Source organism: Oncorhynchus mykiss, chromosome 7 (assembly GCF_013265735.2).
Source record: "Oncorhynchus mykiss isolate Arlee chromosome 7, USDA_OmykA_1.1, whole genome shotgun sequence".
Taxonomy (NCBI): Eukaryota; Metazoa; Chordata; class Actinopteri; order Salmoniformes; family Salmonidae; genus Oncorhynchus; species Oncorhynchus mykiss.
This window is the reverse complement of record NC_048571.1, coordinates 83,759,465-83,831,553: the sequence shown is the minus strand read 5'-3', so window position 1 is coordinate 83,831,553 and position 72,089 is coordinate 83,759,465. Positions and strand designations below refer to the sequence as shown.

Here is a 72,089-nt window from a genome sequence, read left to right as displayed (position 1 = left end):
CGCCCTGACCATAACAAAACAAAGATATAATAACAGAGCTAGGGTCAGAACGTGACAGCATCATTAAAAGACTGGAGTTTGATACTTCTGATGACTGAAAGAGAATGTCTCACAGACATCACATTTACATTTTCATTTGAATCATTTAGCAGACGCTCTTATCCAGAATGGCTTACAGTTAGTGCATTCATCTTACGATAGCTAGGTGGGAGAACCACAGATCACAGTAATAGTAAGTACATTTTTCATCAATAATGGCAGAGCTAACAAGGGGAAAGCATCAAGTGCCAGTGCTAGTTCACGAAAGGGTTATTTTTTTGGAGCTCCTTCCTTTTGCTGCAGAAACGGATCAAATTAAGATCCGACACATGAGCTACAGTGCACATAAACTGTCACATTATGCATGGCCCACTGAACACTTTACATATAGGGCAGTATGTACAGGGCAGTATGTTCAGGGCTGTATGTACAGGGCTGAATGTACAGGGCAGTATGTACAGGGCAGTATGTACAGGGCTGTATGTACAGGGCAGTATGGTATGTACAGGGCAGTATGTACAGGGCAGTATGTACAGGGCAGTATGTACAGGGCAGTATGTACAGGGCAGTATGTACAGGACTGTATGTACAGGGCTGTATGTATAGGGATCTATGTATAGGGCAGTATGACAAGGGCAGTATGTACAGGGCAGTATGTAGAGGGCAGTATGTACAGGACAGTATGTACAGGGCTGTATGTACAGGGCTGTACGTATAGGGATCTATGTATAGGGCAGTTTGACAAGGGCAGAATGTACAGAGCAGTATTTATAGGGCTGTATGTACAGGGCAGTATTTATAGGGGGGTATGTATAGGGCAGTATTTATAGGGCTGTATGTATAGGGCAGTATTTATAGGGTAGTATGTATAGGGCAGTATTTATAGGGTAGTATTTATAGGGCAGTATTTATAGGGCAGTATTTATAGGGTAGTATTTAGAGGGCAGTATGTATAGGGCTGTATGTATAGGGCAGTATTTATAGGGTAGTATGTATAGGGCAGTATTTATAGGGTAGTATTTATAAGGTAGTATGTATAGGGCAGTATTTATAGAGTAGTACGTATAGGGTGGTATTTATAGGGCGGTATTTATAAGGCAGTATTTATAGGGTAGTATTTATAGGGTAATATGTATATGTCACGCCCTGGTCATAGTATTTTGTGTTTTCTTTATTATTTTGGTCAGGCCAGGGTGTGACATGCGTTTAATTATGTGGTGTGTTTTGTCTTGGGGTTTTTCGTAGGTACGGGATTGTGGCTTAGTGGGGTTTTCTAGCATAGTCTATGGCTTTCTGAATTGGTTCTCAATCAGAGGCAGGTGTTTATCTTTGTCTCTGATTGGGAACCATATTTAGGCAGCCATATTCTTTGAGTGTTTCGTGGGTGATTGTTTTTGTCTTTGTCTTTGTCGTCACCAGATAGGCTGTTTAAGTTTGCTCACGTTTATTGTTTTGTTAGTTTATTCATGTGTAGTTTTCTTCATTAAAAAGACATGAATAGAAACCACGCTGCATTTTGGTCCGACTCTCCTTCGCCTAAAGAAAACCGTTACAATATATGGCAGTATGTATAGGGCAGTATGCATAGGGCAGCATGTATAGGGCAGCATGTATAGGGCAGCATGTATAGGGCAGCATTTATAGGGCTATATGTAGAGGGCTATATGTAGAGGGCTGTATGTATAGGGCAGAATTTAAAGGGCTGTATGTATGAGGCAGTATGTATAGGGCCATATGTATAAGCCTGTATGTATAGGGCCATATGTATAAGGCAGTATGTATAGGGCAGAATTTATAGGGCTGTATGTATGAGGCAGTATGTATAGGTCAGTATTTATAGGGCAGTATGTATAGTCTCACATTAGTAAGATTAGTGTTAGTACATCTCACATTATTCACAACTTTTAAAGCTATTTTTTGGTATGTCTTTTCCAAACTCCAATTAAGTCTTTCTGCGTTAATACGCTCTGACAGTCTGCTGGCATTTCTCTAAATAACCTGGATAATTACAGCCTTGAGAAGGAAACCCCATATTCATTGTAAAGGTGACAGACTGATTTGGACTCTGCTCCGAGACACATGCAGTACCAGTCAAAAGTTTGGACAAACCAACTAGTTTCTCATTATTTGTATGATTTTCAACATTGTATAATAATAGTGAAGATATCAGAACTATGAAATAACGCATATGGAATAATTTAGTAAACAAAAAGTGTTAAACAAATAGATTATTCATGGTAGCCACACTTGCCTTGATGACAGCTTTGCACGCTCTTGACATTCTCTCAACCAGCTTCATGAGGAATGTTTTTTTTTTTTTAACAGTCTTGAAGTATTTCCCACATATGCTGAGCACTTGTTGGCTGCTTTTCCTTCACTCTGTAGTCCAACTCATCCCAACCATCTCAACTTGATTGAGGTCAGGTGATTGTGGAGGCCAGATCACTTGATGCAACCCTCCATCACTCTCCTTCTTGGTCAAATAGCCCTTACACAGCCTGGAGGTGTGTTTTGGGTCATTGTCATGTTGAAAAACAAGTGATAGACCCACTAACCAGATGGGATGGCGGACCACTGCAGAATGATGTGGTAGCCACGCTGGTTAAGTGTGCATTGAATTATAAATATATCACAGACAGTGTCACCAGCAAAGCACTCCCACACCATCACACGTCCTCCCTCATGCTTCATGGTGGGAGCCACACATGCAGAGATCATTCGTTCACCTACTCTGCTTCTCACAAAGACACGGCAGTTGGAACCAAAAATCTCAAATTGGGACTCATCAGACCAAAGGACAGATTTCCACCGGTCTAATGTCCATTGCTCGTGTTTCTTGGCCCAAGCCAGTCTTTTCTTCTTATTGGTGTCCTTTAGTAGTGGTTTCCTTGCAGCAATTTGACCATAAAAGCCTGTCTCCTCTGAAAAGTTGATGTTGAAATATGTCTGTTACTTGAACTCTGTGAAGTGTTTATTTGGGCATTTATCTGATCTTTTCCTCTGCAGCAGAGGTAACACAAATGCACTTTTCCTCTGCAGCAGAGGTAACTCTGGATCTTACTTTCCTGTGGTGATCCTCATGAGAGACAATTTCATCTCAGCGCTTGATGGTTTTTGCGACTGCCCTTGAAGAAAGTTCTTGAACTTTTCCGCATTGATGTCTTAAAGTAATGATGGACTGTCATTTCTCTTTGCTTATTTGAGCTGTTCTTGCGATAATATGGACTTGGTATTTTACCAAATATGGCTATCTACCCCTATCCTGTCACAACTGATTGGCTCAAATGCATTAGGAAGGAAAGAAATTCCACAAATGTACTTTTAACAAGGCACATCTGTTAATTGAATGCATTCCAGGTGACTACCTCATGAAGCTGGTTGAGAGAATGCCAAGAGTGTGAAAAGCTGTCATCAAGGCTGTAAAATATATCAACTATATTTTGATTTGTTTAACACTTTTTTTGTTTACAACATGATTCCATGTGTTATTTCATAGTTTTGATGTCTTCACTATTATTCTACAATGTAGAAAATAGTACAAATAAAGAGAAACCCTTTAATGAGTAGGAGTGTCCAAACTTTTGGCTGGTACTGTTTATCCATTTTAGAGCTCCTCTGACATAAATATTTTACGAGTTGATAACCCCATTCACGATGAAGATGAGAGACTAGATATCTGCTCTGCCTCAAAACACGATTTCTGAATCATAAATAGTCTGTGAGTCAGAAATTACATTCACTGGAATGGTGAAAGACTAGATATCTGCTCTGCTCCAAAACATGATTCCTGAAAAATAAATTGTCTGTGATTCAGAAATCACATTCACTGAAAAAGTGAGAGACCGACTTGGGAATCTGGTCGAAGACACAATTCTGTTTAGAGTTCCTACAATACAAGTCTCTGAGCTGAGGCACTATTATCATCATGCCCCCCCCCCCCAAAAAAAAAAGAGTTAAGGCCTCTTTCACATGACGCTTCTCAACACATCTAAACATTACCTGTCAATGATTTCAGAAGGCATAGTTTTTGTTATCCCCTATCCCTAGAAATGTCCTGTCAATCAAAACATTGACTGTGTGCATTTGAGGTTCTTGAGGCATGCTGCGATAACTGTCTGGGTGTGGAAACAGTATGGGTGTGGTAACTGTATGGGTGTGGTAACTGTCTGGTGTGGTAACTGTATGGGTATGGCAATTGTCTGGTGTGGTAACTGTCTGGGTGTGGTAACTGTATGGGTATGGCAATTGTCTGGTGTGGTAACTGTCTGGGTGTGGAAACTATCTTGGTGTAGTAACTGTCTGGGTGTGGTAACTGTCTGGGTGTGGTAACTGTCTGGTTGTGGTAACTGTATGGGTATGGCAATTGTCTGGTGTAGTAACTGTCTGGGTGTGGAAACTATCTTGGTGTAGTAACTGTCTGGGTGTAGTAACTGTCTGGGTGTAGTAACTGTCTGGGTGTGGTAACTGTCTGGGTGTGGTAACTGTCTGGTTGTGGTAACTGTATCGGTGTGGTAACTGCCTGGGTGTGGTAACTGCCTGGGTGTGGTAACTGCCTGGGTGTGGTAACTGCCTGGGTGTGGTAACTCTCTTGGTGTAGTAACTATCTTGGTGTGGTAACTGTCTGGGTGTGGGAACTATATTGGTGTGGTAACTGTCTTGGTGTGGTAACTGTCTGGGTGTGGGAACTGTCTTGGTGTGGTAACTGTCTGGGTGTGGTAACTGTCTGGGTGTGGTAACTGTCTGGATGTGGTAACTGTCTGGTTGTGGTAACTGTCTGGGTGTGGTAACTGTCTGGTTGTGGTAACCGTCTGGGTGTTCCAAAATCCACAGGAGTAAGGCACTTTGCAGACATGCCCTGGCATATCCTGTCAATGATAGCGGAGTGTATTGTTTTAGTTGCCCCCCATAACCCTACAGAGTATAACATATCCTGTCAATGATAGCGGAGTGTATTATTTTAGTTGCCCCCCATAACCCTACAGAGTATAACATATCCTGTCAATGATAGCGGAGTCTACTGTTTTAGTTGCCCCCCATAACCCTACAGAGTATAACATATCCTGTCAATGATAGCGGAGTGTATTGTTTTAGTGTCCCCCCATAACCCTACAGAGTATAACATATCATGTCTGTGAATCAAAATATTCAGAGTGAACAGATTATTGTGTGGGTTTTCTCCGTACTGCACCCAATTGCAACTAAACAGGTTTTCTTTTGAGATTTTACTATTTTACAAATAGAAACATCGCAATGTACACCATTATTGAAGCATCTCATTCAGCTGTGTACATTTTTTAAAACTGTCACGATACTTAGAAATCTAACAAAGCTTTGAGTAGTCGACGAGCCACAGCAGCATGTCATTTCACCCCTCACTGACTCATGGATTACTTCAGTTCATTAGCAGGAGCTCTGTCCTCATAATTAGTGTCTGTTGGTGTGGGGCCACGAGGCTAGCAGGAGCTCTGTCATCATAATTAGTGTCTGTTGGTGTGGGGCCACGAGGCTAGCAGGAGCTCTGTCATCATAATTAGTATCTGTTGGTGTGGGGCCACGAGGCTAGCAGGAGCTCTGTCATCATAATTAGTATCTGTTGGTGTGGGGCCACGAGGTTAGCAGGAGCTCTGTCCTCATAATTAGTATTTGTTGGTGTGGGGTTACAAGGACAGCAGGAGCTCTGTCCTCATGATTAGTGTCTGTTGGTGTGGGGTCATGAGGCTAGCAGGTTTGGCCTCTTCCTAAATGTTTTTTTAATCACTATAATTCAAGAGGACCTCTTAATGACCGCTGTGTTGACCATTGTACTGGCAGGGGCTAATCTGGGTGTAGCCAAGGGCTAATCTGGGTGTTGCCAAGGGCTAATCTGGGTGTAGCCAAGGGCTAATCTGGGTGTTGCCAAGGGCTAATCTGGGTGTTGCCAAGGGCTAATCTGGGTGTTGCCAAGGGCTAATCTGGGTGTAGCCAAGGGCCAATCTGGGTGTAGCCAAGGGCTAATCTGGATGTCGCAAAGAGCAAGAACCAACTTCAACCTCTTTTTTTTCCCTTTCCTCCAGATATTTTATTGTAACATTTCAAGAGAAGCAACAGTAAATAAAGCCAAGCCAGTAGACAAAGGGAACCCGAGTCCCCGCCTCAATTGATTTATCAACTGAGATTGCACAAATTAGATGCTAGTAACAATCAACGCCTACCTTATTTGGCGATCTATTTAAGCTATTTTGTGCTGCCCACTCTTCCTGCTGCTGATTTCTGCTACTGCTAGTATGTGCTTGCTAATGTTGCTGCATTGTTACTTGCTGTACTGCTGTGTTCTGATATAATATTTTCTTGGTGAATGCTCACTAGCTATGTTTGCGCCTCTCCTTCATTATTCAATATGCTCTTGAGGCATGTCTGGCTGCTGAGGGGATGTCATTGACTGCGAGGATCAATCCACATCGCTGCTCTACTGTTGTCAGTCAACAGCAGCTACAACTAGCTAGCTACAGTAGATTTGTCTGGGGAGTATTGTACACTTTGTTATTCCCAATGCAAGCTTCAGGCAGAGTCTGCGTCCTCGGTTATACAAAACCCCATCACAGAGAAATCATACCTCGCCCATACAGGAGGATGTAGCCTGCGCTAGCCTATATGCGTTGATATAAACCAAATCAAAATCGAATCAAACTTTATTTGTTACACGCGCTGAATACAAGTGTAGACCTTACCGTGAAATGCTCATTTACAAGCCCATTAACCAACAGTGCAGTTCAACAGTGAGTAGCAACGTTTTCTTCATGAATATGAGCAAGGAGATGGTGCTTATCATAGAGATTTGATAGTACGTGGTCTCCTGCGTTTGCTAATTTGTTTAGTGCAGCAATCAACACACACAGTAGCCTATTATGTGTCTCGCAGTTCACCAGATCGCTGCAAGACACTATAGTATCAGCAATACGTTCATGTATCACCAGACTGCTGCAAGACACCAGTATCGGCAATACATTTATGCTTTCTCCCAGTCACATTAGCTAGTGTGACTTGCACCGGCAGTCACATTTTTTAAATGTTGTACATACTTTGATTTTAGGTTTATCATATGGAGTCTTATACATTTATCTAGAAACACAAACGTTTTAGCATGCAGACTGGTTTGGAATAGAGTACTTGTATAGCTACACTTGGTGCTCCTGCTCTGAGGTTAAACAGAATATTGCAAGGCCATTAGTGCATACTAATTCATGCATTGAGTGTTATGTCCTGTATCATCTGCACGTTATTGTTGGCATGGTTGCTACTATTTTGCCATTGGCAAGAGCACACGGTGAGGTCATGGTGAAATAGAGGCAACACTAACCACCCCTTCCACAGCATCTGCATGGAGCATAGCAGTAAGACGGCAGACAGATTCATTTGATCCAAGTGCAAACAGAACGTGTCAGCAGAACAATGCTATGAGGCTTTTACCTGAACACTAGTTGATGTTCATTAGCTGCTTTGACAATTTATGTTCACTGTGTTTCTGCTGTTTTATTGTAATGTACGTATCGGCGATCACATTTTATCGTCTGGTTTATCCCAGATTAACCCTTTACTTGATGAACAAGCATTCTTTAAATTGTCTAGTAAAGGACAACTCCACCCAAAAAACGATCTTTTGACATTTTTTTAATTCATTTTTACCTTTATTTAACCAGGCAAGTCAGTTAAGAACAAATTCTTATTAGTCCATGGTTGATATAGTCACAATCATTTTTTATTGTCAGCAATCAGGTTTCCAAGATACGTAACTTTCAAAATGCAGAAATCATTCCCTTTATGATGAGTTTTCACTCTAAATGCATCATTCAGGGATTATTGCTGTGGTTTTTTGAAAGTTACATATCTTGAAAACTTGATTGCTGACGAGCACAACATTGTGGGACTATGTGAACAATGGACTAATGAATCAAATGCCCCCAAAAAATAGTTTTGGGGGTGTAGTTTCTTTAATTAGTTCTGTCATCTTCTTTATTGCTGTAGTGCTCATAAAGCATCAGGTTAGGCATATTTTAGGAGTGTACTATTTTTTTTTTCTGGGATGGTAGTATCCAGTTACGTGAGTTATCATGCATTCTTGTACATTGTTGCGAACACAGACATCTTAAACCCTGATGCATATCACTCTGCTACACTCATTACCGTGGCTGTGTGACTGAGTGTGACTCATATCTGCCACCATCGTGCTGGCCCAAATGCCGTGGGCCCTTTACATGTGCTGTCCAGCACGTGTGATATCTTGTGATACTCGGATGTCGTCAGTCTATCGCTAAACATTCCTGGGTCTTTCATCATTTAGCATATATTTTAAAGAAGTACAGCTCATTTTAAAATGCCCATCACCTCCAACCATAACCTTAAAACATCTTTCCTATAATTGTAGCATTGCGCTGCAATGAGTAATCAAGGCTCGTTTATATAGCTTCTAGCCGTGTTGGATTGGCTGTTGATACCAGCATTACATAGCATGTCATTGGCTTGTTAAACGCCCACGCAGTGATCAGCTGTTGGCAATCAAGCTTTCATCACCCTTTATGGAAACTTTCTGTTAACAGCTTATTTCAGACACTCTAATGAATATTTCAGTATCTTCTTCTTCTTATCAGGTCATCGTCTATTTTCTCTCATGGCTTTTAAGCGGTATATACCGTTAGAAAGAGCCTTTAGCTCAGGTAGAATCTATATTGTAGGCCTAGGTTAAAGATGATCTTGTCACTCACTTACACGCTGCTGCTACTCTCTGTTCATCATATATGCATAGTCACTTTAACCAGACCCACATGTACATACTACCTCAATCAGCCTGACTAACCAGTGACTGACTGTATGTAGCCTCGCTACTGTTATTTTCAAATGTCTTTTTACTGTTGTTTTATTTCTTTACTTACACACACACACACCTTTTTCTTTCTGACTATTGGTCAGAGCCTGTAAGTAAGCATTTCACTGTAAGGTCTGGTCTACCTACACCTGTTGGATTCGGCGCACGTGACAAATAAAGTTTGATTTGAACCACATTTACTAATGCTGAACGCATCAGTAGTGATAATATTAGTTAGTACAGTTGGTATGTTATTTTTTTAAACTAAGCAAGTCAGTTAAGAACAAATTCTTATTTTCAATGACGGCCTAGGAACAGTGGGTTAACTGCTTGTTCAGGGGCAGAACAACAGATTTGTACTTTGTCAGCTCTGGGGATTGAACTTGCAACCTTCCGGTTAATAGTCCAACGCTCTAACCACTACCCTGCCGTTATGTTATGTTAAGCTATGCTATGCTATGTTATGCTATGCTATGCTATATGACGGCTGCAGCAGTCTACTGTCTGCTCTTCTCTGTACGACGTCTTCTGATTATAACCATGTATGTCTTTTTCTTTTTTTAAATTTCAGTCGGGGAAAAACGCTGCCTTTATCATGGTCAATAGCAGGGATTCAGTTCATATCGGGTGACAGGACCCTTCCGTGCATAGTCTGCTCAGGATCCATCTGTCCTGTGTAGTCTGCTCAGGATCCATCTGTCCTGTGTAGTCTGCTCAGGATCCATCTGTCCTGTGTAGTCTGCTCAGGATCCATCTGTCCTGTGTAGTCTGCTCAGGAATCCATCTGTCCTCTGTAGTCTGCTCAGGATCCATCTGTCCTGTGTAGTCTGCTCAGAATCCATCTGTCCTGTGTAGTCTGCTCAGGATCCATCTGTCCTGTGTAGTCTGCTCAGGATCCATCTGTCCTGTGTAGTCTGCTCAGAATCCATCTGTCCTGTGTAGTCTGCTCAGAATCCATCTGTCCTGTGTAGTCTGCTCAGAATCCATCTGTCCTGTGTAGTCTGCTCAGGATCCATCTGTCCTGTGTAGTCTGCTCAGGATCCATCTGTCCTGTGTAGTCTGCTCAGAATCCATCTGTCCTGTGTAGTCTGCTCAGAATCCATCTGTCCTGTGTAGTCTGCTCAGGATCCATCTGTCCTGTGTAGTCTGCTCAGAATCCATCTGTCCTGTGTAGTCTGCTCAGAATCCATCTGTCCTGTGTAGTCTGCTCAGAATCCATCTGTCCTGTGTAGTCTGCTCAGGATCCATCTGTCCTGTGTAGTCTGCTCAGGATCCTTCTGTCTGCTGCTCTCATGGCCTGCGGAGCGGCAAACGACGTACATTTCGAAGAGTAACTCTCCTCTCTCAGTAAAACAAATCTGAGTTAAACCAACAGTGTTGTTTACATTACTCTTTTCCAGAGGCGGTCTGTCTGAAGGCTTTTATTGGTTCTTTAGTCTAAAAATATTTCCCTTTCATCTTCAATGCGCTCTTAAGTTCTGTCTGCGTTATGGAGTCTCACATGTTATCCGTACTCTCATACACCCCTAGATGAAAAAATTAGTATGGAACATCAGTCATCACCAGAACTAACACCGGTTTGTCCTCTCTGTCATGTTATGCTACCTGCATGCTGAGTACGGGCGGCACCTGGCGAACCTCTGTTGAGCTTTGACGATGGCAGCAGTGATACACGGGTTGACTCATAACCCACACTCCCCTTGGTTACAACCCCGGGGCGGTTTAGAGTCATTAAATAGTGTGTGGCTGAAGGGCGGGTGTTGGTGGCAGGATGAGTAAAGAGAAACATTTCCTTAAAAAAAAAAGTTACATCTTCTATAGTCTACACAGACTAAAAAAAATGAAAGAAAAACCTCTATCTACTATTAGTGCATAAGTCTCCTCTTTAGGGCTCAAGTAGCCTACACAGCCAATCGCCAAATAATGCTTTCGGAAACTGCAGAAAAAGTCGATCCACGGAGACATAAAGGGCATTGTTAAAGTTGAATTCAATAAGACAAAAGCTGAGAAAGGAGAGTAGAAAATAAAAACAAGGGAGAGTGAGAAATGTAATGTTTGAAAAAGGTTTGGTGAAGCAGTGTGTTGTGTGATGATGTGAGGCTCTATAGAAATTACACTGTCACTATATGTGACTAGATGGGACTTCAAATAGGCCTATGGCATGTCAAAGGAACTGTAGCCCACGGTTTAGATGGGTTAAATGGAAACTGAAATCAGAACGACTAACCAGAATGACCTACTGTTTTTTGCCAAAGTCCTCTGATAATACTAGTCCCGTGCTAATCGACATCCCTGGGTTTTGAGAGAACTGTCTGAGTTTGACAGGTGTTGCTTGAGGTTTGAGCAAGAAAACAATAACTGACTGGAGAAATTGTACAAAGTAATGTCCATAGCCTAGATATGGGTCTACATATATTAACCTGCATATTGAATGCTCTTGTTTATGCACTATATGTACAAATGTATGTGGACACCCCTTCTAATTACTGGATTTGGCTATTTCAGCCACACCCGTTGCTGACAGGTGTATAGAATCCAGCACACAGCCATGCAATCTCCATAGACAAACATTGGCAGTAGAATGGCCCGTACTGAAGAGCTCAGTGACTTTCAATGTGCCACTGTCATTGGATGCCACCTTTCCAACAAGTCAGTTCATCTAATTTCTGCCCTGCTAGAGCTGCCCCGGTCAACTGTAAGTGCTGTTATTGTGAAGTGGAAACCTCTAGGAGCAACAACAGCTCAGCCGCGAAGTGGTAGACCACACAAGCTCACAGAATGGAACATCCGACTGCTGAAGGGCATAGTGCGGAAATATCGTTTGTCCTCGGTTCCAACACTCACTACCGAGTTCCAAACTGCCTCTGGAAGCAACGTCAGCACAAGAGCTTCATGAAATGGGTTTCCATGGCCGAGCAAGCCTAAGATCACCATGTGCAATGCCAAGCATCAGCTGGAGTGGTGTAAATATTGCCGCCATTGGACTTTGGAGCATTGAAGATGCGTTCTCTAGAGTAATGAATCATGCTTCACCATCTGGCAGCCCGACGGACGAATCTGGGTTTGGCGGATGGCAGGAGAACACTACCTGCCCAAATGCATAATGCCAACTGTAAAGTTTGGTGGAGGAAGAATAATACTCTGTTTTTCATGGTTCAGGCTAGGCCCCTTAGTTCCAGTGATGGGAAATCTTAACGCTACAGCATACAATGTCAATCAAGACGATTGTTTAATTATTGAAATATTTAATGATTACTTTCACCTTATTGGCAATAGTTTGGCGAAGGCCCTATCCTGTTTCAGCACGGTAATGCTCCCGTGCTTAAAGTGAGGTCCATACAGAAATGGTTTGTTGAGATTGGTTTGGAAGAACTTGACTGGCCTGCACGAAGCCCTCACCTCAACCCCATTGAACACCTTTGGGATGAATTGGAATGGCAACTGCGAGCCAGGCCTAATCGCCCAACATCAGTGACTGACCTCACTAATGCTCTTGTGGCTGAATGGAAGCAAGTCCCTGCAGCAATGTTCCAACATCTACTGGAAAGCCTTCCCAGAAGAGTGGAAGCTGTTATAGGAGCAAAGCGGGGACCAACTCCATATTAATGACCATGATTTTGGAATGAGATGTTTGACGAGCAGGTGTCCACATATTTTTGGTCATGTAGTGTACATTTTTTGCAAATGAATTCGCCAAATGCAAAGCAGCAAACAACTGAGCTAAACGTTTAGAACAAGTTTACTTTTTTATCCATAGCCTAAAAGACATACATATCAAGTGCAAGTTAGCTGTTTAGCTCACATCTGAATGCTTTAAAGGGGGGATTTAGATTTGCAGATTGCTAAAATATCCTAATGGTTATGATCCTCAATTCAAATGTTATGGTGACACTATACCACAATCAAAAAAAGTGTGGTTTGCTTTAGAAACTTGGGAACCAAGCTCAAGTTATAAATGTAATCTGTTATCACCTGGATTTACTGCAAAGTTGCTTAGGAGCTAGAAGCAGAGCTTACATGTCTGTCAGCGCTCTCTCAACACATTGTGAAAATAAATATTACATAAGTAAGGATCAATGTTTTATGCTCAGCAGGTTTTTCCTATTCTCTTAGTCATTCAGCTTTTAGATGAACGTCGACAACAGAAAGAGAGAAATGTTAACAGAATATCCCAAAGCCAATGAGCCTGTAAAGAGCATAAACCTCTGCACTTACTGCAGCATTAGGACTTTGTGTGTGCATAACTATTCACCCACCCAAAGTCAAGACTTTGTAGAGCCACCTTTTGCAGCAATTACAGCTGCAAGTCTCTCGGGGCATGTCTCTATAAGCTTGGCACATCTAGCCACTGGGATTTTGCCCATTCTTCAAGGTAAAACTGCTCCAGCTCCAGCTGGATGGGTTCTGCTGGTGTACAGCAATATTTAAGTCATACCACAGATACTCAATTGGATTGAGGTCTGGGCTTTGAGTAGGCCATTCCAAGACATTTCATTGTTTCCCCTTAAACCACTCAAGTGTTGCTTTAGCTGTATGCTTAGGGTGATTGTAATGCTGGAAAGTGAACCTCTGTCCCAGTCCCAAATCTTTGGAAGACTGAAACAGGTTTTCCTCAAGAATTTCCCTTGATTTAGTTCCATCCCTCATTCCTTCAATTCTGACCAGTTACCCACAGCATGACCCTGCCAATGAAAAACATCTGCCACCACCATGCTTCATTGTGGGGATGGTGTTCTCGGGGTGATGCGATGTGTTGGGTTTGCGCCAGACATAGCATTTTCCTTGATGGCCAAAAAGCTCAATTTAGTCTCTGACCAGAGTATCTTCTTTCATATCTTTGGGGAGTCTCCAACATGCCTTTTGACGAACACCAAACGTGTTTGCTTATTTGTTTCTTTAAACAATGGCTTTTTTTCTGGCCACTCTTCCGTAAAGTCCAGCTCTGTAGAGTGTATGTCTTAAAGTGGTCCTATGAACAGATACTCCAATCTCCGCTGTGGAGCTTTGCAGGTCCTTCAGAGTTATCTTTAGTCTCTTTGTTGCCTCTCTGATTAATGCCCTCCTTGCCTGGTCATTGAGTTTTGGTGGGCGGCCCTCTCTTGGCAGGTTTGTTGTGGTGCCATATTCTTTACATTTTTTAATAAAGGACTTGTAGGTGCTCGTGGGATGTTCAAAGTTTCTGATATTTTGTTATAACCCAACTCTGATCTGTACTTCTGCACAACTTTGTCCATGACCTGTTTGGAGAGCTCCTTGGTCTTCATGGTGCCTCTTGCTTGGTGGTGTCCCTTGCTAAGTGGTGTTGCAGACTCTGGGGGCCTTTCAGAACATGTGTATAAGTACTGAGATCATGTGACACTTAGATTGTACACAGGTGGACTTTATTTAACTAATTGTGTGACCACAGAAGGTACTTGGTTTTTTTAAACAAGTAATTTTTTTTTCATTTCACTTCACCAATTTGGACTATTTTGTATATGTCCATGACATGAAATCCAAATAAAAATCAATTTAAATTACAGGTTGTAATGCAGCAAAATAGGAAAAAACACCAAGGGGGATGAATACTTTTGCTACTGGGCAGCAGGTAGCCTAGTGGTTCGAGTGTAGGACTAGTAACTGAAAGGTTGCAAGATTGAATCCCTGAGCTGACAAGGTAAAAATCTGTTGTTCTGCGCTTAAACAAGGCAGTTAAGCCATTGTTCCTAGGTTGTCATTGAAAATAAGAATTTGTTCTTAACTAACTTGCCTAGTTAAATAAAGATAAAACAAGATAAAGTGGTAGGGAATAGTGAGCCATTTGCATATAAGCTCTTGTTCATTTTCTCCTGTCACCAACCCAATTGCAAAACATTATATCTGTTTCTGTTCTTAATCTTTATCATAAATCTAAATTAATTAATATCCTTCCCCCACCACTAGGGCTCCTGTGAACACAAAATAATCACTATTTCCTTGTATTTTTCTCTGCTGTTAATGGCCCGAGTCAAGTTGTATGTATCTACTCCTATATACCCCCATTTCTCCATGATCGAAAGATAATAAAGATAATAATTTACAAGGACTAAGCCCTACATTCAATCAGATTGAGCGTTAAAACTCGTTGGCAGACATCCTCTTAGCAGATGTTTTGGAGGCGTTGGAGATTTAACAATGTTATGAGCTGTCCAATTGGTGAACGGCTGCTCCTGTGTGACACAAAGCACTCCCTACCACGTTAGTTTAAAACTGTGATATATAAAGTGTAGGCTAATGCATGTTAGTTTGGATGGGGGGGATTTATAGCCTTTCAGTCTAATCAAGGTGTTGACAATAGAACATTGTGCATTGAAGTGTTTGATCTTGTAATGCTGCTCTATGGAATCTGTTGGATTATAAGAGGCTACAAAACCGGCTTTTAGTTTTAATTCACCGTACTGCTGGGACAAAATTCTAAATACGTTTCATCTTCATGTTCTGGTGCTGTTTGGGCAATTATTGATTGATTGGGAACTTACTTGTGGAAGAATGTACATTTTCTGGGTGATTTGTTTTGTTATACCATGACTGTGTTTTTGTATTCTAATATGTTTATATATATATATATATATATATATAAAGAGATATATATATAAAGAGATATATATATAAAGAGATATATATATAAAGAGATATAGATATACAGTACAAGTCAGAAGTTTGGACACACCTTCTCATTCAAGGATTTTTCTTTCTTTTTAAAAAATGTTACATTGTAGAATAATAGTGAAGAGACAAACTATGAAATAACAGATATGGAATCATGTATTAACCAAAAAAAAGTGTTAAACAAATCAAAATATATTTTATATTTGAAATTGTTCAAAGTAGCCACCATTTGCCTTGATGACAGCATTGCACACTCTTGGCATTCTCTCAACCAGCTTCATGAGGTAGTCACCTGGAATGCATTTAAATTAACAGGTGTGTCTTGTTAAAAGTACATTTGTGGAATTTCTTTCCTTCTTAATGTGTTTCAGCTAATCACTTGTGTTGTGACAGGGTAGGGGTGGTATACAGAAGATAGCCCTATTTAGTAAAATATCAAGTCCACATTATGGCAAGAACAACTCAAATAAGCAAAGAGAAAGGACAGTCTATCAATACTTTAAGACATGAAGGTCAGCCAATGCGGAAAATGTCAACAACTTTGAAAGTTTTTTCAAGTGCAGTCGCAAAAACTATCAAGTGCTATGATGAAACTGGTTCTCATGAGGACCGCCACAGGAAATTAAGACACAGATTTACCTCGGCTGCAGAGGATACGTTCATTAGAGTTACCAGCCTCAGAAATTGCAGCCCAAATAAATTCTTGTTAGAGTTCAAGTAACAGACACCTCTCAACGTCAACTGTTCAAAGAAGCGTGAATCAGGCCTTCATGGTCGAATTGCTGCAAAGAAACCACTACTAAACGACACCAATAAGAATAAGAGACTTGCTTGTGCCAGAAACATGGAAATCTGTCCTCTGGTCTGATGAGTCCAAGATTTTTGGTTCCAACCACCGTCTCTGTGAGATGCAGAGCAGGTGAACAGATGATCTCTGCATGTGTGGTTCCAAATGTGAAGCATGGAGGAAGAGGTGTGATGGTGTGGGGGTGCTTTGCTGGTGCTGTACATGGAATCTCTGGTCACTTTAATAATGGAACACACCTGTTCACAGCCCATCTGTAAATAGCCCATCCAATTACCTCATCCCCATACTGTTATTTATTTTATTTTTTGCTCCTTTGCACCCCAGTATCTCTACTTGCATGTTCATCTTCTGCACATCTATCACTCCAGTTTTTAATTGCTAAATTGTAATTACTTCGCCACTATGGCCTATTTATTGCCTTACCTCCCTAATCTTACCTCATTTGCACACCCTGTGTATATATATATATATATATATATATATATATATATATGTTCTATTGTGTTATTGACTGTATCTTTGTTTATTCCATGTGTAACTCTGTGTTGTTGTTTGTGTCGCACTGCTTTGCTTTATCTTGTCCAGGTCGCAGTTGTAAATGAGAACTAGTTCTCAACTGACCTACCTGGTTAAATAAAGGTGTTCTCAACTGACCTACCTGGTTAAATAAAGGTTACATTTTAAAAATGTAATATTTTTTATAAAGTTTACTTACTACTTTAATCATTTCCTATATATATATATACTGTATTCTATTCAACTGTATTTTAGTCAATGCCTCTCCAACATTGCCCGTCCTGATATTTATGTATTTCTCAGTTCCATTCTTTTACTTTTAGATTTGTGTGTATTGTTGTGAATTGTTAGATACTACTGCACTGGAGCTAGGAACAAAAGCATTTAACATATGCTAAATATGTGTATGCAACAAATAAAATGTGATTTCATTTGATGTCCCACACTGGGCTATGACTAACAATCATTAATTTAACACAACGCATTATCTTTGAAGTGAGAGCAGTCCAAGCAGACTTTAATAACAATTTAGCAACTGAAACTTATCAACAACAATTTATTCAAAATGTGTATTTTTTAAAATGAACAATTACTCATTCATATGATGTTGCTAACCCAAAGATGATGGGAGGTCATTATAGTAAAATGTAGGATCAGGGATCCTAGTGGGAAGTCATTTGTTTCCAAATTAGGAATATGTGACTGTGCCAAAATCATTTGACATGTGAGAGAAAAATAAATCAACCATTTATTAGGCGTTAACAGAATGAGAGTTTTTACCCTCCAAGCCCCATCCACATCCTAGGCCCAGATCCAGCCCATCCCCTATCCACCCATTATCCATCCATTATCCATCCATTATCCATCCAACAACCATCCCCTAACCCAGTCCCCTAACCATCCCCTAACCATCCATTATCCATCCAACAACCATGCCCTAACCCAGTCCCCTAACCACCCCATTATCCATCCATAAACCATCCCTTAACCCAGTCCCCTAACCATCCATTATCCATCCATTATCCATCCATAAACCAGTCCCCTAACCATCCCATAACCATCCCCTAACCATCCATTATCCATCCATTATCCATCCATTATCCATCCATAAACCATGCCCTAACCCAGTCCCCTAACCATCCCCTTACCATCCCCTAACCCCATCCCCCAACCATCCCCTAACCATCCCCTAACCCCATCCCCTAACACCATCCCCTAACCATCCCCTATCCATCCCCTAACCCCATCCCCTATCCATCCCCTAACCCAGTCCCCTAACCATCCCCTAACACTTCCCCTAACCCCATCCCCTATCCATCCCCTAACCATCCCCTAACCATCCCCATCCCCATCCCCTAACCATCCCCTAACCATCCCCTAACCATCCCCTAACCCCATCCCCTATCCATCCCCTAACCCAGTCCCCTAACCATCCCCTAACCCCATCTCCTAACCCTATCCCCTAACCATCCCCTAACCTTCCCCTAACCATCCCCTATCCATCCCCTATCCATCCCCTAACCATCCCCTATCCATCCCCTAACCCAGTCCCCTAACCCCATCCCCTAACCATCCCCTAACCCACATATGTCAGAGTCAAGGCCCGCGGGCCACATCCGGCCCGCAAGAAGGTTTTTTACGGCCCCTGGGATGATCTTGATTTATTATTAGAACCGGCCCGCAGCAAGCCGGCAGCCCGCAGATCTTTTACACGCACCAATACTACATTTCCCACAATGCAAAGGTGACGCACCGAGCAGTAGGCTGCTTCATTTCAATATTTATTGGCACAGCAGTCGTCAGCATCACAGTAAAATTAACTTTCAGATACCCATCAAAAATGGCAAAACGGAAGGTGGATACTGAGAACCGGGGGTTTCAAACAAGGTGGGAGTCGGAGTATATGTTCACAAAGGTAGCTGGAAAACCTGTGTGTCTTCTGTGTGGAGAAAGTGTGGCGGTACTGAAAGAGTATAATCTGAGACGACATTATGAAACGAAACACGCGGACAAAAACAAGAATATGGACATGGAACAAAGGCTACAAAAGGCAGAGGAATTAAAACGAGGCCTCAAATCTCGACAGGCTCTGTTCAAAAAAGCCAAATCACAAGGCCAGGCTGCTGTCAAGGCCAGTTTTATTTTGGCAGAAGAGATCGCTAAATCAGCCCGGCCATTTACGGAGGGGGATTTCATCAAAAACTGCATGATTAAAGTTTGTGACGAAGTTTGCCCAGAAAAAAGGCAACTCTTTTTAAATGTGAGTCTGAGCAGAAACACCATTGCCGAGAGAGTAGACCAGTTGTCCATCAATCTAAAAGAGCAGCTTGTGAAAAAGGGAAAAGATTTTATTGCATATTCCTTGGCTGTGGATGAGAGCACCGACATTTCTGACATTGCCCAGTTGTCAATTTTCATCCGCGGAGTGGACTCCAACCTAAGCGTGACAGAGGAGTTTTTGGCTTTACGTCCTATGCATGGCACAACTACGGGGCATGATTTGTATGAAGAGGTGTCAAGATGTGTAAATGAGATGGAGCTGCCTTGGGAAAAACTCGTGGGTTTGACAACCGACGGAGCACCTGCGATGTGTGGACACAGGAGCGGACTGGTGGCGAAGATACGGGAAAAGATGCAAGAGGAAAACGCGACAGGTGAGCTGACAGCTTATCATTGTATCATACACCAGGAAGCGTTGTGCGGTAAAGCCTTGAAAATGGAGCATGTAATGAGCATCATCACGTGCACAGTTAACTTTATCAGAGCCAAAGGTTTGAATCACCGCCAGTTCAAGGCATTTCTGACGGAGTTAGAAACGGAGCATGGTGATTTGCCTTATCACACAGAGGTGCGATGGCTAAGCCAGGGAAAGGTGCTTCAAAGATGTTTCGAGCTTCGTGAGGAGATTTGTCTGTTCTTGGACAGCAAAGGGAAAGACACAACACAACTCCGAGACGAAATGTTTCTGTGTGAAATGGCTTTTCTGTGTGACATTACGAGTCATCTGAATGCAATAAACTTGCAGCTGCAGGGTCGGGATCGTGTCATCTCTGATATGTACAGTACAGTGAAGGCATTTAAAACCAAACTGACTCTGTGGGAGACGCAGATGCGGAAAGAAAATTTGAGCCACTTTCCCAGCTGCCAGACCATGAAAGAGAAGCTCTCTACCAGTGCGTTCCCGAGCACACAGTTGGCTGATAAAATAGGTATGCTTGCCGCTGACTTTCGACGCCGATTTGCTGACTTTGAAGCACAAAAAAGCAGGTTGGAACTGCTCGGTAACCCATTTGCTGTTGACGTGGAAAGCTCACCACCAAACCTCCAAATGGAGTTGATTGACCTCCAATGCAATGATGCACTGAGGGCAAAATATGCGGCAGTGGGTGCTGCGGAGTTCGCCCGTTTCCTCCCCGGCACAATGCCCCAGCTGCGCATCCAGGCTGCTCAAACGTTGTCTATGTTTGGCAGCACATACCTGTGTGAACAACTGTTTTCTTTGATGAACCTGAACAAAACATCACACAGAAGTCGACTTACTGCTGAACACCTCCACTCAATTCTGAGGATTTCTTCAGCTCAGAGCCTTACCCCGAACATTGATGAACTTGTGGAAAAGATGGGACACCACCAAGTATCACCCTCAACCTCAAACAAGTGAACATTACTGTGCAATCACATATTTAGAGTTTTTACTCAGTTCAAGTTTAAAAGTTAAAATTTAATATTTGTTTTCACTGCATGTTACTTCTCCTTAAACAAAGTGTTGTTTTTGATGAATAGATTTTTGCACTTTATTTTTTTGTATTTCAATCCAATTATATTTTAAAAATATTTCAGTTGAGTGGATGATAGAAAATTGCTATTATTGTTTTTTCTTTGAAGTAAATGTAGCCCACTTTTGCTAAAATAGAAAATATAGTCTACTGATGGTGCCTTGAATACCGGTTTCTTTCATTTAATGTTCATGTTATGGGGATATTTATATAAAGGAAATTTGTTTTTTGTGTCTGTTGAAAATTAAAGATTACTGACAGAGCCATAAGAAAATATTGCTTTATTTATCTGATCATATTGTAATATATTTGTTAGGTTTTCAGTAGGTTCAATTAGGTTCACTAGACTATATGCGTCATTTAAAAATTTTTCAATGAACATTCGAACAGTCCGGCCCTCGTCTTGTAGCTGATTTTTTTATTTGGCCCTCCGTCCATTTGACTTTGACACCCCTGCCCTAACCCCATCCCCTAACACCATCCCCTAACCCCATCCCCTAACCCCATCCCCTAACCAACCCCCAACCATCCCCTAACCCATTCCCCTAACCCCATCCCCTAACCATCCCCTAACTCAGTCCCCTAACCCCATCCCCTAACCATCCCCTAACCATCCCCTAACCCCATCCCCTATCTATCCCCTAACCCCATCCCCTAACCATCCCCTAACGCCCCCCCTAACCCCATCCCCTAACCCCATCCCCTAACCATCCCCTAAACCAATCCCCCATCGTCATTGACATGAATATAGAGCATGCTTAGAGGGATGGAGTCATTAGAATGCATGTGGAAGCAGGGACCTTGTCTCGTGGTGACATGTACACAGCTGTTAGCACAGTAGTCTCCCTGGGCAGACTTGTTGCCTCCCACAATGTATCAATGTCGGGTTTAAGAGGCTATTAGGAGACTGGAACAGATAGATGTGGTAAGCAGAATGTAGAATCCTGGAATCTGGAATCTGTCACTGTTCTGAACCCCCTAACAAGACAGCGTGGAACTGGAACCCCCCGGTAACGAGGGTCAGATGTATTACTGCTATCTGGGAATGTGTTAAATGGTCAAATCTGTCAATTTCAATTATTGATATTTACCAATAATTCTTGAAGACTATCACTTATATATCACTTACAAATGTATCGTTAGCGTGGCATGACATTCACTTTAGCATAAGCCAAAATATATTATTTTATTAAATTAAGGAACACTGTGACATTAAAATAGCATTGCACTAAGGGACGTTTCCTAATCGGCTTGCATGCACATGATAAGATCGAGGCTGTGTGTAGCCTATGGATGTTATATTGAGGCATGAAGCTAAAGCCTATGGTTGTTGTATATAGAGAATGTAGCTAAAGCCTATGGTTGTTGTATTGAGGCATGTGGCCAAAGCCTACGGATGTTGTATTGAGGCATGTGGCCAAAGCCCTGAGCACCTCAGTATAATCACATTCGTCCATCTGTAGCCTGATCAAAGCATGAGAAACCCTACTCAAATAGTCCTTATAAGTAATGCATGATTCTGATTAACAAATCACATTAAGATTGGGAAATAAAATATGCATCTTAGCTGCTGTGCTTTAGGATATGTATAACCCATTTTCAGATAACCTTTATGTTATATGACTGATTTGTTTCGTTCCTCAGCAAGAAAACCACAAATTGTCTCTCAAACAGAAAGGGGAACTAACAAAGAGTGTCACTGACAAGAACCAAAACTAAACAGGTGGGGTTTTAGGAGGGGTTCTGAAAGACACTCATGGGGGGTGTTCACTGTAAGTTGCCCAGCAACAACAACCAGGACATAAAAGACACCCACCAGGAGCCCCACTACATTTACCCAAGAATAGTTAAACAAAATAAAAACTCACACCAAGACAACAGGGAAGATCAGAACAACAAAAAAAATGAACTAGGGAGCGCCAACTAAAGGTGTTAACTCTCTCTCAAGACAACTGGAGCACTGGGCCAGCACAGTTGAAACCCCTTCCCACTGACAAGACGACCAACCAGCACAGTTGAAACCCCTTCCCACTGACAAGATGACCAACCAGCACAGTTGAAACCCCTTCCCACTGACAAGATGACCAACCAGCACAGTTGAAACCCCTTCCCACTGACAAGATGACCAACCAGCACAGTTGAAACCCCTTCCCACTGACAAGATGACCAACCAGCACAGTTGAAACCCCTTCCCACTGACAAGATGACCAACCAGCACAGTTGAAACTCCTTCCCACTGACAAGATGACCAACCAGCACAGTTGAAACTCCTTCCCACTGACAAGATGACCAACCAGCACAGTTGAAACCCCTTCCCACTGACAAGATGACCAACCAGCACAGTTGAAACCCCTTCCCACTGACAAGATGACCAACCAGCACAGTTGAAACTCCTTCCCACTGACAAGATGACCAACCAGCACAGTTGAAACCCCTTCCCACTGATAAGATGACCAACCAGCACAGTTGAAACTCCTTCCCACTGACAAGATGACCAACCAGCACAGTTGAAACCCCTTCCCACTAACAACAACAACAAGTGGGACACAATCATGAAGTGGAACGACATTTATTGGATATTTCAAACTTTTTTAACAAATCAAAAACTGAAAAATTGGGCGTGCAAAATTGTTCAGCCCCCTTAAGTTAATACTTTGTAGCGCCACCTTTTGCTGCGATTACAGCTGTAAGTCGCTTGGGGTATGTCTCTATCAGTTTTGCACATCGAGAGACTGAATTTTTTTCCCATTCCTCCTTGCAAAACAGCTTGAGCTCAGTGAGGTTGGATGGAGAGTATTTGTGAACAGCAGTTTTCAGTTCTTTCCACAGATTCTCGATTGGATTCAGGTCTGGACTTTGACTTGGCCATTCTAACACCTGGATATGTTTATTTTTGAACCATTCTATTGTAGATTTTGCTTTATGTTTTGGATCATTGTCTTGTGTTCAATTTTGGTTTCATCTGACCAGAGCACCTTCTTCCACATGTTTGGTGTGTCTCCCAGGTGGCTTGTGGCAAACTTTAAACAACACTTTTTATGGATATCTTTAAGAAATGGCTTTCTTCTTGCCACTCTTCCATAAAGGCCAGATTTGTGCAATATACGACTGATTGTTGTCCTATGGACAGAGTCTCCCACCTCAGCTGTAGATCTCTGCAGTTCATCCAGAGTGATCATGGGCCTCTTGGCTGCATCTCTGATCAGTCTTCTCCTTGTATGAGCTGAAAATTTAGAGGGACGGCCAGGTCTTGGTAGATTTGCAGTGGTCTGATACTCCTTCCATTTCAATATTATCGCTTGCACAGTGCTCCTTGGGATGTTTAAAGCTTGGGAAATCTTTTTGTATCCAAATTTAAACTTAAACTTCTTCACAACAGTATCTCGGACCTGCCTGGTGTGTTCCTTGTTCTTCATGATGCTCTCTGCGCTTTTAACGGACCTCTGAGACTATCACAGTGCAGGTGCATTTATACGGAGACTTGATTACACACAGGTGGATTGTATTTATCATCATTAGTCATTTAGGTCAACATTGGATCATTCAGAGATCCTCACTGAACTTCTGGAGAGAGTTTACTGCACTGAAAGTAAAGGTGCTGAATAATTTTGCACGCCCAATTTTTCAGTTTTTGATTTGTTAAAAAAAGTTTGAAATATCCAATAAATGTCGTTCCACTTCATGATTGTGTCCCACTTGTTGTTGATTCTTCACAAAAAAAATACAGTTTTATATCTTTATGTTTGAAGCCTGAAATGTGGCAAAAGGTCGCAAAGTTCAAGGGGGCCGAATACTTTCGCAAGGCACTGTATATGGAAAAACTAGAACCTGTGACACATTCAATAGCGCATCTGTAGATGCTGCCTATCCTAAAATCCAGATTCATAATTCAAACACAGTTGAAACCCCTTCCCACTGCCAAGATGACCAACCAGCACAGGTGTAACACATACTGACCAACGAGGCGACACCCTACGTGCTAAAAGTCCGACCTGAAAACATATATGGAAAAACTAGAACCTGTAACACATTCAATAGGGCTTCTGTAGATGCTGCCTATCCTAAAATCCAGATTCATAATTCAAACCTTCCCGTAAATCATTCATGTCAAGGATTTCTTCGAATATGTTGCCGGAATTCTTATACAAACGGATAAATATAAATATTAATATTTATTTTTAAAAATGTTTACATTTTGATGACTCAGTTTTCACTTCCTTTTTTTAGCATACTGTATTCAACTCTACAGATGCTGTTCTCAAATGATGCTGTCTCTGAGGTGTTAAATACAGATAACACTGTGGTATGGTTTCATGTATCTACAATCTATTGAATACGGGGTCTATTGAACAATACAATAAATATACATTACAAATATGGTACATGGTCTATGGTACAGGTCCACTGCCTAATAAGGTACAGTAGCTTGATCACGCCCCCAACCCTGCTTGGTTGTGACGCTAGCAAAGGCCCATGCATTGAAATGCATGGCTGTTGTGTGCTAGTTATTCTATTTGTTTCCATGGGGTTGGCCTGTCACCTGCCTACTGTAGTATAGAGCTGGCAGGGTCCCAGTATCATAAGTCATCTTCATCCTGCTGGAGAGACCTGGTGTCTGGTGTTACGCTAAGTATCAGTACTTCCTGTAAAGGCATCACTTATCACTTATCCCCTGTGAGCGAAAAATAACAATAATAATTACATCCTGTTACTACAACAACCTCATCTTGACTACGCCAACCCACAGGTTGCTACAAGAGTAAAGGCTGTGTCCGAGCAATTACATTTGTTTCCAAGGGGTTGGCCTGTGACCTGTCTACTGGCAGTGTCCTAGTATCAGATCATCTTTATCCATTGTGGTCCTCTGTAGCTCAGTTGGTAGAGCATGACGTTTGCAACGCCAAAATAGTTGGTTTGATTCCCGGGACCATCCACCCATACATGAAAAGGAATGCATTCATGACTATAATTTGCTTTGGATAAAAATGTCCTGATAAAAATGGCATATGTTTTTTTTTGTCACAACCTGGTTCTTAGATCTTAGACAAGCAAAGTATTCCACACGTCCACACGTTGGAGTAACACTAATATTTATTAAATATCTAACAAAGTATTAAAACTACAAAGGAAGACTAACCTGTGAAGTGTGAAATTAGGTATGCGAGGGGTGTAATGGAGATGCATGTGTAGGGGCTTCCTTTCCTCTTGACCATAGCAACTGCCCTAGCCTGAAAAGCAGGGGGGGGGGGGGGTTTCATACGCATACAGTCCACATTCAAAGTTTCCAAACGGCCAAAACATTCAATGAGATCCAGGGATATGGTGCAACAAAAAGGTTCATTCTTCTCATATCTAACAAAAAAAAAAGAATGATTCTCCAATCAACTTAAAGCATGGATTACTTGACGTGACAAATACATAATATGACTTGCTTGTATATCTGTCTGGTCAAAAGACTATACCGCTCCCACGTCTAGCTAGGACTCCTCCCCCCGAAGGCCCCAACTTCCTGCCTTTATCCTAACACACTTACCACAGTACAATGAATGGGAAGAGGGGGGGGGGGACAAAAACTAAGTTACACTAATAACAAAGGAATATATCTCAATCAGGTATCAATATACATCATAAACCTAATATTTCATCAAAAACATTCATATTTAATATATTTACACAAACATACATGGAGCTCTGTATGTTCTGTCTTTTATACAAATATGTTAAAATCGCCACTAACGGTATGGATGAAGGTAAAATGTCTGTAGGTTTTGAAGGGTGCACCTGATCAAAAAACAGAATCAACCAGATCATAAAACAAAATGGTGCTGAGAGAGAGAGAGAGAGAGACACACACACACACGCACACACACACACACACACACACACACACACACAGAGACACACACACACACAGAGAGACACACACACACAGAGAGACACACACACAGAGACACACACACACAGAGAGAGACACACACACACAGAGAGACACACACACACAGAGATGCACACACACAGAGACACACACAGGACTGGGCACCAGGAACTTTTATCTCCTAGTTTATCCCAAACCCAGTTGCAACTTTTCACCTTAATGGCCCAATCGGCTCCACCTGTCCCCATTCTGCAAATAAAGCACAAACACAGAGAAGGAGGCAAGGAGAGCGAGGGGGGTGTAACATTATGTTATTATCATTATCCTCCTCCTTCTGGAGAGAGCTGGAACTGAGTTCTGCTGCTGAGGAGAACTGTATGTGTTAAATAATACATAAGATCCTTCAAAGTCATTATCATAGGACATCTACTGCATTATAAACCAGTAGATAGCATCATTATCATAGAACATCTACTGCATTATAGACCAGTAGATAGCATCATTATTATAGACCAGTAGATAGCATCATTATCATAGGACATCTACTGCATTATAGACCAGTAGATAGCATCATTATTATAGACCAGTAGATAGCATCATTATCATAGGACATCTATTGCATTATAGACCAGTAGATAGCATCATTATCACAGGACATGTACTGCATTATAGACCAGTAGATAGCATCATTATCATAGGACATCTATTGCATTATAGACCAGTAGATAGCATCATTATCACAGGACATGTACTGCATTATAGACCAGTAGATAGCATCATTATCATAGGACATCTATTGCATTATAGACCAGTAGATAACATCATTATCACAGGACATCTACTGCATTATAGACCAGTAGATAACATCATTATCATAGGACATCTACTGCATTATAGACCAGTAGATAGCATCATTATCATAGGACATCTATTGCATTATAGACCAGTAGATAGCATCATTATCATAGGACATCTACTGCATTATAGACCAGTAGATAGCATCATTATTATAGACCAGTAGATAGCATCATTATCATAGGACATCTATTGCATTATAGACCAGTAGATAGCATCATTATCACAGGACATGTACTGCATTATAGACCAGTAGATAGCATCATTATCATAGGACATCTATTGCATTATAGACCAGTAGATAGCATCATTATCACAGGACATGTACTGCATTATAGACCAGTAGATAGCATCATTATCATAGGACATCTATTGCATTATAGACCAGTAGATAACATCATTATCACAGGACATCTACTGCATTATAGACCAGTAGATAACATCATTATCATAGGACATCTACTGCATTATAGACCAGTAGATAGCATCATTATCATAGGACATCTATTGCATTATAGACCAGTAGATAGCATCATTATCATAGGACATCTACTGCATTATAGACCAGTAGATAGCATCATTATCATAGGACATCTACTGCATTATAGACCAGTAGATAGCATCATTATCATAGGACATCTATTGCATTATAGACCAGTAGATAGCATCATTATCATAGGACATCTATTGCATTATAGACCAGTAGATAGCATCATTATCATAGGACATCTACTGCATTATAGACCAGTAGATAGCATCATTATCATAGGACATGTACTGCATTATAGACCAGTAGATAGCATCATTATCATAGGACATCTACTGCATTATAGACCAGTAGATAGCATCATTATCATAGGACATATACTGCATTATAGACCAGTAGATAGCATCATTATCATAGGACATCTACTGCATTATAGACCAGTAGATAGCATCATTATCATAGGACATGTACTGCATTATAGACCAGTAGATAGCATCATTATCATAGGACATATACTGCATTATAGACCAGTAGATAGCATCATTATCATAGAACATCTGCTGCATTATAGACCAGTAGATAGCATCATTATCATAGGACATCTATTAAATTATAGACCAGTAGATAGCATCATTATCATAGGACATCTACTGCATTATAGACCAGTAGATAGCATCATTATCATAGGACATGTACTGCATTATAGACCAGTAGATAGCATCATTATCATAGGACATATACTGCATTATAGACCAGTAGATAGCATCTTTATCATAGGACATCTATTGCATTATAGACCAGTAGATAGCATCGTTATCATAGGACATCTACTGCATTATAGACCAGTAGATAACATCATTATCATAGGACATCTATTGCATTATAGACCAGTAGATAGCATCGTTATCATAGGACATCTACTGCATTATAGACCAGTAGATAACATCATTATCATAGGACATGTACTGCATTATAGACCAGTAGATAAGTCACCATAGAGCAGTAGATACCAGTCACCATAGAGCAGTAGATAACGGTCACCATAGAGCAGTAGATAACAGTCACCATAGAGCAGTAGATAACAGTCACCATAGAGCAGTAGATAAAGTCATCATAGAGCAGTAGATAACAGTCATCATAGAGCAGTAGCTAACAGTCATCATAGAGCAGTATATACCAGTCACCATAGAGCAGTAGATAACGGTCACCATAGAGCAGTAGATAACAGTCACCATAGAGCAGTAGATAACAGTCATCATAGAGCAGTAGATAACAGTCATCATAGAGCAGTATATACCAGTCACCATAGAGCAGTAGATAACGGTCACCATAGAGCAGTAGATACCAGTCACCATAGAGCAGTATATACCAGTCACCATAGAGCAGTAGATAACGGTCACCATAGAGCAGTAGATAACAGTCACCATAGAGCAGTAGATAACAGTCATCATAGAGCAGTAGATAACAGTCATCATAGAGCAGTATATACCAGTCACCATAGAGCAGTAGATAACGGTCACCATAGAGCAGTAGATACCAGTCACCATAGAGCAGTAGATAACGGTCACCATAGACCAGTAGATAACAGTCACCATAGAATAGTAGATAACAGTCACCATAGAGCAGTAGATAACAGTCACCATAGAGCTGTAGATAACAGTCACCATGCCATTTTGTACGATTTGATAGGTAATTTATAAACCAATCTAGAGCATGACCAGTAATTCCACAACATTTTGACCTTTGCACCAACACAGCATGGGTCCACGGTGTCAAAAGCCTTTGACAAATCAATAAAAATAGACACACAATGTAACTTCTTATCAAGAGCACAGTGAACGTCATTTAAAACCTTCAATGTTGCTGAAATAGTGCTGTGGCCAGACCTAAAACCTGATTGCATTCCATTTAGGATGTTGTTTCCTTGGAAGTTGGTCTTTAGCTGCCTACTAACTAAGGACTCCAGTAACTTTGACAGTACAGACAATTTTGATATGGGTCGATAGTTGTCAAGGAGCGAGGGATCTCCACCTTTCAGGAGGCAGTACAAAAGTAGATTTCCATAATTTGGGGATTTCCTTAACATCAAGCGTAAGCTTAAAAATACATGCAATTAAGGGGGAGCAATGATGTCTGCAGCTAGGTGTAGGAGGCGGGGGTCTAGTTCATCAGGGCCAGGGGATGTTTTTTTAATCAATTTCTTTCGGGGCTTTACACACTTCTGAAACAGAGAAGGATGAAAAGGAGAACCTAGTGAAGGAGTGCACAGGGGTGTCAGGTAAATTTATAGGGGGTCAATTATACCTTTGACCTTTTCAAATTAACTGCCTGCATCTAAAAAATGCTGGTTCAAGGCTTTCAGAATGCAGGTTCTCTCAGTTACAATCTGTGTGTTGAACAACAATTGTTTAGGAAGCTGTGTATCTTTTCTGCACTCCAAACCTTTCACTATTTGCCAAAATTTGGATTGATTATTTAAATTTTGTGAAGTAGATTTCAGGTTGTGGTCTGCTTTCAATTTACAGATCATAGCCACACCCAACAGTCACCATAGAGCAGTAGATAACAGTCACCATAGAGCAGTAGATACCAGTCACCATAGAGCAGTAGATAACAGTCACCATAGAGCAGTAGATAACAGTCACCATAGAGCTGTAGATAACAGTCACCGTAGAGCTGTAGATAACAGTCACCATAGAGCAGTAGATAACAGTCACCACAGAGCAGTAGATAACAGTCACCATAGAGCAGTAGATAACAGTCACCGTAGAGCAGTAGATACCAGTCACCATAGAGCAGTAGATAACAGTCACTATAGAGCAGTAGATAACAGTCACCATAGAGTATTAGATAAAAGTCACCATAGAGCAGTAGATAACAGTCACCATAGAGCAGTAGATAAGTCATCATAGAGCAGTATATACCAGTCACCATTGAGCAGTAGATACCAGTCACCATAGAGCAGTATATACCAGTCACCATAGAGCAGTATATACCAGTCACCATAGAGCAGTAGATACCAGTCACCATAGAGCAGTATATACCAGTCACCATAGAGCAATAGATAACGGTCACCATAGAACAAATCGCGAATAAATGTTATTCAGGTTGGGGGTGAGTTCCTACTAGAATGTCATTACAAGGACAATGAATTTTGTTCATACTTTGTTCACAACTTGCTACCAAGCTGCTGTGTGTATCAAACGCAGAGTTCCAGAGGTGGACATTATGTTGAATTGAAGACACGTGTAACGACGTTAATTCTTAGCCTTTTGTTGATAGTCATTTACTCTGAGTAGTCTACACTCAACAGGTTAAAAACAGAAAAGCTTTGCTAGAAGGGACTTTCTAAAAAAGATGCCAACAAAAACGGAGTATCATTAATATTATTTAAATTGGCAGAGCTGAACCAAAGCAGCTGATAAGAAGACTAATGTGCTTTCCAAAATGGCACCCTATTCCCTATAAGGGCCCTGGTCAAAAATAGTGCACTAAATAATGAATAGGGTGCCATTTGGGACCAGGTCTGGAACAGGAACATGACCTGAAGCAGAGGATCCTTAGAAGATCTTTATCTCATTAACTCTAATGTGGACTTTTTAATTGGAATTGATTCCTCCGGGGATTCTATCAGGTCATAATATATGTGATTATCTGATGGACACATTTGAGTAAAAAAAAAAAAATCCACCACTAATGGTAATAAAATTGAATTTGTAGCCGTTGATGTGAGGTTGAACAACTAACTGTATCAACTGGAGTACTCAGTACTGTTTATGAGTATGACAATCCTGAAGGTCAGTTTGATCCATTGTAATGCCTTATGAAGCAGTTGGCACCAGATTTGTCAGAGTATGGAGGGAGAGGTGGATGGGGAGAATGGGTTCTACATGTATCAAACAAACAAACAGCTAGCACTCAGAAACTCCATACCCCAAGTCAATTTGTTGGACCACAAACCACAGTATTTCCCGAAAATGTCCCCATTTTGTCTTCATAAAGCGTTCGCATTTTGTTGTGTTACAGCTTGCATTCTAAATGGATTAAATATATGTTGTTGTTGTTGTTGTTGTTGTTTTTTTGCCTCACCCATCTACACACAATACCTCATAATGACAAAGTTGAAAACATGTTTTCAAAAATGTTTGCAAATGTATTGAAAATGAAATACAGAAATATCTCATTTACATTAGTATTCACACCCCGAGTCAATACATGATAGAAGTATCTGGGTGTCTGGGTGTATTGATACACCGTCCAAAGTGTAATCGATGACTTCACCATGCTCAAAGGGATATTCAATGTCTGATATTCAAAAGTATATATTTTTTTGAATTAATTTTTAAGCATCCCTTCTTTTACGAGGCATTTAAAAGCCTCCCGGGTCTTTGTGGTTGAATCTGTGTTTAAAATTCACTGCTTGACTGAGGGACCTGAGGGACAGATAATTGTATGTGAAGGAGTACATCTTAAACACTATTATTGCACACAGAGTGAGTCCACACAACTTTTTATGTGATTTGTTAAGCACATTTTTAACCCTGAACTTACTTAGTTAAATACTTATTGACTCAATACTTTTCAGATTTTAATTTTGTATTAATTTGTTTAAAAAAATCCCAAAACATAATTACACTTTGATATTATGGGGTATTTTGTGTAGGCAAAATCGAAATGTAATCCATTTTAAATTCAGGCTGTAACACAACAAAAGGTGGAAAAAGTCAAGGGGTTTGAATACTTTCTGAAGGCACTGTACCTTGAGACTTGAAATAGGGCTCACTTCTCTCCAATCTTTGGCTAACATGGTGTTGCTGAACGATACTGTTTCAACCTATTATTGGATTTCCACTCCAGTCTCAAACGCTTGCTGGGGATTTTCTGTGAGAGACGATTTCAGAGCTCAGCTGCCTGTAGGTCAATTAGGTTTTGGTGGGATTGATACAACAAATCAATTTAGCTGGGCACCATGATGGGTGATGGCAATGAAAGTGACGGATTATTTAGAGACACACACACACACACACACACACACACACACACACACACACACACACACACACACACACACACACACGGGTCTGCAATGACAGACACAGTTCGCAACGGTTCTTGACTTTATTCTTAGATTTGTGTTGACAATCTGCCAACATATTCTTTCCTGACATATTGAAGCGTTCATACTCTCTCCGTAACGCATTGAATGGTTCTTGTCTGCATCTGACTTCCTTAAATGTCAGATACATAATCATGAATCCTCAATATACATTATCTCTCTATTGAGCTGACCATAAGGAACACTACAGTTAATCACTTTGGTACAAAAAAGCCTGATGGAAGAATTCAATCAAATCAGTCTGCAGAGGAATCAACATACACTGTTCCAGTGCATTATTCCAGTGCATTATTCCAGTGCATTATTCCAGTGCATTATTCCTGTTCATTATCCCTGCTAAATACAGATATGTGTTTGACTTTGTGTATTACTTTGACAGGCATCATATTCAAGGCACCGGTAATTCAGAATTATTTTCAAGAAGAAAAAAATATCTAAATTTGGGTTTGTTTTCTTGTTTTCTGTTGCTTAATTTACTGTTACTTGACTCAGTTGAATGCGTATTGGTAAATAAACAGTGAAGTATCAGCTTTGGAAACCGGAGGGGTTGACTCAAGTCAGTGGAATTGGTAAACAACTCCAGGGTTGAAATGATTCTGAAACCCGCCATGTGTATCATTTGAAATTAAAAGCAATTAATTTCTGTGTTTACTTCAGGGAGATTAATGTGTGCATGCAGAAACATAACCCGATGATTAATATCCTTAAGAGTCTATTGACGCACGCGTGTCAATCTAAGTAGCACTCACGTCGTTAGCCATGAAGTGCTTTGAAAGGCTGGTCAAGGCTCATAATCAACAGCATCCTCCCAGATAGCCTAGACCCACTCCAATTCACGTACCGCCCCAGCAGATCCACAGATGACGCAATCGCACTCCACACTGCCCTTTCCCACCTGGACAAAAGAAACACCTACGTGAGAATGCTGTTCATTGACTACAGCTCAGCGTTCAACACCGTAGTGTCCACAAAGCTCATCACTAAACGCCTCCCTTAGCAACTCTGGTATCGGCTTGAGGGGGGATATACACGGCCATGACTCTAACCGAAGAAAATTGTTTTGGGAGATAATACAGCCGGCATTTGATTGTGAGGTACTCTAGGTCGGGCGAACAAAAGAACTTGAGTTCCTGTATGTTATCACAGTTACACAATGAGTCGTTAGTCATTAAACATACACCCCCGACCTTCTTTTTCCCGGAGAGATATTTATTCCTGTCCGCAAACTTAACTGAGAACCCAACTGGTTGGATCGACTCAGACAGTATATCCCGAAAGAGCCATGTTTCCGTGAAACAGAGTATATTACAATCCCTGATGTCTCCCTGGACAGAAACTCTCGCCCAGAGCTCGTCAACTTTATTATCCAGAGACTGAACATTAGCGAGTAATATACTCAGAAGCGGTGGGTGGTGGGCGCGCCTCCTAAGTTGGACTAGAAGTACTGAGTACCTCTCCTCCGCCAGTGTTGTTTTGGGTCGGCCTCTGGAATCAGTTCCATTGCCCTGTGGGGTGCGAACAAAGGGTACACCTCGGGAAAGTTGTATTCCAGGTTGTAATGCTGGTAGTGCTGGTGAGTTAGCAACACTCTGATATCCAATAGTTCTTCCCAGCTGTATGTAATAACACCCCAAAACATCTGGGCAAATAATGTACGAAATAAGAGCTAGAAGCTGTCGACGCCATTTTTGTCTCGTAACTAACCATTTGAAACTGACCATACGTAATTAACCAGGCGTAACTAGCCATACATACTGTAACTACTAGATGTTGAATGATGCTGTACCTCTCTTGTACTTAGTGTAACAGTTTAGCTTATGTCCCTCTCCTATCCCCTACCTGGGCTCGAACCAGGGACTCTCTGCAAACGTAGACAACAGCCACCCTCAAAGCATCGTTACCCATCGCTCCACAAAAGCCGCGGCCCTTGCAGAGCAAGGAGAACAACTACTCAGAGCGAGTGACTTCACCAATTGAAACGCTATTAGCACGCACCACCGCTAACTAGCTAGCCATTTCACATCGGTTACATTAGCATGATATAAAAATAATTAGCTGGGAGCAGGAATATAAATTATGTTCGATTGAAAGAGGATCCTTACGGAATATGTTAAAAACAGGAAGTAAATCAAACGTTACTAGGTCCTCACAACATTACAATTCCCGAAAGACAACACTAGAGCCAGATGAATGGGATGGTTCAACACTCATCAGCTAACAACAACTAACATCTGATTAAACAAGGCTGGGATCATTTTCAAACCCACAATAGCAATGTTTACGCGGTACTTTAATTTACAATATTCATCCCGGGCCCACACACTTATAATTCTGAAAAGTTAAAACATTCCTGTGAGGGGGGTCGCTCTGATAGTACTATGACCAGTCTGTGAGTTCAATATTGCAATGTGGGTTTGTTTGAAATGACTGTGTTGTAGACTGTTTCTATGTCTAACAGCATGGGACTGTGCCCCCACAATGCCCCACAAGTGTGTATTTTTGGGGAAGATAAACACATGACTCTGTCAGCTAGTCGGTTTAGTTGAATGCATTGTCTATCTTGGAGGTTAAACTCGTCAATTAGTTCCCTTGTACCAGGCAAAAAAAAATCACAACCTAGAATTATATGTCAAGAACAAACACACACACACACTTTCTGCATGTATGTTAGGACTGAGCTGCTTCATAACTTCAACTGAATCAAATGGCTAGTTAACAGGTTAATGATCACGCTAAAGTCAAGCATTTGAAGGACATGCTCTTTCCACTGTGAAAACAGAGGAGACACTGTACATATGACATTTGAAATGTCTCTATTCCTATGAAAGTTTTGTGAGTGTAAAGTTTACTGTGCATTTTTGGTAGATTATTAGGTAAACTTAGGTATATTATCTATTTAATTTGCTTTGTCAATGTAAACATATGTTTCCCATGCCAATGAAGCCCTTTGAATTGAATTTAGGGAGCAATAGTGAGAGAGAGCAAGAGAAAGAGAGAGAGGATAGTGAGAGAGAGCAAGAGAAAGAGAGAGAGGATAGTGAGAGAGCAAGAGAAAGAGAGAGAGAGGATAGTGAGAGAGAGCAAGAGAAAGAGAGAGAGGATAGTGAGAGAGAGCAAGAGAAAGAGAGAGAGGATAGTGAGAGAGAGCAAGAGAAAGAGAGAGAGAGGATAGTGAGAGAGAGCAAGAGAAAGAGAGAGAGGATAGTGAGAGAGAGCAAGAGAAAGAGAGAGAGGATAGAGAGAGAGGATAGTGAGAGAGAGCAAGATAAAGAGAGAGAGGATAGTGAGAGAGCAAGAGAAAGAGAGAGAGAGGATAGTGAGAGAGAGCAAGAGAAAGAGGATAGTGAGAGAGCAAGAGAAAGAGAGAGAGAGAAGTGGAACGTATGCTCCACCTGCTGGTGGTAAATGGTACATCTGTAATTTACAGTATCAATAAATACATTCTGCAGTGTGTGTGTGTGTGTGTGTGTGTGTGTGTGTGTGTGTGTGTGTGTGTGTGTGTGTGTGTGTGTGTGTGTGCATGCATATAAACATGCACATAAAATGTATGATGCCCTGCTTTGTGTGTCACCTTGTGTCACCCCACAAGTAGAATGTTGTATAACTGTAACCAAACCAGTAGAATGTTGTGTTACTGTCACCCCACCAGTAGAATGTTGTGTTACTGTCACCCCACCATTAGAATGTTGTGTTACTGTCACCCCACCAGTAGAATGTTGTGTTTTGTCACACCACCAGTAGAATGTTGTGTTACTGTCACCCCACCATTAGAATGTTGTGTTACTGTCACCCCACCAGTAGAATGTTGTGTTTTGTCACCCCACCATTAGAATGTTGTGTTACTGTCACCCCACCAGTAGAATGTTGTGTAACTGTCACCGCAACCAATAGAATGTTGTATATCTGTCACCCCACCAGTAGAATGTTGTGTTACTGTCACCCCACCATTAGAATGTTGTGTTACTGTCACCCCACCAATAGAATGTTGTGTTTTGTCACCCCACCATTAGAATGTTGTGTTACTGTCACCCCACCAGTAGAATGTTGTGTAACTGTCAGCGCAACCAATAGAATGTTGTATATCTGTCACCCCACCAGTAGAATGTTGTGTAACTGTCACCCCACCATTAGAATGTTGTGTTTTGTCACCCCTTCAGCAGTATAATGTTGTGTTACAGTCACCCCAAAAGTAGAATGTTGTGTTAGTGTCACCCCACCAGTAGAATGTTGTATAACTGTCACCCCACCATTAGAATGTTGTGTAACTGTCACCCACCAGTAGAATGTTGTGTAACTGTCACCAACCAGTAGAATGTTGTGTAACTGTCACCCCCACCAGTAGAATGTTGTGTAACTGTCACCCCACCAGTAGAATGTTGTATAACTGTCACCCCACCAGTAGAATGTTGTGTTACTGTCACCCCACCAGTAGAATGTTGTGTTACTGTCACCTCACCATTAGAATGTTGTGTAACTGTCACCCCACCAATTAGAATGTTGTGTAACTGTCACCCCACCAGTAGAATGTTGTGTAACTGTCACCCCCACCAGTAGAATGTTGTGTAACTGTCACCCCACCAGTAGAATGTTGTATTTTGTCACCACTTCAGCAGTATAATGTTGTGTTACAGTCACCCCACCAGTAGAATGTTGTGTAACTGTCACCCCACCAGTATAACTTTGTGTTACTGTCACCCCACCAGTAGAATGTTGTGTTAGTGTCACCCCACCAGTAGAATGTTGTGTAACTGTCACCCCCACCAGTAGAATGTTGTGTAACTGTCACCCCACCAGTAGAATGTTGTATTTTGTCACCACTTCAGCAGTATAATGTTGTGTTACAGTCACCCCACCAGTAGAATGTTGTGTAAATGTCACCCCACCATTAGCATGTTGTGTAACTGTCACCCCACCAGCAGAATGTTGTGTAACTGTCACCCCCACAAGTAAAATGTTGTATAACTGTCACCCCAAAATTAGAATGTTGTGTAACTGTCACCCCACCAGTAGAATGTTGTGTTACTGTCACCTCACCATTAGAATGTTGTGTAACTGTCACCGCACCAGTAGAATGTTGTGTAAATGTCACCCCTACCAGTAGAATGCTGTGTAACTGTCACCCCACCAGTAGAATGTTGTGTTTTGTCACCTCTTCAGCAGTATATTGCTGTGTTACAGTTACCACAACAGTAGAATGTGGTGTAACTGTAAACCCCACCAGTAGAATGTTTTGTTACTGTCACGCCACCAGTAGAATGTTGTGTTACTGTCACTACCACCAGTAGAATGTTGTGTTTTACTGTCAAACAACTAGTAGAATGTTGTGTTACTGTCACGCCACCAGTAGAATGTTGTGTTTGACTGTCAACCCCAACAGTAGAATGTTGTGTTATTGTCACCCCACCAGTAGAATGTTGTGTTACTGTCACCCCACCAGTAGAATGTTGTGTTACTGTCACCCCACCAGTAGAATGTTGTGTAACTGTCACCCCACCAGTAGAATGTTGTGTTTTGTCACCCCTTTAGCAGTATAATGTTGTGTAACTGTCACCCCACCAGTAGAATGTTGTGTTTTGACACCCCTTCAGCAGTATAATGTTGTGTTACAGTCACCCCACCAGTAGAATGTGGTGTAACTGTCACCCCACCAGTAGAATGTTGTGTTACTGTCACCCCACCAGTAGAATGTTGTGTTACTGTAACCCCACCAGTAGAATGTTGTGTTACTGTCACGCCACCAGTAGAATGTTGTGTTTGACTGTCAACCCCAACAGTAGAATGTTGTGTTATTGTCACCCCACCAGTAGAATGTTGTGTTACTGTCACCCCACCAGTAGAATGTTGTGTTACTGTCACCCCACCAGTAGAATGTTGTGTAACTGTCACCCCACCAGTAGAATGTTGTGTTTTGTCACCCCTTCAGCAGTATAATGTTGTGTAACTGTCACCCCACCAGTAGAATGTTGTGTTTTGACACCCCTTCAGCAGTATAATGTTGTGTTACAGTCACCCCACCAGTAGAATGTGGTGTAACTGTCACCCCACCAGTAGAATGTTGTGTTACTGTCACCCCACCAGTAGAATGTTGTATAACTGTCATCCCACCAATATAATGTTGTGTTACTGTCACCCCACCAGTAGAATGTTGTGTTACTGTCACCCCCCATTAGAATGTTGTGTTACTGTCACGCCACCAGTAGAATGTTGTGTTTGACTGTCAACCCCAACAGTAGAATGTTGTATAAATGTCACCCCACCAGTAGAATGTTGTGTTACTGTCACCCCACCAGTAGAATGTTGTGTTACTGTCACCCCACCAGTAGAATGTTGTGTAACTGTCACCCCACCAGTAGAATGTTGTGTTTTGTCACCCCTTTAGCAGTATAATGTTGTGTAACTGTCACCCCACCAGTAGAATGTTGTGTTTTGACACCCCTTCAGCAGTATAATGTTGTGTTACAGTCACCCCACCAGTAGAATGTGGTGTAACTGTCACCCCACCAGTAGAATGTTGTGTTACTGTCACCCCACCAGTAGAATGTTGTGTTACTGTAACCCCACCAGTAGAATGTTGTGTTACTGTCACGCCACCAGTAGAATGTTGTGTTTGACTGTCAACCCCAACAGTAGAATGTTGTGTTATTGTCACCCCACCAGTAGAATGTTGTGTTACTGTCACCCCACCAGTAGAATGTTGTGTTACTGTCACCCCACCAGTAGAATGTTGTGTAACTGTCACCCCACCAGTAGAATGTTGTGTTTTGTCACCCCTTCAGCAGTATAATGTTGTGTAACTGTCACCCCACCAGTAGAATGTTGTGTTTTGACACCCCTTCAGCAGTATAATGTTGTGTTACAGTCACCCCACCAGTAGAATGTGGTGTAACTGTCACCCCACCAGTAGAATGTTGTGTTACTGTCACCCCACCAGTAGAATGTTGTATAACTGTCATCCCACCAATATAATGTTGTGTTACTGTCACCCCACCAGTAGAATGTTGTGTTACTGTCACCCCCCATTAGAATGTTGCATAACTGTCACCACACCAGTAGAATGTTGTGTTACTATAACCCCACCAGTAGAATGTTGTATAAATGTCACCCCACCAGTAGAATGTTGTGTTACTGTCACCCCACCAGTAGAATGTTGTGTTACTGTCACCCCACCAGTAGAATGTTGTGTAACTGTCACCCCACCAGTAGAATGTTGTGTTTTGTCACCCCTTCAGCAGTATAATGTTGTGTAACTGTCACCCCACCAGTAGAATGTTGTGTTTTGACACCCCTTCAGCAGTATAATGTTGTGTTACAGTCACCCCACCAGTAGAATGTGGTGTAACTGTCACCCCACCAGTAGAATGTTGTGTTACTGTCACCCCACCAGTAGAATGTTGTATAACTGTCATCCCACCAATATAATGTTGTGTTACTGTCACCCCACCAGTAGAAAGTTGTGTTACTGTCACCCCCCATTAGAATGTTGCATAACTGTCACCACACCAGTAGAATGTTGTGTTACTATAACCCCACCAGTAGAATGTTGTATAAATGTCACCCCACCAGTAGAATGTTGTGTTACTGTCACCCCACCAGTAGAATGTTGTGTTACTGTCACCCCACCAGTAGAATGTTGTGTTTTACTGTCAAACAACTAGTAGAATGTTGTGTTTGACTGTCACCCCCACCATCAGAATGTTGTGTTACTGTCACCCCACCAGTAGAATGTTGTGTTACTGAAACCCCACCGGTAGAATGTTGTGTTACTGTCACCCACACCATTAGAATGTTGTGTTACTGTCACCCCACCAGTTGAATGTTGTGTAACTGTCACCCCACCAGTAGAATGTTGTGTTACTCTCACTCCACCAGTAGAATGTTGTATAACTGTCACCCCACCAGTAGAATGTTGTGTTACTGTCACCCCACAAGTAGAATGTTGTGTACTGTCACCCCCACCAGTAGAATGTTGTGTAACTGTCACCCCACCAGTAGAATGTTGTGTAACTGTCACCCCACCAGTAGAATGTTGTGTTTTGTCACCCCTTAAGCAGTAGAATGTTGTGTTACTGTCACCCCACCAGTATAATGTTGTGTTACTGTCACCCTCAGCAGTAGAATGTTGTGTAACTGTCACCCCACCAGTAGAATGTTGTGTTACTGTCACCCCCACCAGTAGAATGTTGTGTAACTGTCACCCCACCAGTAGAATGTTATGTAACTGTCACCCCACCATTAGAATGTTGTGTTTTGTCACCCCTTCAGCAGTAGAATGTTGTGTTACTGTCACCTCACCAGTAGAATGTTGTGTTACTGTCACCCCCACCAGTAGAATGTTGTGTAACTGTCACCCCACCAGTAGAATGTTGTGTAACTGTCACCCCACCATTAGAATGTTGTGTTTTGTCACCCCTTCAGCAGTATAATGTTGTGTTAGTGTCACGCCAAAAGAAGAATGTTGTGTTAGTGTCAGCCCACCAGAAGAATGATGTGTAACTGTCACCCAACCAGTAGAATGTTGTATAACTGTCACCCCACCAGCGGAATGTTGTGTAACTGTCACCCCACCAGTAGAATGTTGTGTTACTGTCACCCCACCAGTAGAATGTTGTGTTACTGTCACCCCACCAGTAGAATGTTGTGTTTTACTGTCAAACAACTAGTAGAATGTTGTGTTTGACTGTCACCCCCACCAGTAGAATGTTGTGTTACTGTCACCCCACCAGTAGAATGTTGTGTAACTGTCACCACACCAGTAGAATGTTGTGTTTTGTCACCCCTTCAGCAGTAGAATGTTGTGTTACAGTCACCCCACCAGTAGAATGTGGTGTAACTGTCACCCCACCAGTAGAATGTTGTGTTACTGTCACCCCACCAGTAGAATGTTGTGTTACTGTCACCCCACCAGTAGAATGTTGTGTTACTGTCACCCCACCAGTAGAATGTTGTGTAACTGCCACCCCACCAGTAGAATGTTGTGTAACTGTCACCCCACCAGTAGAATGTTGTGTAACTGTCACCCCACCAGTAGAATGTTGTGTTTTGTCACCCCTTCAGCAGTAGAATGTTGTGTTACTGTCACCCCCACCAGTAGAATGTTGTGTTAGTGTCACCCCACCAGTAGAATGTTGTGTTACTGTCACCCCCACCAGTAGAAGGTTGTATTAGTGTCACCCCACCAGTAGAATGTTGTGTTACTGTCACCCCATACCAGTAGAATGTTGTGTTACTGTCACCCCATACCAGTAGAATGTTGTGTTACTGTCACCACACCAGTAGAATGTCGTGTTACTATCACCCCACCAGTATAATGTTATGTTACTGTCACCCAACCAGTAGAATGTTGTTTTGCTGTCACCCCACCAGTAGAATGTTTTGTTACTGTCACCCCACCAGTAGAATGTTGTGTTACTGTCACCCCCACCAGTAGAATGTTTTGTTACTGTCACCCCACCAGTAGAATGTTGTGTTACTGTCACCCCACTAGTAGAATGTTGTGTTATTGTCACCCCACCAGTAGAATGTTGTGTTATTGTCACCCCCACCAGTAGAGAATCTATCAAGAGTTTTCCTGTAGTCTGTTTACTAAGAGGCTCCTCTCCTGACTCCAGCCCAGGGAACCTGTGTTTAATACGCACGCACGCACGCACGCACGCACGCACGCACGCACACACACACACACACACACACACACACACACACACACACACAGTACCCAAAGATTACACACTGTGTAGGGGTGGCTAAACGGTTGTGGGAATTGAAACATGGACACCAGCCAACTCCTGCTAGCAGTACTGCACAATATCAGCCCTTTATCCTTCCTCTCATCTCTTCAACTTCGACAACCGTCCATTTCCTCAAAACTTTCTTTGCCACTTTTTCTGTCTCATTTGAGATATGTCTACTATCTGGTGTTGAGACTGTTAGTCTGCTCATCATCAGACCTGTCCACACACACACACACACACAACCACACACACACACACACACACACACACACACACACAGTAAAGTAAAATGGCTGACTTGATTCATTCCCTACAAGTGGTTGATATGCAAATCATCCCCATCAACTTCATCTTGGATAGAAAACTGGATTTTTTTATTGTTACCTTTATTTTATCAGGGAGTCACACTGAGATCACGGTCTATTTTCCAGATCATCCCTGAATTACAGAAATTACAGAAAATACACACATCGATATAAATCCAAAACGCAAACAGAAAGAACAACATGGTCATAAAAAACAAACACATTCATCAGTAATAAGGTCCTCAACCAGCTGTCTGAATGACCCAAGATGCACCAGAACATCACATTCATCAGTAATAAGGTCCTCAACCAGCTGTCTGAATGACCCAAGAGGCACCAGAACATCACATTCATCAGTAATAAGGTCCTCAACCAGCTGCCTGAATTACCCAAGATGCACCAGAACATCACATTCATCAGTAATAAGGTCCTCAGTCAGCTGTCTGAATTACCCAAGAGGCACCAGAACATCACATTCATCAGTAATAAGGTCCTCAGTCAGCTGTCTGAATGACCCTAGAGGCACCAGAACATCACATTCATCAGTAATAAGGTCCTCAATCAGCTGTCTGAATGACCCTAGAGGCACCAGAACATCACATTCATCAGTAATAAGGTCCTCAATCAGCTGTCTGAATTACCCAAGATGCACCAGAACATCACATTCATCAGTAATAAGGTCCTCAATCAGCTGTCTGAATTACCCAAGATGCACCAGAACATCACATTCATCAGTAATAAGGTCCTCAACCAGCTGTCTGAATTACCCAAGATGCACCAGAACATCACATTCATCAGTAATAAGGTCCTCAGTCAGCTGTCTGAATTACCCAAGATGGACCAGAACATCACATTCATCAGTAATAAGGTCCTCAATCAGCTGTCTGAATTACCCAAGAGGCACCAGAACATCACATTCATCAGTAATAAGGTCCTCAGTCAGCTGTCTGAATTACCCAAGATGCACCAGAACATCACATTCATCAGTAATAAGGTCCTCAGTCAGCTGTCTAAATTACCCAAGATGCACCAGAACATCACATTCATCAGTAATAAGGTCCTCAACCAGCTGTCTGAATGACCCAAGATGCACCAGAACATCACATTCATCAGTAATAAGGTCCTCAATCAGCTGTCTGAATTACCCAAGATGCACCAGAACATCACATTCATCAGTAATAAGGTCCTCAATCAGCTGTCTGAATGACCCAAGATGCACCAGAACATCACATTCATCAGTAATAAGGTCCTCAACCAGCTGTCTGAATGACCCAAGATGCACCAGAACATCACATTCATCAGTAATAAGGTCCTCAACCAGCTGTCTGAATGACCCAAGATGCACCAGAACATCACATTCATCAGTAATAAGGTCCTCAACCAGCTGTCTGAATGACCCAAGATGCACCAGAACATCACATTCATCAGTAATAAGGTCCTCAATCAGCTGTCTCAATGACCCTAGAGGCACCAGAACATCACATTCATCAGTAATAAGGTCCTCAACCAGCTGTCTGAATTACCCAAGATGCACCAGAACATCACATTCATCAGTAATAAGGTCCTCAATCAGCTGTCTCAATGACCCTAGAGGCACCAGAACATCACATTCATCAGTAATAAGTTCCTCAATCAGCTGTCTCAATTACCCAAGAGGCACCAGAACATCACATGTAAGAAAATTTTAGAAGATTGCTCCCCAAATAAAGTGCAAGAAAACTTAAAACGGATATACCTAACTCAGTAGAGACCGAAGGAGTTTCCAGAGTTAACCATCCCTGAGACAATTATGTTGGGGATATTATATACACACAAATGCTAAGAGATTCTCCAAGACATGGATAAATAATAAATGATCATTGATGTATTTTAATGTCATCAAAATGCATGTCGACCATTATAATTCAATATTAGCAGATGGTACAAGACAAACAGAAATCATTTATTTCTGCAGCTGATATCTGACTGAATGCTGTTTATGTTATTCCACAATACCAATCAGTGAGTCAGAAGAAGCTACTCAAGGTGTCATTCTGTCCTGGATATTTCATATTTAGTAGTATATGGATAGCCCCAGAGAATCTATAATAGTCAACACTCTTATGAATATAACGTTTCAGGATTTCCTGAAAGGAGAAATTATTTCATTGTTCATATTTTTAATTCGCATTTCTACTTTAAGGCACAAGGAGGTGTGGTATACAGCCAATATACCACAGCTAAGGGCTGTTCTTATGCACGACACAACGTGGAGTGACTGGATACAGCCTTTAGCTGTGGTAGGCTGTCATTGTAAATAAGAATGTGTTGTTAAATGACTTGCCTAGTTAAATAAAAGGTAAAAAAAAAAAAAACATATATATATATATATATATATATATATACACAGTGCTGTGAAAAAGTATTCGCCCTCTTTCTGATGTATTTATTTGCACATTTGTCACATCGAACTGTTTCAGATCAAACAGATTTAAATATTACACAAAGATAACTGCATTTTGTGTGTACTTGGGTTAAGTGATGATTCGATTTATTTAGGGGGAAAAAGCTAGCCGAATCTTTATAGCCCTACGTGAAAAAGTAATTGCCCCCTAAACCTAATAACTGGTTGTGCCACTCTCAGCAGCAACAATTGCAATCAAGCGTTTGCGATAACTGGCAATGAGTATTTCACATCGATCGCTGTGGAGGAATTTTGGCCCACTCTTCTTGGCAGAATTGTTTTAATTCGGTCACATTGGAGGGTTTTCGAGCATGAACCGCCTTTTTAAGGTCCCGCCACAGCATTTCAATCGGATTCAAGTCCGGACTTTGACTACCACTCCAAAACCTTCATTTTGTTTTTTTTTAAGCCAATCAGAGGTAAACTTGCTGGTGTGTTTTGGATCATTGTCCTGCTGCAGATCCCAAGTGCACTTCAGTCCGGATGGCCGGACATTCTCCTTCAAGATTTTTTGGAAGAGAGCAGAATTCATGGTTCCATCAATCACAGCCAGTTGTTCAGGTCCTGAAGCAGCAAAGCAGCCCCAGACCATCACACTACCACCACCATGTTTGACTGTTGGTACAATGTTCTTTTTCTGAAATGCTGTGTTACTTTTTAAACCAGATGTAACGGGACACACACCTTCCAAAAAGTCAAACCTTTGTCTCGTCAGTCCACAGAATATTTTCCCAGAAGTCTTGGAGATCATCAAGATGTTTTTTTGACGAAAGTGAGACGAGCCTATATGTTATTTTTGCGTTATTTTTGTGTTATTTTTATGTTATTTTTGTGTTATTTTTGTGTTATTTTTATGTTATTTTTGTGTTATTTTTGTGTTATTTTTGTGTTATTTTTGGTCAGCAGTGGTTTTCACCTTGGAAATCTGCCATGGATGCCTTTTTTGGCCAGTCTCTTTCTTATGGTTGAGTCATGAACACTGACCTTACTTTGTCACGTAGGGCCATGAAGGTCCGGATAGCTTTTTTCCCTTAATAAATAAAATTATCACTTAACTGTATTTTGTGTTTACTTGAGTTATCTTTGTGTAATATCAACATTTGATTGATGATCTGAAACGTTTAAGTGTGACAAATGTGCAAAAAAATAAGAAATCAAGATGGGGGCATATACTTTTTCACAGCACAGTATATACATATATACATACATACACACACACTTACACTACAAACCCCCTGAGGTGCCTTATTGCTATTATAAACTGGTTACCAATGTAATTAGAGCGTGAAAAATAAGTGTTTTGTCATACCTGTGGTATACAGTCTGAGTATACAGTCTGATATACCAAGACCGTCAGCATTCAGGGCTCGAACAACCCAGTTTATAATATCAAGCCAACTAAGTCCTACCCTTTGAGCAAAAGATGTTGAAAATACCTAATTTCAACATCCTGTGCTCACCGGGTATGTAAGTTTGTCACAGAGAGAATCAAATGCAAAGTTGCTCTGTGATCTACGAACTAACTTTATTATATGATAAACAATTTGTAATTTTCAACATTAACAAAGGAGTGACCTCACCTTTCATAAATCAACTCCTGTTCTGTTAAACCTTAAGATTTTCTGGTTATTTAAAGCCTTAGTTTATTTTGCTTAGATGCTTCTCCCCTGTAATACCGTAGCCTCTCTCTGTGTAATACCGTAGCCTCTCTCTGTGTAATACCGTAGCCTCTCTCTGTGTAATACCGTAGCCTCTCTCTGTGTAATACCGTAGCCTCTCTCTGTGTAATACCGTAGCCTCTCTCTGTGTAATACTGTAGCCTCTCTATGTGTAATACCGTAGCCTCTCTCTGTGTAATACCGTAGCCTCTCTCTGTGTAATACCGTAGCCTCTCTCTGTGTAATACCGTAGCCTCTCTCTGTGTAATACCGTAGCCTCTCTCTGTGTAATACCGTAGCCTCTCTCTGTGTAATACCGTAGCCTCTCTCTGTGTAATACCGTAGCCTCCCTCTGTGTAATACCGTAGCCTCTCTCTGTGTAATATAGATCCATTCAACCTTTCTTGTTTCACCTACTGGAAGAAAAAAAAAGGTAGAAAGAATTGCATGAAATATTACTATTTTTTTTAACCTTGTCAGCTTCGGGGATTTGATCCAGTAACCTTTCGGTTACTACCCACTAGTCTACATGTAGTACATCAAGGCCATTCTAATAACTTATCAGGGGTGCTTCACAAATGGTGCCCTATTTTCTATATAGTACATTACTTTTGATCAGAGCCCTATGGGACCTTGGTAAAAAAAAAATTAAAAAAGTGTGCACTATATAGGGCAGTGGTTCTCAATCCTGGTCCTGGGAGTTGTTGACTTGAATCAGGTGTGTAGTGCTAGAAGAAAAACTAAAATGGGCACCTCTTTGGGTCCCCGGGACAAGGATTGAGAACCACTGATATAGGGGAATAAGGGCGACATTTGGGAGAGAGGTCTTTCCAGGTCTAGTCATCTGAATTAAGGATTGCAGTGCAGATTCATGACCCGGAAATGTGCCATCTGTCCATAAATAACTGCTCTCTCTCTCTCTCTCTCTCTCTCTCCATTAGACAAGTTTGGTGGAGGAGGAATAATGATCTGGGGATGTTTTTCATGATTCAGTCTAGGCCCCTTAGCCTAGACTGGGCTAAGGGAAATTTCTACAGAACACAATTACATCTTAGACAATTCTGTGCTTCAATCTTTGTGGCCATTTTCTGTTTCAGCATGACAGCAAGGTCCATACAGGCATTTTTTGTCGAGTTCGTGTGGAAGAACTTGACTGGCATGCGCAGAGTTCTGACCTCAACCCCATAAAACAACTTTGGGATAAATTGGAACACCGACTGCGAGCCAGGCCTAATCGCCCGGCACTAATACTCGTGGCTGAATTGAAGCAAGTCCCCGCAGCAATGTTCCAACACCTAGTGGAAAGCCTTCCCAGAAGAGTGGAGGCGTTGTAGCAGCAAAGGATGGACCAACTACATATTAATGCCCATGATTTTGGAATGAGATGTTCGACGAGCATGTGTCCACATATTTTTGGTAAGGTAGTGTATCTTCGAAAGGAATCTGTACATCCAGGACAGACAGACTGCAGAACAGGGACCTCCAATATTTTATATCCAGGACAGAGAGACTGCAGATCAGAGACCTCCAATATTTTACATCCAGGACAGACAGACTGCAGAACAGAGACCTCCAAAATGTCATAGATACTGCCACTGAAACACCCTGGAAAGATAAAGGCCCTGGTTGAAAGAGATGCACTGTATGGGGTGTCTTCAAGAGATTTCTACTTTCTCTAAAGGTCGTCAGTCGAAAAGACACAAAAACAGAGGGGAGGAGAGAGCTTTCTACTTGATATATTACCAGGAGTTGGGAGAGAGATTCGTACTGCAGTCTATTAGAGAGAAAAGTCAAGCCCTACATCAGTCTACCCATGTGTCCCAAATGGCACTATATTTCCCTACATAGTGCACTTCTTTGGACCAGAACCCATAAGGCTCTGGTCAAAAGTAGTGCACTATGTCGAGGATAGGTGGCCATTTCTGGTGTAAATCCCCTCTGAGTCAATGTCTCTCTCTTACCCCCTGGGGGGGCGATTCCGATTCGAGCAAAACAAGAGAATCTTTTGAACTTTGCTTTTTTGGAATTTACATTTATTTAATTAGTTCCGTAAAAGACCGACCTAACGCTCTAACAGTTGGTTGCTTGCAGGATACAGGAATATCATTGGGATATAATAACAGAGCCTATGTGTTGAATGAATGACTTGCTATATGAGCATGTATGATGTCATCTTATACAGCCACTAATACATAGCATAACGATTCCTTCACTTCTTTCATCAGTACAACGTTGATGTAAATTGTTTGCATTGAAGGGAAATGAGACATTCATAATTATTCATGAATAACTTACAATAAGAGAATTGTAGACAGAACCCCAGCCAGCGTGCTATATCCTATCCTCCAGAGTAGCGCAGCGGTCTAAGGGACTGTATCTCAGTGCTAGAGGCGTCACTACAGACCCTGGTTCACAACCGGCCGTGATCGGGAGTCCCCGTGTCATCCCGGTTAGGGGTTGGCCGTCATTGTAAATAAGAATAACTGACTTGCCTAGTTAAATAAAAAGGTCACTTTTTTTTTTTTTATCGAAAAAAAAGAGAATTGGAAACTGCAAACCACCCAGAACCCCAGCCAGTATGATATATCCACATCTCAGATAGTTAGTTAACAGTGGCTCCTTGGTCTCATTCAAGAAGCACTACTGTCCTCATCTGGCTGAAGGCCACCATGCATCTCACTTCCATTGGACTTGTATAATAAACAAAGTTACAATCATGAGTGGCAAAGGTGGCCTAGGTGTTAAAAAAAAAAAAAAATCACAAATAAATATACTTTTTTTTATACTTTTCAGAAAACTTAAATATAACATCGTCAGGCAATTAATCAAATACACGTTGGGAGAGATAACAATGGTGATCTTCACATTTGACCAACACCATGTAAAATTAACCTCCAGTCAAGTCCTTGTTAAGTGAAGGACAACAAGTTGATATCGTAGCAGCCATCAACCTGCCCAGAAACACAGAAGAAAGAATGAACATTAAACGAGTCGACCGTAAACCAGCTGAAAACAAAATGGAGTCGATACCAACGGACAAAGACTTGGGTCCAGGATACTAATGCAGAGATGTTTGGATTGAAACATTGTTTAACCAATAAATAAAAAAAGTGGTGAAGCATACAGGTCCCTTCTTTTACTTTCTAGATCTTTCTCTCCCACCACCTCAGGAAAAGTGATGTGCACGTTTGACTCCATGTGTAAATAAACAATACGAACACGTCTTACATCGAAGCGGCCTATGGAAGCAGTGGTCTGGTTGGTCTGCATGACCTCTGTTAACGCCCACATCTGCTGAATACTGGAAGATACCGTCTGAGGATCTGGAAGACCCTAGAGATACAACAAAACAAAAAATATTGTAACGGATATTATTTTCTCTTTTATGTAGCCATGTTGTATAAAGGGCTAGTGTTTTTCTAAAAGTAATTGACCAGGAAGATGGCTATCCGTGTTCGTCTGAGGATCTGGATGACCCTAGAGACACAACAACATAATACATACTGTGTTTCCATATTCTCTTTTATGATGTGTTTTATAAAAGGTCTTTGACCAGTAAAACGGAGAACTTCTCCCAGAAGAAGACAGTTTTTGTGTGTGGAGGAGAATGCCTAATACAGCCCCTGCACTCCCTTATGGTCAGGATTTGGAATGATGAAGTCATGAAGATCTTCCCAGTGACCTGAAAGATGCCATCATCGTCACCATCTTCAAGAAAGGGGACAGGTTGGACTGTGGCAACTACAGCGCGTTCCCCTTCTTGCCACCGCAGGATAAACAGACTCCTATCCCAAAGAACAGTGGATTTCAACCCGGCAGAGGAACTTCAGACTTGATATTCTCAGCCCGTTGACTCCAAGAGAAGCTCCAGGAGCAGAGACTATGGCAATCACTAACTCAGAGGAGGCTGCTGCCTACACTGAGACGCAATTTATTGATTTCACCTTTCTTTAACCAGGTAGGCCAGTTGAGAACAAGTTCTCATTTACAACTGCAACCTGGCCAAGATAAAGCAAAGCAGTGCAACAAAAACAACAACACAGAGTTACACATAAACAAATGTACAGTCATTAACACAATAGAAAAGTATATATACAGTATGTGCAAATGTAGAAGATTAGGGAGGTAAGGCAATAAATAGGCCATAGTGGCAAAATAATTACAAATGAGCAATTAAACACTGGAGTGATAGATGTGCAGAAGATACTGCGATACTGCGGCGATACTGCGGTGCAAAGGAGCAAAAAAATAAATAAATAACAGTATGGGGATGAGGTAGTTGGATGGGTTATTTACAGATGGGCTATTTACAGATAGGCTATGTACAGGTGCAGTGATCTAGGAGATGCTCTGAAAGCTAATGCTTAAAGTTAGTGAGGGAGATATACGTCTCCGGCTTCAGTGATTTTTGCAATTCGCTCCAGTCATTGGCAGCAGAGAACTGCTTTTTGTTCTATGTTGCTCTGTCTGTATGCTACGTCTTGCTTGTCCTATGTTGCTCTGTCTGTATGCTATGTCTTGCTTGTCCTATGTTGCTATGTCTTGCTTGTTCTATGTTGCTATTGTCTATATTGTAATTGTTTTTAATAACCTGCCCAGGGACTGCGGTTGAAAATTAGCCGGCTGGCTAAAACCGGCACTTTTACTGAAACGTTGATTAATGTGCACTGTCCCTGTAAAAATAAAAAATAAACTAAACTAAACTAAACTAAACTGGAAGGAAAGGTGGCCAAAGGAGGAATTGGCTTTGGGGGTGACCAGTGAAATCTACCTGCTGGAGCGCGTGCTACAGGTGGGTGCTCCTATGGTGACCAGTGAGCTGAGATAAGGCGGGGCTTTACCTAGCTAAGACTTATAGATGACCTGGAGGGATCCCTAAGAGGGAAATGATAATGGACTACGAGGGATCCCTAAGAGGGAAACAATATTGGACTATGAGGGATCCCTAAGGGGGAAATGATACTGGACTACGAGGGATCACTAAGGGGGAAATTATATTGGACTACGAGGGATCCCTAAGAGGGAAATGATACTGGACTACGAGGGATCCCTAAGAGGGAAATTATACTGGACTACGAGGGATCCCTAAGAGGGAAATGATACTGGACTACGAGGGATCCCTAAGAGGGAAATGATGCTGGACTACGAGGGATCCCTAAGAGGGAAACAATATTGGACTATGAGGGATCCCTAAGGGGGAAATGATACTGGACTACGAGGGATCACTAAGGGGGAAATTATATTGGACTACGAGGGATCCCTAAGAGGGAAATGATACTGGACTAAGAGGGATCCCTAAGAGGGAAATTATACTGGACTACGAGGGATCCCTAAGAGGGAAATGATACTGGACTACGAGGGATCCCTAAGAGGGAAATGATACTGGACTACGAGGGATCACTAAGGGGGAAATTATATTGAACTACGAGGGATCCCTAAGAGGGAAATGATACTGGACTACGAGGGATCCCTAAGAGGGAAATGATACTGGACTACGAGGGATCCCTAAGAGGGAATTGATACTGGACTACGAGGGATCCCTAAGAGGGAATTGATACTGGACTACGAGGGATCCCTAAGAGGGAAATGATACTGGACTACGAGGGATCTCTAAGAGGGAAATGATACTGGACTACGAGGGATCTCTAAGAGGGAAATTATATTGGACTACGAGGGATCCCTAAGAGGGAAATGATACTGGACTACGAGGGATCTCTAAGAGGGAAATGATACTGGACTACGAGGGATCTCTAAGAGGGAAATTATATTGGACTACGAGGGATCCCTAAGAGGGAAATGATACTGGACTACGAGGGATCCCTAAGAGGGAATTGATACTGGACTACGAGGGATCCCTAAGAGGGAATTGATACGGGACTACGAGGGATCCCTAAGAGGGAATTGATACTGGACTACGAGGGATCCCTAAGGGGGAAATGATACTGGACTACGAGGGTTCCCTAAGAGGGAATTGATACTGGACTACGAGGGATCTCTAAGAGGGAAATTATATTGGACTACGAGGGATCCCTAAGAGGGAAATGATACTGGACTACGAGGGATCCCTAAGAGGGAATTGATACTGGACTACGAGGGATCCCTAAGAGGGAATTGATACTGGAAGGAAACTGGAAGGAAAGGTGGCCAAAGGAGGAATTGGCTTTGGGGGTGACCAGTGAAATCTACCTGCTGGAGCGCGTGCTACAGGTGGGTGCTCCTATGGTGACCAGTGAGCTGAGATAAGGTGGGGCTTTACCTAGCTAAGACTTATAGATGACCTGGAGGGATCCCTAAGAGGGAAATGATAATGGACTACGAGGGATCCCTAAGAGGGAAACAATATTGGACTATGAGGGATCCCTAAGGGGGAAATGATACTGGACTACGAGGGATCACTAAGGGGGAAATTATATTGGACTACGAGGGATCCCTAAGAGGGAAATGATACTGGACTACGAGGGATCCCTAAGAGGGAAATTATACTGGACTACGAGGGATCCCTAAGAGGGAAATGATACTGGACTACGAGGGATCCCTAAGAGGGAAATGATGCTGGACTACGAGGGATCCCTAAGAGGGAAACAATATTGGACTATGAGGGATCCCTAAGGGGGAAATTATACTGGACTACGAGGGATCACTAAGGGGGAAATTATATTGGACTACGAGGGATCCCTAAGAGGGAAATGATACTGGACTAAGAGGGATCCCTAAGAGGGAAATTATACTGGACTACGAGGGATCCCTAAGAGGGAAATGATACTGGACTACGAGGGATCCTTAAGAGGGAATTGATACTGGACTACGAGGGATCCCTAAGGGGGAAATGATACTGGACTACGAGGGTTCCCTAAGAGGGAATTGATACTGGACTACGAGGGATCTCTAAGAGGGAAATTATATTGAACTACGAGGGATCCCTAAGAGGGAAATGATACTGGACTACGAGGGATCCCTAAGAGGGAATTGATACTGGACTACGAGGGATCCCTAAGAGGGAATTGATACTGGACTACGAGGGATCCCTAAGAGGGAATTGATACTGGACTACGAGGGATCCCTAAGGGGGAAATGATACTGGACTACGAGGGTTCCCTAAGAGGGAATTGATACTGGACTACGAGGGATCCCTAAGAGGGAATTGATACTGGACTACGAGGGATCCCTAAGAGGGAATTGATACTGGAAGGAAACTGGAAGGAAAGGTGGCCAAAGGAGGAATTGGCTTTGGGGGTGACCAGTGAAATCTACCTGCTGGAGCGCGTGCTACAGGTGGGTGCTCCTATGGTGACCAGTGAGCTGAGATAAGGTGGGGCTTTACCTAGCTAAGACTTATAGATGACCTGGAGGGATCCCTAAGAGGGAAATGATAATGGACTACGAGGGATCCCTAAGAGGGAAACAATATTGGACTATGAGGGATCCCTAAGGGGGAAATGATACTGGACTACGAGGGATCACTAAGGGGGAAATTATATTGGACTACGAGGGATCCCTAAGAGGGAAATGATACTGGACTACGAGGGATCCCTAAGAGGGAAATTATACTGGACTACGAGGGATCCCTAAGAGGGAAATGATACTGGACTACGAGGGATCCCTAAGAGGGAAATGATGCTGGACTACGAGGGATCCCTAAGAGGGAAACAATATTGGACTATGAGGGATCCCTAAGGGGGAAATGATACTGGACTACGAGGGATCACTAAGGGGGAAATTATATTGGACTACGAGGGATCCCTAAGAGGGAAATGATACTGGACTAAGAGGGATCCCTAAGAGGGAAATTATACTGGACTACGAGGGATCCCTAAGAGGGAAATGATACTGGACTACGAGGGATCCCTAAGAGGGAAATGATACTGGACTACGAGGGATCCCTAAGAGGGAAATGATACTGGACTACGAGGGATCCCTAAGAGGGAAATGATACTGGACTACGAGGGATCCCTAAGGGGGAAATGATACTGGACTACGAGGGTTCCCTAAGAGGGAAATGATACTGGGCTACGAGGGATCCCTAACAGGGAAATGATACTGGACTACGAGGGATCCCTAAGGGGGAAATGATACTGGACTACGAGGGATCCCTAAGAGGGAAATGATACTGGACTACGAGGGATCCCTAAGAGGGAAATGATACTGGACTACGAGGGATCTCTAAGGGGGAAATGATACTGAACACTGGAATACAGTCTATAAGGGCTGATAGTTCTACTGAAGAGAACCAACTGGTTGATAAGAGCCATACCTGTAAATCACACAGTTGGTCCACCTGTGTGAGGTCTGACAACCAATCAGGAATGTCCCACTCTGAATCCTGGAAGAAGAGTGAATGAATGCACTTTAAAATTGTGGAAATATCTTAATTGGCAGTGTTTCTCAACTCCACTACTCAGGTAACACCCCCAACCTTAGCCAGTTATGCTGCAGGCCTGGTGATCAGAGGCACAATGATTGTGGTTTCTTTCTATTTGATCATACAGTACAACCCCCTCTATACATTTTTAAGAAACTTACCTCGTTTAAACAGGGGTGTATTTTGATGTCCTCCACGCTGAAATTCAGCCAGGCTGATGACGGCTGTCGTAGGATCAGTCTCACTGAAGTCACATTGTCTGGTTCAATCAGCATCTAACAACCATAACACACATACTGAACCAATCAGGAAATACGACTTCCACAAATTATGTAAATGAGCTTAATTGCTACTTGAATTAAGCCAAACTATAATTTGGTTAACCTCCAAGATCAGCTTACCAAAAACTAAGCAAACCTTAGCTGTGATGCTTTAAAAAAATAAATGGAATGTGAATGCATTGGCTTTGTGTTACTCACATCACAGCAAGGTTTCTTAAGGTTCATAATGAAATGGCTCAGGAGTTTTGGTGATGAATATTTTAGCCTGATGTACAGTACAAATAAAGCCTTCATCAGAATATACCTCCTAATGTCTTGACCTGTTCTGCTATAGCTCTTCACCCTTCCTCTTTCCATATTATATGACCTTTACCACCTTTTATAATTAAACTACCCCCCCACCCCCTATCACCCTCTCTCTCCCCCATCCTCTCTCTCCGTCCTCACCCTCTCTCCGTCCTCACCCTCTCTCCGTCCTTACCCTCTCTCTCCGTCCTCACCCTCTCTCCGTCCTCACCCTCTCTCTCCGTCCTCACCCTCTCTCTCCCCCATCCTCTCTCTCCGTCCTCACCCTCTCTCTCCGTCCTCACCCTCTCTCCGTCCTTACCCTCTCTCTCCGTCCTTACCCTCTCTCTCGGTCCTTACCCTCTCTCTCCGTCCTCACCCTCTCTCTCCGTCCTCACCCTCTCTCTCCGTCCTCACCCTCTCTCTCCCCCACCCTCTCTCTCCGTCCTCACCCTCTCTCTCCGTCCTCACCCTCTCTCTCCGTCCTCACCCTCTCTCTCCGTCCTCACCCTCTCTCCGTCCTCACCCTCTCTCCGTCCTCACCCTCTCTCTCCGTCCTCACCCTCTCTCCGTCCTCACCCTCTCTCTCCGTCCTTACCCTCTCTCTCCGTCCTCACCCTCTCTCTCCCCCATCCTCTCTCTCCGTCCTCACCCTCTCTCTCCGTCCTCACCCTCTCTCTCCGTCCTTACCCTCTCTCTCCGTCCTTACCCTCTCTCTCCGTCCTCACCCTCTCTCTCCGTCCTCACCCTCTCTCTCCGTCCTCACCCTCTCTCTCCCCCATCCTCTCTCTCCGTCCTCACCCTCTCTCTCCGTCCTCACCCTCTCTCTCCCCCATCCTCTCTCTCCGTCCTCACCCTCTCTCTCCGTCCTCACCCTCTCTCTCCGTCCTTACCCTCTCTCTCCGTCCTTACCCTCTCTCTCCGTCCTCACCCTCTCTCTCCGTCCTCACCCTCTCTCTCCGTCCTCACCCTCTCTCTCCCCCATCCTCTCTCTCCGTCCTCACCCTCTCTCTCCGTCCTCACCCTCTCTCTCCGTCCTTACCCTCTCTCTCGGTCCTTACCCTCTCTCTCCGTCCTCACCCTCTCTCTCCGTCCTCACCCTCTCTCTCCGTCCTCACCCTCTCTCTCCCCCATTCTCTCTCTCCGTCCTCACCCTCTCTCTCCGTCCTCACCCTCTCTCTCCGTCCTCACCCTCTCTCTCCGTCCTCACCCTCTCTCTCCGTCCTCACCCTCTCTCTCCGTCCTTACCCTCTCTCTCCGTCCTCACCCTCTCTCTCCGTCCTTACCCTCTCTCTCCGTCCTTACCCTCTCTCTCCGTCCTCACCCTCTCTCTCCGTCCTCACCCTCTCTCTCCGTCCTCACCCTCTCTCTCCCCCATCCTCTCTCTCCGTCCTCACCCTCTCTCTCCGTCCTTACCCTCTCTCTCCGTCCTTACCCTCTCTCCGTCCTCACCCTCTCTCTCCGTCCTCACCCTCTCTCTCCGTCCTCACCCTCTCTCTCCGTCCTCACCCTCTCTCTCCGTCCTCACCCTCTCTCTCCGTCCTTACCCTCTCTCTCCGTCCTCACCCTCTCTCTCCGTCCTCACCCTCTCTCTCCCCCATCCTCTCTCTCCGTCCTCACCCTCTCTCTCCGTCCTTACCCTCTCTCTCCGTCCTCACCCTCTCTCCGTCCTCACCCTCTCCCTCCGTCCTCACCCTCTCTCCGTCCTCACCCTCTCCCTCCGTCCTCACCCTCTCCCCCCGTCCTCTCTCTCCGTCCTCACCCTCTCTCTCCGTCCTTACCCTCTCTCTCCGTCCTCACCCTCTCTCTCCGTCCTCACCCTCTCTCCGTCCTCACCCTCTCCCTCCGTCCTCACCCTCTCCCCCCATCCTCTCTCTCCGTCCTCACCCTCTCTCTCCGTCCTTACCCTCTCTCTCCGTCCTCACCCTCTCTCTCCCCCATCCTCTCTCTCCGTCCTCACCCTCTCTCTCCGTCCTCACCCTCTCCCTCCGTCCTCACCCTCTCCCTCCGTCCTCACCCTCTTCCCCCATCCTCTCTCTCCCCCCTCACTGTCTCCCTCCCTCACCCCCTCTCTCTCCCTCCCTCACCCCCTCTCTCTCGCTCGCCCTCTCTCCCTTTCTCTCTCCCTCTCCCCCTCCCTCACCCCCTCTCTCCCTCCCTCCCTCACCCTCTCTCTCTCTCCCTCACCCCCTCTCTCTCCCTCCCTCAACCTCTCTCCCTCACCCCCTCTCTCCCTCCCTCACCCTCTCTCTCCCTCACCCTCTCTCTCCCTCCCTCCCTCACCCTCTCTCTCCCTCCCTCCCTCACCCTCTCTCCCTCACCCCCTCTCTCTCCTTCCCTCACACCCTTTCTCTCCTTCCCTCACACCCTCTCTCTCTCCCTCACCCCCTCTCTCTCCCTCCCTCCCTCACCCCCTCTCTCTCCCTCCCTCACCCTCTCTCTCCCTCCTTCCCTCACCCTCTCTCCCTCACCCCCTCTCTCCCTCCCTCACCCTCTCTCTCTCTCTCTCCCTCACCCCCTCTCCCTCCCTCCCTCCCTCCCTCACCCTTTCTCCCTCACCCCCTCTCTCTCCCTCCCTCACCCTCTCTCTCCCTCCCTCCCTCACCCTCTCTCTCTCTCCCTCACACCCTCTCTCTCCCTCACCCTCTCTCGCTCTCCCTCACCCCCTCTCTCCCTCACCCTCTCCCCCTCTCTCTCTCTCTCTCTCTCTCTCTCTCCCCTAACCTGTTGACGGTAGACAGAGCAGTAGTCTTGTGAACCCTCTTCAGTATGTGGGCTGGGCATCAGACAGTGGTTCCTCAGACATGTGGTCCATTTAGCAGCCCCCTCACCCTCTCTCTCCCCCTCACCCTCTCTCTCCCTCACCCTCTCTCCCACTCTCTCTCTCTCCCTCTCTCTTTCACCCTCTCTCCCTCACCCTTTCTCCCTCACCCTCTCTCTCACCCTCTCACCCCATCTCTCTCCCTCCCTCCCTCACCCCCTCTCTCTCTCCCTCAAAACCATCTCTCTCTCTCCCTCAAAACCCTCTCTCTCCCTCACCCCCTCTCTCTCCCTCACCCCCTCTCTCTCTCACCCCCTCTCTCTCTCCCTCACCCCCTCTCTCTCTGTCTCCCTCTCCCCCTCTCTCTCTCTCTCTCTCCCCTAACCTGTTGACGGTAGACAGAGCAGTAGTCTTGTGAACCCTCTTCAGTATGTGGGCTGGGCATCAGACAGTGGTTCCTCAGACATGTGGTCCATTTAGCAGCCCCCTCCCCATCTCTCCTCAGTAGACGCACAGACACGTATGCTGTGTAGTAGTTCTTAAAGGAGATCTCCTGGATCTAGGAGTGAATAAGACACAGATTATATATACAGTACCAGAAAAAAAAAAAAGTTTTTGACACACCTACTCATTCCAAGGTTTTTCTTAATGTTTTCCTATTTTCTACATTGTAGAATAATATTGAAGACATCACAACTATGAAATAACACAGATGGAATCAGTCACCCTTTGCCTTGATGACAGCTTTGCACACTCTTGGTATTCTCTCAACCAGGTTCACCTGGAATGCTTTTCCAACAGTCTTGGAGGAGTTCCCACATATGCTGAGCACTTGTTGGCTGCTTTTCCTTCACTCTGCGGTCATACTTATCCCAAAACATCTCAATTGGGTTGAGGTCGGGTGATTGGGGTGATTGTGGAGGCCAGGCCATCTGATGCAGCACTCCATCACTCTCCTTCTTGGTCAAATAGCCCTTACACTGCCTGGAGGTGTGTTGGGTCATTGTCCTGTTGAAAAACAAATGATAGACCCACTAAGCGCAAACCAGATGGGATGGCGTATCACTGCAGAATGATGTGGTAGCCATGCTGGTTAAGTGTGCCTTGAATTTTCAATACATGTCAAATTTCCACCGGTCTAATGTCCATTGCTTGTGTTTCTTGGCCCAAGCAAGTCTCTTCTTCTTATTAGTGTCCTTTAGTAGTGGTTTCTTTGCAGCAATTCGACCATGAAGGCCTGATTCACACAGTCTCCTCTGAACAGTTGATGTTGAGATGTGTTACCCAAACTCTGTGAAGCATTTACTTGGGCTAATTTTTCTGAGGCTGGTAACTCTAATGAACTTATCTTCTGCAGCAGAGGTAACTCTGGATCTTCCTTTCCTGTGGCTGTCCTCATGAGAGCCAGTTTCATCATAGCGCTTGATGGTGTTTGCGAATGCACTTGAAGAAACTTTCAAAGTTCTTGAAATTCTCTAGATTGACTGACCATCATGTATTAAAGTAATGATGGATTGTTGTTTCTCTTTGCTTATTTGTAGCTGTTCTTGCCACAATATGGACTTGGTATTTTACCAAATAGGGGTGGTATACAGAAGATAGCCCTATCTTGACACAACACAACTGATTGGCTCAAACATTTTAAGGAAATAAATTCCACAAATGTACTTTTAACAAGGCACTCCTGTTAATTGAAATGCATTCCAGGTGACTACCTCATAAAGCTGGTTGAGAGAATGCAAAGAGTGTACAAAGTTGTAAGGCAAGGCAAAGGGTGGCTACTTTGAAGAATCTCAGATATAAAATATATTTAGATTTGTTTAACACTTTTTTTGGGCTACTACATGATTCCATATGTGATATTTCATAGTTTTCATGTCATAGTTTTATGTAGAAAAAAAGTAAAAATATGGAAAAACCCTGGAATGAGTAGGCGTGTCCAAACTCTGTACTGGTGCTGTATGTTACAGCATGTGGACAATGGTTGAGTTGCAATGATGTCTAGCTTGAAAGTTGTAGAAAAGCCCGGCCTCGAAGGAAGCCACTTTGAGCTTCAGAGGAGATTTCGAAGTGACTCAGTTTGAAAGAAAAATAGCCTACTTCACATAGCCTGTCATTTGACCAAGTGTGTGGAGGAAAACACAGTGTAGAAAAGAAAAAAGAAAAAATAGTAAAATGACCGTCAGGTTTTATTGACTCACGTTGACAGTCTGTCCTATAGGAAGTGTAACGTCTATGACATAGACACCGGGACGAGACGAATCCGTCTCAGCATCTCCAATCTGCAAGGTGACAGTAGGCTTCACGGTACAAGGGACGGTGTTTACGCTCATATTATTAGCTACTCCTGTTGAAAGATTAGGGATGTGATCAGTACAGGGAACAGTGTTGACACTCATCTTAATACTCCTGTTGAGAAAGGAGTCAGCAGCAGAATCAAGCAACATACTGCAGAGACCTTAATCCAACACGTGTGGATCTCTTGGCGTAACGGCTAAGGTGGTCGACTGCCACTGGACCTGGCCTCCCTGAATTTGTTACAATATAAATCTGGGATGTGATGAGGAGGACAAGCTATAAAAAAACAGGGAAATCATGGGTGTATTCATTAGTCGAACACTGTAATGAAAAAGTTTTGCAACGAAAGTGAGAGTATCTATTGGATAAATTCAAGGTACGTAGGTCCCTCCAAGTTTGGCTCCGTTTGGTTCCTAGTGGTTCCTACACCCCAGGATTTTGTGTTTGGGACAGGGGAGGTTAGCATTTTTTGGGGGGGGGTATGATATTTGTGTGTCTAACTTTCTCACTCATCATCGTTCACAATGTTTAGGGATGATCTGTAATCATGGTAGCATCCACATTAATGTAGAAGTTTGTAGAAACATATTCTCTTCTTATTTACAGTAACAGTGACTCCAAAACGATACAATAAATAATTCACCCTCTATTTTTTTCATTACTATTGGGCGCAAAATAATCTGAAACACAACCACAACAAAACAGCTAATGCATCCAACAAGTTTGCTCAAGCTTGATGTAACCATTGCATGCTAGGAATATGGGACCAAATACTTTTCACTACTTCAATCCACATGAGTGAATTTCTCCCAATACTTTTTTGTCCTCAAAAAACGGCCTTAAATGGGGGTGGGGACTATGTACAAAAAGTGTTGTAATTTCTAAAAGTTTCGCCCGACATGGATGAAAATACCCTCAGATTAAAAGCTGACAGTCAGCACGGTAACCTCATAGTATCATTTCAAATCCAAAGTGCTGGACTACAGAACCAAAACAACACAAAATGTGTCACTGTCCCAATACTGTTGTGTCACTATCCCAATACTGTTGTGTCACTGTCCCAATACTGTTGTGTCACTGTCCCAATACTGTTGTGTCACTATCCCAATACTGTTGTGTCACTGTCCCAATACTGTTGTGTCACTGTCCCAATACTGTTGTGTCACTGTCCCAATACTGTTGTGTCACTGTCCCAATACTGTTGTGTCACTATCCCAATACTGATGTGTCACTGTCCCAATACTGTTGTGTCACTGTCCCAATACTGTTGTGTCACTGTCCCAATACTGTTGTGTCACTATCCCAATACTGTTGTGTCACTGTCCCAATACTGATGTGTCATTGTCCCAATACTGTTGTGTCACTATCCCAATACTGTTGTGTCACTGTCCCAATACTGTTGTGTCACTATCCCAATACTGATGTGTCACTGTCCCAATACTGATGTGTCACTGTCCCAATACTGATGTGTCACTGTCCCAATACTGTTGTGTCACTGTCCCAATACTGTTGTGTCACTGTCCCAATAATGTTGTGTCACTGTCCCAATACTGTTGTGTCACTGTCCCAATACTGTTGTGTCACTGTCCCAATACTGTTGTGTCACTGTCCCAATACTGTTGTGTCACTGTCCCAATAATGTTGTGTCACTGTCCCAATACTGTTGTGTCACTATCCCAATACTGATGTGTCACTGTCCCAATACTGATGTGTCACTGTCCCAATACTGTTGTGTCACTATCCCAATACTGTTGTGTCACTGTCCCAATACTGTTGTGTCACTGTCCCAATACTGTTGTGTCACTGTCCCAATACTGTTGTGTCACTGTCCCAAAACTGTTGTGTCACTGTCCCAATACTGTTGTGTCACTGTCCCAATACTGTTGTGTCACTATCCCAATACTGTTGTGTCACTGTCCCAATACTGTTGTGTCACTGTCCCAATACTGTTGTGTCACTGTCCCAATACTGTTGTGTCACTGTCCCAATACTGTTGTGTCACTGTCCCAATACTGTTGTGTCACTGTCCCAATACTGTTGTGTCACTGTCCCAATACTGTTGTGTCACTGTCCCAATACTGTTGTGTCACTGTCCCAATACTGTTGTGTCACTATCCCAATACTGTTGTGTCACTGTCCCAATACTGTTGTGTCACTATCCCAATACTGTTGTGTCACTGTCCCAATACTGTTGTGTCACTATCCCAATACTGTTGTGTCACTGTCCCAATACTGTTGTGTCACTTTCCCAATACTGTTGTGTCACTGTCCCAATACTGTTGTGTCACTGTCCCAATACTGTTGTGTCACTGTCCCAATACTGTTGTGTCACTGTCCCAATACTGTTGTGTCACTGTCCCAATACTGTTGTGTCACTATCCCAATACTGTTGTGTCACTATCCCAATACTGTTGTGTCACTATCCCAATACTGTTGTGTCACTGTCCCAATACTGTTGTATCACTGTCCCAATACTGTTGTGTCACTGTCCCAATACTGTTGTGTCACTGTCCCAATACTGTTGTGTCACTATCCCAATACTGATGTGTCACTGTCCCAATACTGTTGTGTCACTATCCCAATACTGTTGTGTCACTGTCCCAATACTGTTGTGTCACTATCCCAATACTGTTGTGTCACTATCCCAATACTGTTGTGTCACTATCCCAATACTGTTGTGTCACTGTCCCAATACTGTTGTGTCACTGTCCCAATACTGTTGTGTCACTGTCCCAATACTGTTGTGTCACTGTCCCAATACTGTTGTGTCACTGTCCCAATACTGTTGTGTCACTGTCCCAATACTGTTGTGTCACTGTCCCAATACTGTTGTGTCACTGTCCCAATACTGTTGTGTCACTGTCCCAATACTGTTGTGTCACTGTCCCAATACTGTTGTGTCACTGTCCCAATACTGTTGTGTCACTGTCCCAATACTGTTGTGTCACTGTCCCAATACTGTTGTGTCACTGTCCCAATACTGTTGTGTCACTATCCCAATACTGTTGTGTCACTGTCCCAATACTGTTGTGTCACTATCCCAATACTGTTGTGTCACTGTCCCAATACTGTTGTGTCACTATCCCAATACTGTTGTGTCACTGTCCCAATACTGTTGTGTCACTATCCCAATACTGTTGTGTCACTGTCCCAATACTGTTGTGTCACTGTCCCAATACTGTTGTGTCACTGTCCCAATACTGTTGTGTCACTGTCCCAATACTGTTGTGTCACTGTCCCAATACTGTTGTGTCACTATCCCAATACTGTTGTGTCACTATCCCAATACTGTTGTGTCACTATCCCAATACTGTTGTGTCACTGTCCCAATACTGTTGTATCACTGTCCCAATACTGTTGTGTCACTGTCCCAATACTGTTGTGTCACTGTCCCAATACTGTTGTGTCACTATCCCAATACTGATGTGTCACTGTCCCAATACTGTTGTGTCACTATCCCAATACTGTTGTGTCACTGTCCCAATACTGTTGTGTCACTATCCCAATACTGTTGTGTCACTATCCCAATACTGTTGTGTCACTATCCCAATACTGTTGTGTCACTATCCCAATACTGTTGTGTCACTATCCCAATACTGTTGTGTCACTATCCCAATACTGTTGTGTCACTATCCCAATACTGTTGTGTCACTGTCCCAATACTGTTGTGTCACTATCCCAATACTGTTGTGTCACTATCTTAATACAGTTGGATTATTGTATTTACCACCTACGGCTGCAAATATTGAGGGGTCTTATTCTAATGTTCTTCCTTATAAAAATCCACAAAATCACCGATTTGGCAAATCATTGTACGCATGTTAGGCTACACATCATGACATATATAGAGACAAATTACAGACAGTAGCCTACAAGTAGCAAAATATAACTAAGTTGGTTGAACATGAAATGTAGGCTATTTAAATATGTTTGAAATAGGCCTATAGCCTAGACTTCCGCTTACTATTTTAATGCAGTCATCTCATATGAAGCATATTTTATTTTATACGTTGCATGTTTGTATCAACCGCAAAGAAAACTTTTTATTTGTAGTCAACTTTGTTCTGAAGTTATTTGGCGGTCACAGAGAGATGGATAAAACCCAAGTGATTTTATATTTAACGGAGATCTCCGGTGGTTTAAAAGCATCTGGCGACGCGCGTTAACTGTTCTAGAGGTGGTCTGAGGGTGGCGCTACATTACCACCGTTGTCAAGTGCAACGTTAAGAACGATGGATTTGGGAAACAACTTATGAGATTTAACGATGCTCCCACGCAAGTTCTAAGGATGAACTTAGCCCTAAGATGATTTTTGGGAAACCTGATCTGTTTCTATTTGGATAAATGTAATTTAAAAAAAAATAATAATAATAATAATTGAATTCCAGATAAATCAGGACATATCATGTGATGATTGAGCAGGAGAATCATGCTTACATCTGCTATGACATGCTCATTGCCCACCCTCCCAAAAGCCTTGAGGGGATGAGAGGGCATAGCCTATGGGTTCGTAGCTTCAACCCTCCCAAAAGCCTTGAGGGGATGAGAGGGCATAGCCTATGGGTTAGTAGCTTCAACCCTCCCAAAAGCCTTGAGGGGATGAGAGGGCATAGCCTATGGGTTCGTAGTTTCAACCCTCCCAAAAGCCTTGAGAGGATGAGGGCATAGCCTATGGGTTAGTAGCTTCAACCCTCCCAAAAGCCTTGAGGGGATGAGAGGGCATAGCCTATGGGTTAGTAGCTTCAACCCCGCAGCGCGCACACACACACACACACTTTCTTTGTTTGTACTTTTCCATATTATGTCCATCTTTGATATACTACCCAGGAAAGGGTTAAATAATAATAATAATAATAAGTTTATAAAACACTAATAACACACTCCTAATATTGAGTTAAATATCCTTCTTTAACCTGTCTCCTCCCTTTCATCTACACTGATTGAAGTGGATTAAATTAGGGATCATAGCTTCCATCTGGATTCACCTGGTCAGTCTGCGTCGTGGAAAGAGCAGGTGTTCCTAATATTTTGTCCACTCTGTGTATGTCGCTTTTGAAAAAAGGCTTCATGAAATCTCAGATAGTATATTAACCATTTCTGAGACTCACTTAGATAATACAGCAGTAGCAATAGAAGGATATAACTACAATAGAAGAGACATAAATATTTATGGGGGAGGTGTTGCTGTATATATATATATATATATATATATATATATGTATATTCAGAGCCATTTCTCTGTTATGCAGAGAAGCTCTTATGTCACGTGTAATTGAAGTGTTGTGGTTGCAGGATCACAGGCCTGAAGCCTATCTGAAGCCTATTATTTTGGGGTGTTGCTATAGACCACCAAGTGTTAACAGCCAGTATCTAAATAATGTGTGTGAAATGATTGATAGTGTATGTGATGTAAACAGAGAGGTCTACTTTCTTGGGGACCTGAACATTGACTGGTTTTCATCAAGCTGTCCGCTCAAGACGAAGCTTCTCACTGTAACCACAGCCTGTAATCTGGTCCAGGGTATTAAATCAACCTACCAGGGTGTTTACAAACACTACGGGAACAAGATCATCTACATGTATTGATCACATTTTTAGAGCCTTCTACCCATTGGATGCAGTGATCACAATATAGTGGCTATATCCAGGAAAGACAAAGTTTTCCGAAGCTGGGCCTAAAATAGAGTATAAGAGATCTTGAAGTGACTCTTATAAGGATGATGTTAAAAATGATTGTTGGTCTGATGTGTTCAAGGAGGAGCATCCGGACGCTGCACATTATTCATTTATTGAAGTGCTACTTCCAATTATTGACAAACATACACCTGTTAAGAAACTGACTGTTAGAACTGTTAAGGCTGGATTGATGAGGAATTGAAAAACGGTATGGTTGAAAGAGATGCTGCAAAAGGGAGTGGCTAATAAGTCTGGCTGCACATCTGACTGGCTGACTTACTGCAAACTGATCAATGATGAGACTAAACTCAAGAAAAATAACAAAAAACATGTATTAAGAAGCCAAGATCGATGATATAAAGAATGATGGGAAAAACACTTGAGTACTTTGACTGAAATTATTGGGCAGAAAGACAAATTCAACTCAAGTTCCATCTTTCATCAAATCAGTTGGCTTATTCAACACAAAACCAGTTGATGTTGCCAATTATTTGAATGACTACTTCACTGGCAAAGTGGGCTAACGTAGGCAGGAAATGCCAACAACGAACAGTGAGCCGTCGTATTCATGCATAGCAAAATAATAATTCCAATTTTATGTTTGAATTTTGTAAAGTTAGTGTGGGAGAGGTGGAAAAATGGTTGTTATTGATCAATAAAGACAAACTTCCTGGCACTGACAACATAGATGGAAAGCTACTGAGAAGGGTAGCTGACTCTATAGCCACTCCTATCTGTCATACCTTTAATGTGAGCCTAGAGGAAAGTCTTTGTCCTCAGGCCTGGAGGGAAGCCAAAGTCATTCCACTACCAAAGAGTGGTAAAGTGGCCTTTACTGGTTCTAACAGCAGACCTATCAGCTTGCTGCCAGCTCCAAGCAAACTGTTGGGGGGGGAAATGGTGTTTGACCAAATACAATGCTATTTCTCTGTAAACAAATTAACAACACACTTTCAGCACAATTATAGAGAGGGGCACCCAACATGTACTGCACTGACACAAATGACTGATGATTGGTTGAAAGAAATTGATAATAAGAAGATTGTGTGGGGCTGTACTGTTTTCAGTGCAGCCTTTGATATTATTGACCAAAATCTCTTGTTGAAAAAAAGTCACGGGTTATGGCTTTTCAACCTCTGCCATATCATGGATTCAGAGCTACAGTATCTATCTAATAGAACTGAGAGAGGGTTTTCTTTAATGGAAGCTTCTCTAATGTTAAATATGTTAAGTGTGGTGTACAGCAGGGCAGCTCTCTAGGCCCTCTACTCTTTTCTATTTTTACCAATGACCTGCCACTGGCATTAAAATAAAGCAAGCGTGTCTATTTACGTTAATGATTCAACCCTATCACAGCTAGTGAAGTCACTGAAACCCTAAATAAAGAGTTGCAATCCGTTTTTAGAATGGATGGCCAGTAATAAACTGGTCCTGAACATCTCTAAAACTAAGAGCATTGTTTCTGATACAAATCATTGCCTAATATCTAGACCTCAGCTGAATCTGGTAATGAATGATGTGGTTGTTGAACAAGTTGAGGAGACTAAATTACTTGGCGTTACCTTAGATTGTAAACTGACATGGTCAAAACATATAGATTACATGGTTGTAAAGATGGGGAGAGGTTTGTCTGTAATAGAGAGAAGGGGAGAGGTCTGTCAGTAATAAAGAGATGGGGAGAGGTCTGTCTGTAATATAGAGAAGGGGAGAGGTCTGTCAGTAATAAAGAGATGGGGAGAGGTCTGTCAGTAATAAAGAGAAGGGGAGAGGTCTGTCTGTAATAAAGAGATGGGGAGAGGTCTGTCTGTAATAAAGAGATGGGGAGAGGTCTGTCTGTAATAAAGAGATGGGGAGAGGTCTGTCCGTAATAAAGAGATGGGGAGAGGTCTGTCTGTAATAAAGAGATGGGGAGAGGTCTGTCAGTAATAAAGAGATGGGGAGAGGTCTGTCTGTAATAAAGAGATGGGGAGAGGTCTGTCTGTAATAAAGAGATGGGGAGAGGTCTGTCTGTAATAAAGAGATGGGGAGAGGTCTGTCCGTAATAAAGAGAAGGGGAGAGGTCTGTCAGTAATAAAGAGATGGGGAGAGGTCTGTCTGTAATAAAGAGAAGGGGAGAGGTCTGTCAGTAATAAAGAGATGGGGAGAGGTCTGTCTGTAATAAAGAGATGGGGAGAGGTCTGTCAGTAATAAAGAGATGGGGAGAGGTCTGTCTGTAATAAAGAGATGGGGAGAGGTCTGTCTGTAATAAAGAGATGGGGAGAGGTCTGTCTGTAATAAAGAGATGGGGAGAGGTCTGTCTGTAATAAAGAGATGGGGAGAGGTCTGTCTGTAATAAAGAAATGGGGAGAGGTCTGTCTGTAATAAAGAGATGGGGAGAGGTCTGTCTGTAATAAAGAGATGGGGAGAGGTCTGTCTGCAATAAAGAGATGGGGAGAGGTCTGTCTGTAATAAAGAGATGGGGAGAGGTCTGTCTGTAATAAAGAGATGGGGAGAGGTCTGTCTGTAATAAAGAGATGGGGAGAGGTCTGTCTGTAATAAAGAGATGGGGAGAGGTCTGTCTGTAATAAAGAGATGGGGAGAGGTCTGTCTGTAATAAAGAGATGGGGAGAGGTCTGTCTGTAATAAAGAGATGGGGAGAGGTCTGTCTGTAATAAAGAGATGGGGAGAGGTATGTCTGTAATAAAGAGATGGGGAGAGGTCTGTCTGTAATAAAGAGATGGGGAGAGGTCTGTCTGTAATAAAGAGATGGGGAGAGGTCTGTCTGTAATAAAGAGATGGGGAGAGGTCTGTCTGTAATAAAGAGATGGGGAGAGGTCTGTCAGTAATAAAGAGATGGGGAGAGGTCTGTCTGTAATATAGAGATGGGGAGAGGCCTGTCTGTAATAAAGAGATGGGGAGAGGTCTGTCTGTAATAAAGAGATGGGGAGAGGTCTGTCTGTAATAAAGAGATGGGGAGAGGTCTGTCTGTAATAAAGAGATGGGGAGAGGTCTGTCTGTAATAAAGAGATGGGGAGAGGTCTGTCTGTAATAAAAAGATGGGGAGAGGTCTGTCTGTAATAAAGAGATGGGGAGAGGTCTGTCTGTAATAAAGAGATGGGGAGAGGTCTGTCCGTAATAAAGAGATGGGGAGAGGTCTGTCTGTAATAAAGAGATGGGGAGAGGTCTGTCTGTAATAAAGAGATGGGGAGAGGTCTGTCTGTAATAAAGAGATGGGGAGAGGTCTGTCTGTAATAAAGAGATGGGGAGAGGTCTGTCTGTAATAAAGAGATGGGGAGAGGTCTGTCTGTAATAAAGAGATGGGGAGAGGTCTGTCTGTAATAAAGAGATGGGGAGAGGTCTGTAATAGAGAGATGGGGAGAGGTCTGTATGTAATAAAGAGATGGGAGAGGTCTGTCTGTAATAAAGAGATGGGGAGAGGTCTGTCTGTAATAAAAAGAAGGGGAGAGGTCTGTCTGTAATAAAGAAATGGGGAGAGGTCTGTCAGTAATAAAGAGATGGGGAGAGGTCTGTCTGTAATAAAGAGATGGGGAGAGGTCTGTCAGTAATAAAGAGATGGGGAGAGGTCTGTCTGTAATAAAGAGATGGGGAGAGGTCTGTCAGTAATAAAGAGATGGGGAGAGGTCTGTCTGTAATAAAGAGATGGGGAGAGGTCTGTCTGTAATAAAGAGATGGGGAGAGGTCTGTCAGTAATAAAGAGATGGGGAGAGGTCTGTCCGTAATAAAGAGATGGGGAGAGGTCTGTCAGTAATAAAGCGATGGGGAGAGGTCTGTCTGTAATAAAGAGATGGGGAGAGGTCTGTCAGTAATAAAGAGATGGGGAGAGGTCTGTCTGTAATAAAGAGATGGGGAGAGGTCTGTCTGTAATAAAGAGATGGGGAGAGGTCTGTCTGTAATAAAGAGATGGGGAGAGGTCTGTCAGTAATAAAGAGATGGGGAGAGTTCTGTCTGTAATAAAGAGATGGGGAGAGGTCTGTCTGTAATAAAGAGATGGGGAGAGGTCTGTCTGTAATAAAGAGATGGGGAGAGGTCTGTCTGTAATAAAGAGATGGGGAGAGGTCTGTCTGTAATAAAGAGATGGGGAGAGGTCTGTCTGTAATAAAGAGATGGGGAGAGGTCTGTCAGTAATAAAGAGATGGGGAGAGGTCTGTCTGTAATAAAGAGATGGGGAGAGGTCTGTCAGTAATAAAAAAAGATGCTCTGTTTTTTACTTTTTTACATCACACAGGTTCTAGTTTTATATTATGTTGATTATTGTCGAGTCATATAGTTAAGTGCTGCAAAGAAGGCCCTAGTCAAGTATTGTAATCAGAGCGCTAATATTAACACCATGCATTCCAGTCTCTCTTGAGTTGAGGAAAGACTGACTACATCCCTTCTTGTTTTTATAAGAAACAGTAATGTGCTAGAAATGCTTAATTGTTTGCATAGTCAATTTACACACAGCACTGACAGCACTCAAATCTAACACAATTTTTTCAAACATCACCAAACTCAACTGATATTTACATTTTGATGGCTTTATGAAAATCATACAACACTAACCTTGGTTTATGGCTGCAACGCAAATATGATCAACTTCAGCACCTTGGACAGCGAACTAGCCCCGCCTGTGTGGCTGCGGCAAAGCTAAAAGACAGTTACATAACACTCAGATTGCAATGATCACTGAATTGAGCTCATTCAAATAAATCATTATTGGGTGGGACAGGTTGGGAGGAAAAAGGCGAATGTAAAGAAAGCTGACAAGCCAGCTAACGTTTGCTATATACGCTAGCAAGCTAGCTAACGTTAGCTACTCACCGCTGATTGTGGAGTTAGCGGTAGCTAGCTAACCACCAAACTAGCAACCAGTTGGACCGTTTTCCTTCCCCTCGGATGTCAATATAGAACAGCAAAGGTTGCTAGATATCGATGTCCTAGCTTACTGTGTTGTGTGTGCACTGTTTTCCCCTCGGTTACAGACGGCGAAATGACTGTAAAAACAGTTCTAGACGTCGCCGTAGGCCTAGCAGTGGGCATGCTGCCAATGAATTTACCATTTCCTGAATGTGTAACTATGGCGACTCCAGATATTTAAAGGAACAGCGTCACAGCAACAAAAAAAAACGGAGATATGGGATGACGTCCCCACAATTGGCTAAATCAATCGCAAAGTTGAGACTGCAAAATGTATCCATGACGTGCCAATGATATCTGATCACCCATGGTTTCAATACAAATACAGATAAATGGCCCTGCAGAGCTCCATCTTGGGTTGGTAATAACTAGACTAGATGTAGGTGTAACAGGTGTGAAACTGAAGCAATCAGCAGTGGGCTTTCATCTTCCCTAGCATTTATCCATAGCACTTGCTTAGA

At 42.7% G+C, this 72,089-nt stretch overlaps 2 protein-coding genes across 3 annotated transcripts; both read right to left on the bottom strand.

The window, feature by feature from the left end:
* Nucleotides 1-28,953: 28,953 nt before the first annotated feature.
* LOC118965393 lies at nt 28,954-30,943 on the bottom strand. Its single transcript, XM_036984494.1, has 2 exons — nt 30,372-30,943; nt 28,954-29,462 (listed from the first exon to the last, which is right to left on the bottom strand). Exons 1-2 carry the CDS (start codon nt 30,898-30,900, stop codon nt 28,972-28,974), a joined length of 1,020 nt encoding a protein of 339 aa, XP_036840389.1. The 5' UTR covers nt 30,901-30,943; the 3' UTR covers nt 28,954-28,971.
* Nucleotides 30,944-49,088: 18,145 nt separating this feature from the next.
* On the bottom strand, nt 49,089-71,816 carry nicn1 (nicolin 1). 2 transcript variants are annotated; one of them, XM_036984240.1, is made up of 9 exons: nt 71,533-71,816; nt 71,275-71,358; nt 60,960-61,105; nt 59,179-59,317; nt 58,722-58,756; nt 55,593-55,706; nt 55,324-55,392; nt 50,301-50,405; nt 49,089-50,023 (listed from the first exon to the last, which is right to left on the bottom strand). In XM_036984240.1, exons 3-9 carry the CDS (start codon nt 61,089-61,091, stop codon nt 49,982-49,984), a joined length of 636 nt encoding a protein of 211 aa, XP_036840135.1. In that variant the 5' UTR covers nt 61,092-61,105; nt 71,275-71,358; nt 71,533-71,816; the 3' UTR covers nt 49,089-49,981. The 2 variants fall into 2 exon arrangements, with proteins under 2 accessions (XP_036840135.1, XP_036840136.1); XM_036984241.1 differs by lacking the exon at nt 58,722-58,756 and having other exon boundaries at nt 59,144-59,317.
* Nucleotides 71,817-72,089: the final 273 nt, after the last annotated feature.

What these genes read in the sequence shown, in the direction of transcription:
- nicn1 (XM_036984241.1), bottom strand. Translation starts at nt 61,091, where the DNA reads ATGAGCGTAAACACCGTCCCTTGTACCGTGAAGCCTACTGTCACCTTG. An exon ending in ACCAACTGTGTGATTTACAG is followed by an intron (nt 50,406 to 55,323) that starts GTATGGCTCTTA and finishes TTGTATCTCTAG; the next exon opens with GGTCTTCCAGATCCTCAGAC. An exon ending in CTTCCATAGGCCGCTTCGAT is followed by an intron (nt 50,024 to 50,300) that starts GTAAGACGTGTT and finishes GTTTCTGGGCAG; the next exon opens with GTTGATGGCTGCTACGATAT.
- LOC118965393 (XM_036984494.1), bottom strand. Translation starts at nt 30,900, where the DNA reads ATGGTGACCGTTATCTATTGCTCTATGGTGACTGGTATATACTGCTCT. An exon ending in CTGTTATCTACTGCTCTATG is followed by an intron (nt 29,463 to 30,371) that starts GTGACTGTTGGG and finishes TACAGCTCTATG; the next exon opens with GTGACTGTTATCTACTGCTC.